Consider the following 56,181-nt stretch of genomic DNA (forward strand, 5'->3'; position numbering starts at 1 on the left):
CAAGCTCTGTGTGAGGAGCTGGAAGAAATAAAGATGTAAACCACACCACACCCCATGCTTCCCTCACACTGGTTCATCATTTCCTGAGCTGTGCCTTTGAATGTCCTGGTCCCTCTGCCTGAACATTGCACTCCACTCCCACTGCCATTCTTGTCTGGGTAGACAACATTCATCCTTCAGGTCCAGCTCGAAGGTAACCTCCTCAGTGAAGCCTTCTTTCCCCATGCTCCCACAGGGGTTTGCTCAGCCCTATCACACCACTGATCACACGGAGTAGTTCCTGGAAGATCCTGGCGGGCTGAGAGCTTCTTGGGGCCAGTATCAGAATCATCAGTGTCTTGCATTGGGTCTGGTATGTTTTAGGCATTCATTAACTGTAGTTGTTACCAGGTTGAGTTATATAACATGCAGTTCCCACTTCAGGACATTTGCATTTCTTGCTTCCTGTGTCTGGAAAATTCTTCCCCTGCAAGGCTCTGTCTCTCACCCCCTTCCGGTCTTTGCTAAAAACGCCACCTACTTGATGAGGCTTTTCCTGATCCTCCTATTTTAAATTGCAAACACTTGGCCGGGCGCGGTGGCTCACACCTATAATCCCAACAGTTTGGGAGGCCGAGGTGGGTGGATCACCACCTGAGGTCAGGAGTTCAAGACTAGCCTAGCCAACATGGTGAAACCCCGTCTCTACTAAAAATACAAAAAGTAGTCGGACATGGTGGGCGCCTGTAATCCCAGCTACTCGGGAGGTTGAGGCAGGAGAATTGCTTAAACCCGGGAGAAGGAGGTTGCAGTGAGCCGAGATCGCGCCATTGTACTCCAGCCTGGGCGATAAGAGCAAAACTCCGTCTCAAAAATACAACGAGAAAAATTGCAAACACTTAACTCCCCCACTCCATTCTCCTTCCCTAATTTTTTCTTTATAGCCCTTAGCACCATCTGACGGACAGATTCTTTTAAATTTTGATATCTTGTTTGCCATGGATTTTTTGCATTAATTTTGTTTTTTTAAAAAAACAATTGTATTAAAATACTGTTTATCTTGGTTACTGAGTTCTTTGCTCCCATTCCCTGCCCTGCTTAAATTTCGCTGTATTGTTTTATTGACTGTGTCCTCTCTAGAACACAAGCTACACTGAACGCAGTTAATTTTGTCTGTTTGGTTCACTTCACTGTCCCCAGTGTCTACAGCAGTGGCTTCTACGTGGTAGCAGCTCAAAAAATATTTTGTGAATGGAAGTTTGAATTTGTGTCTTAAAGACCGTCTTGGGCACTGTAATAAAGGTGTCTTTCTCCAACTGTTTCACAATTTTATACTATTTAAATGGAAAGCCCGTAAAAATCATACGATAGTTCAGAAACTACACTGCCCAGGGTGTCGTCATGGTTACACTGTCGCCAGTGGCTCTCCTATTGGGGGAGTGGGCGGGGCTTGGCAGGGGCCAGAACAGCACCCTCAAATCATCATAGAGTTATACCTCCCAAATTCCTAGAAAGCACTTCCGGAACGGTGATTTACTCAAGGCTGCCCTGGCCAATCAACGATCTTGGGGAAAGCCGGGTTCTCGTTCTTTGGCTACACTTCCGGAATACCTCTCACGCGCGACTAACGTGGGGCGGGGCCGGGCCAGAGCGCCCCTGCACTCAGCCCCGCCTCCGTGAGCGCGGCTTTGCAATTGGCGAGAAGGGCAGGAGGCGGGGCTTAGAAGCGGGCTTGCTCCAGGCGCAAACGCGCTGGCCGGGCACGGTGGTGGTCTTTCGGTCGGCGTGGGCTGGGATTGCGGTAGGTGAACGTGGGTGACTCCCAGACCTGAGGGACGGGCGCGGGCAGCGAAGTGAAGCGAGCACGCGGTGTGGGCGCGGAGACCTAGGACCCTGGTGTCCGTTTTCCCACTTGCATCCCGTCCTTGAGTTGGGGCGTGCTGAGAATCCCATAAACTTGGATACTCCTCGTCTCCTGGTCTCCGTGTCCTCCGTTGTAAAATGAGGGCAGCACTTCCTGGTCTCTCCCTCGGTCGTCGTGAGAGTCACACGGTGTTCTCGAAGTGCCAGCTCTGGAAAGGCCCTGGGACTACCTACTGCCTGAGCCAGCCTTCCCGTTTTATGTTGGAGAAAACGGGGGTCCGGGGCGAAGTGAGTTGTCCAGGGTCACCGAGCGAGTGAAGGCCGAGCTGGTTCTTAGAACTAGGCCTAGGGTTCCATTGCTGTTTAATGTAGCACAGTTCGTGATGGAAACTGTAGGATTTGGAGGCGGGGACCTTGCCTTCCAGGTCTGACCGTGCGCTTATTTGCTGTGTGGCTTGACACAAGTGACTATATATCTCAGAGCCTCCCTTTTCTGAGTTGGGCATAATAATAATAATAGCACTTTGTGGCATTTAATATTATGTATCAGGTACCGTTATAAACGCTTTATGTACAACTTTTCTGATTAGACTGGGGGGCAATGGTGAGTCAAAGAATCTTTAAAAAGGCCTGGGCTGGAAGGGCTGACAGTGTCCCGCACAGAGTAGGTACTCAAAAAAATCGACCGAATGACCCAGAGGCTGTTTGCCAGAGCCTGAAGTGTTGCATACGTTAGTCACTATATTGCTCCTGAAAAATTGAGATAATTCTACTTATTCTCCTGTTTGTATAAGCTGAGGGGTCTGAGGACAGACATGCTGAACGTGGAGGAGGAGGGTTTAAAGCTCCCGTTTAAATTATCCAGATAATTATATCATTGCACCTGTTTGCTTTGCTCTTTATTAACATATTTGATCAACAGATAATAATAGCCTAAATAGTAGGCATTATGCTAGACTCTGAAATTTAAAGATGTATAAAACTTCATGAACTTGTAATTTCATCAAGGAATAGAATGTTAGACATGGACACTGACCTCCCCTCCTGGCCCCCGTACACACCCCCAGGAAGAAAAAAAAAATGTATGTGAAACACAATTCGCTTCCAATGCCTGCTACACAATAGTTCCTCAAAAATATTTTTGGAGATGATTCTAGTACAGTATACTAAAAAGAGGTGTGTGCAGTGGAGCACAGAGGAGGTGACTTTCTCTGTTTAGAGGGGTTGGAGAAAGTTTCTTGGAGTAAGTGAACCTTGAATTCGAGTTGGAATTGCTGGGTGTTGGGGGGAGGTCAGTCTGTTTCAAGAATAATGAGCAACTTGGGGAATGCTAGGATAAGAAGCTGGAAGAGGTGTGTTGGGATCAAAATATGAAGAGCTTTGATGCCATTCTGAGAAAATTATGAGAGCCAGCCGTTAATGGATTGTAAACGGGAGTGATTGGGTTGGCTATCTTTTTAGCTGGAGACTAATACGGAAACTGGACTGACAGGGTTCAAGAATTACTCAGTTCATTCATTGATAGAACATGTATTGAGCCTGGGCACAGTGGCTGACGCCTGTAATCCCAGCAATTTGGGAAGCTGAGGCAGATGGATCGCATGAGGCCAGGAGTTCAAGACCAGCCTGGGCAACATAGCAAGACTCCATCTCTATTTTTTAAGAAAGAAAGAAAAAAAGGAACATGTGTTGAGTGTCCACTGTGTCCAGGCACTGTGCTGAATGCTGCAGATAAAACTTGGAATAAAATAGACATAGCTGTCGTCTTCATGGAGTTTAAGACATTAGTCATTGGTGGTACACAGCTAGACCCCTGCAGTGGTTCTCCCAGTGGGGTCCCTGGACCAGCAGCATCAGTGTCACCTGGGAACTTGTTAGAAATACAGGTTCTCTGCCCACACCCCAAACTTACTAAATCAGAAGCTCTGGAGATGGGCCTCTGCAATCACTGTTTTAACAAACCCAACCGGGCATGGTGGCTCACGCCTGTAATCCCAGCACTTTGGGAGGCCGTGGCGGGCCGATCTCTTGAGGTCAAGGAGTTTGAGACCAGCCTGGCCAACATGGTGAAACTCTGTCTCTACTAAAAATACGAAAAATAGTTGGGCATGGTGGCGCATGCCTGTAATCCCAGCTACTCAGGAGGCTGAGGCAAGAGAATCTCTTGAGCCTGGGGGTACGGAGGTTGCAGTGATCTGAGATTGCACCACTGCACTCCAGCCTGGGTGATAGAGTGAGCTCTGTCTCAAAAAAAAAAAAAAAAAAAACAAGCCCTCCGGTGATTCTGATGCTCAATTAGATTTCAGAACCACTGGGCAACTGTAATGTAGCAAGTGATATTGAGGGGCTAACCTAATGTTGAGGCAGTAAGGGCCAGAAAGGAGGGGGTGGACTTAAGAGAAACCTTGGAGACAGACTCATTTGCTTTAGGAGGAATCAAGGATGAGTTTCTGGCTGGAGCCACTGCCCTAAGTAAGGTTGAATCACAAAGAAGTTACGGAGCCAGGGGTGAATCCACATGTGCCTTGCCTCCATGGCCTGTACGTTCCTGCAACAGCACACTAGGGCTCTGGGGCAGTGCCTCACCACCTTCAAACATTTGTACAGTGCACAGGGGAAATGGATGAGGCTGCTTGAGGTTGGAGGGGACCAGCTGGAGGACCTGAGGCTGCTAGAGGTAACCAGCTGGGAGATCCCAGGTCCCTAGAGCTGAGGGGAATCAGTAACCCATTCCCAGCATACTGCCGGGAGTTTTGTTGCATGGACTGTGCTGAAAAGTAGAGGTACTCACTAAATTTGGCAATACAAATAAAAAATCTCAAAAGAATTTATAGCCTTATATTCAGTAATTCCATTCTTCAACGCCTCTCCCAAATATATAATAAAAAAAGCCTTCTCTTCATTGTAGGTTATGTATAACAGAGAAAACCAACTACTGATTTTTGATGTAATCAATGGAATGTCGTACTGCCATTAGAAATGTGTGATTATTTTGTAAAATCAGAGAAACATACTTGCCTATTGGACAATGTCTAGTAAGCCCTTGTCATGTGCTGAAGATACAGTGGTGAGCAAGCTAGACAGGTCCTTGTTTGCACTGAGCCAAGTGCCTGGGAGAAGACAGGCAGCCAAATGGGCAGGAACCCTAGGAGACAAGTGGGCTATGCGGGAAAAGCCAGCCCTTTGGGGGTATGGGGAGTGGGACAAGAAAGGCTTCCTGGGGAGAGGATGGTAATCCTGAGGCCTGGAGGATGGCTAGATGTTGGCAGGAAAAGGGGAGAGGGGTATTCTCTGCAAAAGGGACAGTATGTTTAAGAATGGGCATGGGGCCGGGCGCAGTGGCTCACACCTGTAATCCCAGCACTTTGGGAGGCCGAGGCAGGTGGATCACGAGGTCAGGAGGTCGAGACCATCCTGGCTAACACGGTGAAACCCTGTCTCTACTAAAGATACAAAAAAATTAGCCGGGCGTGGTGGCGGGTGCCTGTAGTCCCAGCTACTCAGGAGGCTGAGGCGGGAGAATGGCGTGAACCCAGGAGGCAGAGCTGGCAGTGAGCCGAGATCGCGCCACTGCACTCCAGCCTGGGTGACAGAGTGAGACTCCGTCTCAAAAAAAAATAGTGGGCATGGCAAAGCCTGATCAGAGAGGGGGCAGTGGTGAGATGAGGCCCAAGGGGGTCAGCTTATGTGGGGCTGTGCACACGCTGAAAGTCAGAAGCTTAGACCTTATTCTAAGGGTAGCAGGAGGCCGTTTTAACCAAGAAAAGCTGTTAGCATCTGTGCTTGGGAAGTCTCCCCTGTGGCTGCAGTATAGAGAATGGATTGAAGGAGGGCAGGAATGGAAGTCAGGAGACCAGTGGGGAGGCTGTTGCAACCGTCCAGGTGAAAGATGAGGGTGGCCTGGACCTGGGCGGAGGCTGTGGAGAGAAGAGGGACAGATGGAACAGCAAGTGAAGAGGTAGGAATGACAGGGCCAAGAGGGCTGTGAATGTGGGACACAGAGAGGGGCAGAGCAGGCAAACCCCACATTCTGGTTTGGGCAAAGTGCAACTTTTGGTGCTATTCACAATGACAGGCAGTGCTGGAGGGGGAGTGGGTTTGCGGGGAGAATGCTGAGTTCATTCTGGGACACAGTTTGAAGTACCTGCCTGATGTATTCTCCAGGAGGCAGGTAGAGATTTTGAGTCAGCCCTCAGCATGCAGGCTGTCCGGGGAGTGTGTGCTATGAAGAGGGAAGAGGCCCATGACATTTAAATGTTGGGGGCAGGTAGAGGGACAAGAGAGGGATGTGCAAAGGACAGGGTTTGGGAGAGACAGATTGCAACAAAATGTCAGCTGCAGTTGACTCCAGGCTGAGGGATTACAGTTGATTTTCTTTTCTTTTTTTTTTTTCTTTGAGACAGAGTCTCACTGTGTTGCCCAGGCTGGAATGCAGTGGCGTAGTCTCAGCTCACTGCAACCTCCACCTCCCAGGTTCAAGTGATTCTCCTGCCTCAGCCTCCCAAGTAGCTGGGATTACAGGCGTGTGCCACCATGCCCAGCTAACTTTTGTGTTTTTAGTAGAGACAGGGTTTCGCCATGTTGGTCAGGCTGGTCTCAAACTCCTGATCTCAGGTGATCCGCCCGTCTTGGCCTCCCAAAATACTGGAATTAACAGGTATAAGCCACCGTGCCCAGCCTTCTTTTCTTTTTTGTTTTCAGATTTCCTGCCTAGTTTTCTATAATAATAATAGCAGACATTAGTTGAGCTCATAGTACATGCCAGATACTGTTCCAAGAACTTTTATAACTCTTCTAAGTGTCCACAATAAGCCTAGAAGGTAGGTTCTGTTGTTATTACCATTTTACAGATGAAGAAACAGCACAGAGGGGTTAAGACACATGTCCCCAGCTACACAGGGTGTAGCCAGTGGGAGGCCTCACTGGAATCCAGGCTGCCTGATTCCAGAGCATGTGCAGTCACTACATGATGCTGTCTCTCCACAGGATGTTAATGTTTCTATAATCAGGAAAATATTGATTTTTCAAAAACGGAAGTAAGAGGTTACAGAAATAGTGCTTTGATCTGCTAGGATATTAGAAATGGAAGGATTTGTATCTGCAAAATCAGTGGCTGCCTTCGAAGTTTGTTGAGAGCAGGCTGGGTTGGCTGCTTCATGGTGTTGGAACACGGATGAGGCTCATTCTCACACAACTCATTTTTCCTCAGGTGCCTGTGCTTCGTGGTACCAGGGCGTCATGGAAAGGCTGCTGACAAGATGCAGAGCATTGCCCGCCCTGGCCACCTGCAGCCGCCAGCTCTCTGGGTATGTTCCTTGCAGGTTTCACCACTGTGCCCCAAGAAGAGGGCAGCGCCTGCTGCTGTCTCGTGTGTTCCAGCCACAGAACCTTCGGGAAGACCGGGTGCTCTCCCTGCAGGACAAATCTGATGACCTGACCTGTAAGAGCCAGCGGCTGATGCTGCAGGTGGGCCTGATCTACCCAGCAAGCCCCGGCTGTTACCACCTCCTGCCGTACACCGTCCGTGCCATGGAGAAGCTCGTGCGAGTGATAGACCAGGAGATGCAGGCCATCGGGGGCCAGAAAGTCAACATGCCCAGCCTCAACCCGGCAGAGCTCTGGCAAGCCACCAACCGGTGGGACTTGATGGGCAAGGAGCTGCTAAGACTTAGAGACAGGCATGGCAAGGAATACTGCTTAGGACCAACTCACGAGGAAGCCATTACAGCCTTAATTGCCTCCCAGAAGAAACTGTCCTACAAGCAGCTTCCCTTCCTGCTGTACCAAGTGACAAGGAAGTTTCGGGATGAGCCCAGGCCCCGCTTTGGTCTTCTGCGTGGCCGAGAGTTTTACATGAAGGATATGTACACCTTTGACTCCTCCCCAGAGGCTGCCCAGCAGACCTACAGCCTGGTGTGTGATGCCTATTGCAGCCTGTTCAACAGGTTAGGGCTGCCATTTGTCAAGGTCCAGGCCGATGTGGGCACCATCGGGGGCACAGTGTCTCATGAGTTCCAGCTCCCAGTGGATATTGGAGAGGACGGGCTTGCCATCTGTCCCCACTGCAGCTTCTCAGCCAACATGGAGACACTAGACTTGTCACAAATGAACTGCCCTGCTTGCCAGGGCCCACTGACCAAAACCAAAGGCATTGAGGTGGGGCACACATTTTACCTGGGTACCAAGTACTCATCTATTTTCAATGCTCAGTTTACCAATGTCTATGGCAAACCAACCCTGGCTGAAATGGGGTGCTACGGCTTGGGTGTGACACGGATCTTGGCTGCTGCCATTGAAGTCCTCTCTACAGAAGACTGTGTCCGCTGGCCCAGCCTACTGGCCCCTTACCAAGCCTGCCTCATCCCCCCTAAGAAGGGCAGTAAGGAGGAGGCGGCCTCCGAGCTCATAGGACAGCTATACGACCACATCACAGAGGCAGTGCCTCAGCTTCATGGGGAGGTGCTCCTGGATGACAGGACCCATCTGACCATCGGAAACAGACTGAAAGATGCCAACAAGTTTGGCTACCCCTTTGTGATAATCACTGGCAAGAGGGCCCTGGAGGACCCTGCACATTTTGAGGTTTGGTGTCAGAACACTGGTGAGGTGGTCTTCCTCACCAAAGATGGAGTCATGGATTTACTGACCCAAGTGCAGACTGTCTAAATGCCCCCAGCCCACCCCTGCCCCCATCTTGCAGCCTTGGTGTTCATTCTAACACTGCATTTCCCTACACCGCTTTCCTGGACTGCTCTCTCCAGAAACAGCGCAGCTCATGGAGGGTGAGATCATGTTAGGAAACCAATTTTTATCTAATCATTTGTTCAGATTATTTGTATTTAAAGTCATTAACTTGATCCCTTTCTCCAGACTGGCCATGCCGCCATATACCTTGCCTTTTGTATTCGATTGTGGAAGCTTCTGCTAGGAGGCTGAGAGGCAAGAGATCCAAGCTCCAGTCTTGGGTCTCACCCTGAGGGGGTAAGTCGCTTTCCTTCTCTCAGCTGAGTTTTTCACGTGTAGGATGAGAATGGCTGATGGGTGAGGGCCCCCCAACCTTCCCTACCCCATATCAGTTTGACCACAGGCCTTTTGCTACATTCTGTCCAGAGAGCAAGCCTGCCAGCCCCCCTCCACTGAGAAGCTGGGCTGAGAGTATGGGGAAAAGAATCAAGAGACCTGACTGCCACCAACTCACTAGTGACTTAGATACATCCCCCCCCCCCGCTGGGGCCTCAGTTTCCCCATCTGTAACTTGAGAAAATGGAACTAGATCTGTAAAGTCTGGAACTAGATCTGTAACATCCTTATAGGTGTCACTAGGGGGTTCCATGAGAGGGTTGTGCCAGGCAGCCTGATTCCTCTCATTCTCCGTCGTCTGTTTCCTGGAAAGTCGATGTAATTAACTGATGGCCCAAAAACTATCTCAAGAGACCTGGCCCTATTAAGACAGCTTAACCACTGAGATCACGTTCTATTGATTTAATAAAGTCAAACTATTGGAATGGGTCTTGCACATTAATTTGAAACAATGATAACATCTGCCATTTTAACAGTGCAACAGCTTCCTACTCCTTTTCTTTCCTTTTTGACTGTTCCCACACACCCCACCCCCAACATAAAAAATCGGGTGGTTAGGAAAATGTGGTTTAAACCATTTCTTCCCTCAAGTATCGGGGCAGCAGGCTTCAGCTGCCACAGTGACCTTATCCTAGGTGCAGAGTTGGATCCTAGAGCAAAGACGGGGTGAATATTAAGAGCTAGTCTCTTGTGTCCTTAATGTAGAAGCTGGTTTAAAAAAAAAAAAAAAAAAAAAAAGCTACTGTCTGCCTGAATTCTATGGAAAGATGGAGCAAGCTTGAACTACTCTAGCCATGCCAACTACTTTCATTGCTCCTGCATCCTAGACAAGGAACATAACCAAGTTTTCCATCCTTGGTCCCCTAGGGTCTCTACATGTCCATATCTGACAAGAATCTATCAAGACCAAGCTCAAAGCCAGCACCTCCTAAAAAGCTGCCTGGCAGCTCTGAATAGTGGTTCCTTCTGCCTCCCACAGCACAGATCACATCCCTTCTTGTTTTGTGCATACACAGCTCATTGTACAGTGGTCCTGCCTCTTGTTGATGGTGAGCTCCCTGAGGCCAGGCCCCTGAGCTAATTCCCAGTGCGCTGCAGTTCTTATTTTGGCCAGTGGTTCCACCTGCTGAACAGCCTCCAGGCAGCTTGTTACTGGTAGAGCAACCCTGCCTGCCTCCACATAGCATCAGGTTTCCTGTTTTTGTTTTTTGAGACACAGTTTCTCTCTTGTTGCCCAGGCTGGAGTGCAATGGTGCAATCTCGGCTCACCACAACCTCCGCCTCCCAGGTTCAAGCGATACTCCTGCCTCAGCCTCCCAAGTAGCTGGGATTACAGGCATGCGCCACCACACCTAGCTAATTTTATGTTTTTAGTAGAGACAGGGTTTCTCCGTGTTGGTCAGGCTAGTCTCGAACTCCCAACCTCAGGTGATCTGCCTGCCTCGGCCAAAGTGGTGGAATTACAGGTGCGAGCCACCATGCCCGGACAGCATCAGGTTTTCTAATGAATGTGTAGCCAAGCCCTACCAGCTCCCAGCCCTGCCATTGGAGCTCCGGGCCCAGGATTCCTTTGGAATACTTCAGATTTTCAGGCTAGGAGATGTGCATTCTGAGAGCAAACCTAGTAAGGCTAGATTACAAGGCAGAGGAGCTTACCCTTGCACATTGGAATCACCTGGGTCCCATCCAGAGGGTCTGGTTACATGTACGGTGTGGCCTGGGCATTGGGAAGTTTAAAGCTTCCCAGCTGATTGTAATGTGCAGTCAAAGTCAATTGAGAGCTCCTGGTGCAAGAGCTGCCTCTTCTGGGTCCACTTTGTAGCTGGCCATTTCTTTTAGTAATTTCAGTTGTTCATTATCAGACTGACGTTCGCACTCTGCTTTTAATGGGCTGGCCATTTATTCGTTGAGGATCTGCCATATGCCACTGTGGTGTGAGGCACTTTAAAAAAAATTTTTTTTTTCTTTTTAAATAGTGGCACGGCACTTTTTATTTTCTTTAATCAGAAAAATAAGCCTTGCGCTTCTGGGATGGAGGCCCCAGGTGAGCACCGGAGGAAGGGGCCGGGGTGGGTGGGGAGCGAGGGGGTCTAGAGGCCAAAGCAGATGCTGCACCAGAGGCTGGTCAGGACCCGGGAGGGCCTGCGGGGGTGGGGTCCTCATGAGCAAGTGTGGGGGGCTGGAGGTCAGCAGCTGCCTGGCCTGGGAGCCAGGGACACCCATCCCCTTCCTGACACCTGAGGCGGCCCAGCTGGGCAAGACCAGACCTACAGGATCAGGGCCTCCTGTCACTCGGTGTAGGGGTCTGAGTGGTCAACACTGCTCTCTGGAGGACCACTGGCTAGAGCCTGCCCAGCTCCCCTGAGGTCTGGAGACAGTCAAGGCCCCCCCAAACACCCCCTCCCTTTTGGGCGAGTGGCGTGCCTCAGGCTCCAGAAAACTCGAGTGGGGCTGCCTTGAGACCAGGTCCTGAGGGGGTGGCAACCCCTGACCACAGGTGGGGGCCGTGGAAGGGACAGGGATGGGCCCAGGGGTAGCCTTGTAGTGTGAGGTGTGCCCGACTGCGTGTAGGTCAACAGCCAGACGAGATGCTGCAGGGGACTGTGGGGAAGCCGGGAGAAGGTGTTGCCCACCCTGTGGGGTCCCCCTCGCCTGGAGACCCTGCGGGCAACCCTTCAGTGCATGCCCACGGGGGTGGTGGAGGCAGAGTCCTGAGAGGTGGGGGTGGGACCCTCCGGGTCCCCTGCAGGTCCTGACCCACCAGATGGGCCTGTGTGCTCCCTGTAGCTTGGGGGCCCTGGAGGTGGACACCAGCACCTCCTGAGTACCAGGGGGAGGGCCTGGACTGAAACCCACACCTTCACCATTCGCCACTGGGCCATTCTGCAGGAACTGCAGCACCCCACAGATCCTTCATGCCCAGCACGCCACTCACTCTCACACCCTCTCTCGCACGCACGCACACACCAGGTTCATGCGCTCTGCACAGGTGGCACGCCGGGGGCAAGCGTGCACGTAGACTCAGAGATACAAGGACAGTATTGGCAATTCAGAGGCACAGAAAGACGCTGAGGGGCCCCCAGCAAGGTCCCCGCCCTCAGGGGCTGTGTCCCCCTCCCAGGGCACGCACACCACAGGCAGCAACGCGGGTGGGGGCACTGTGACACCACTGTGGGGGATAGGGAGCATGGCGGGGCGGCAGGCAGACGCGGGTTCATCTCTCCTCCTGTTGTGGTGAGCCTCAGCCTGATCACGGCACTGTAGGGGCTCCTGCCTCTGGCCGAGCCTCAATTTCCAACGACAAACAGCCCAGCCCTGTCTAGACAAGGCCTCAGGCTAGTCCAGCAAAGTATCTCCAGCCCGAAGGGCAAGGCGGCCTTGGCCGTCGGGGCCCTGCCAGGGTGCAGATCACACTGGAGTGGGCTGGAAAACCCATATGGGGAGGTGCCTGCAGGCATCAGAAAAATTTTTTCTTTACTTTTATTTTTTAGAGATGGGGCCTCGCTATGTTGCTCAGGCAACAGGTTTCGAACTCCTGGGCTCAAGCGATCCTGCCTCAGCCTCCTGAGTAGCTTGGGACTACAGGTGTGCACCACCCATGGTGGCTAATTTTTTTTTAATTTTTTTAAGAGACAGGCTCTCGCTCACTTTGTTGCCCAGGCTGGTCTTCAACTCCTGGCTTCAAGCGATCCTCCTGCCTCGGCCTCCCAAAATGCTGGGATTACAGGTGTGAGCCACCACACCTGGCCACTGTTAGGCACTTCTATATACCATTTTCAGATTTCACAATTGTGCAGGGCAGATGCTGTTATCTCATTTTACAGATGAGGAAGCATGAGGATCTATTTCAGCACCTTACCCAAGGATGCACAGCTATTATGATCACAGCTAGATTGCAGGCACTGGCCAAAAACTGTCCTTCTCACTACACTGCTTAGCCTCTGCAAAAGTGATTTCAATAAATAAAACTAAATTATGTATATCTCTGTAACCAAGTTAGCCTAAAGTATGTGAGAAATTAGATTTCATGCAAATGGGTGCTTTAAATATATATATATTTTTTAAGAGACAGGGTTTTTAACCTGGGAGCAGTGGCTCAAGCCTGATATCCCAGCGCTTTGGGAGGCTGAGGCTGGCAGATCACTTGAGCCCAAGAGTTCAAGACCAGCCTGGACAACATAACCCGGGCATGGTGGCACACACCTGTAGTCCCAGCTACTTGGGCGGCTGAGGTGGGAGGATCGCTTGAGCCCAGGAGGTGGAGGTTGCAGTGAGCTTAGATGGCACCACTACACTCCAGCCTGGGCAACAGAGCCAGACCCTGTCTCAAAAAATAAAAAAAGAGAGGCGGAGTTCTTGCTATGTTGTTCAGGCTGGACTTAACTCCTGGGCTTAAGCAATCCTCCAAATTCAGCCTCCCAAGTAGTGTGCCACTTTGGCTGAAAAATTTTTATTTTTATTTTTTGGCCAAATAATTTTTTAGCTTTAAATTTATGCCCCATAAGCTTGCTTGTTTATGGGAGGTTAGCCTAATGTAAGCACTTTTAAAAACCAGATTCCAGGAATAGAGAGCCAGTTAATTTTACTTTTGATTAATGTGCAAGGCCCAGACTGACTTGAGGATGATATAGAATCCTGGAGCTTTAGAGTTTAGGTAAACTTGAAGCCGGCCTTGGCTCTCAGCTGGGAAGTGGGCCTGGAGCAGGAATGAACCTGCCACATGTCATCTGACTCGCAAGACACCCGAGGACAGGACAAGCGCCACTCCTCTCTGGTTGGTCCTGCTGAGTGAAGAGAAGACTGGCTGGATCAACCTTTGGGCTGCCAAAGCTGTGTAAGTTCGTGAAACAGGTGCCCATTCTCTTTATTTTACAATAGGGAGAGAAATACAGGGAGGACACCAATTTGCCCAAGGTCAGGCTGAATGAAACCTAAGTGTCCTGATCAGGAAGCCAGTGTTTCTTCTAGTAGCCAGGGGCAGTGTGATTTGGCAAAAAGATCAGAGCCTTGAAGAGACATAATCCTAGATTCACTTACTGGGGATGTGACCTCAGACAAATTACTTGCCCTATGTGCATCTCAGATTCTCCATTGGTGAGACACTCGTGCTAATGGTACCCACCTTGTAGGTGGTTTGGGGGTTGACCAAGCTCACTTATATGAAATGCTTAATTACCCCTTAATCTACACTCAGAGACACTTCCCTTACACCAGACGACTTAGGAAATCCCCCCACTGGGAGCTCAGGTTCTGCCGTTAACTTTGTTATCTCAAGACCTGGATCTTGTTTTCTTGATAAGATGCTTGACAACTTTCCTGGGAAATGCCACGGGCAAGCATTAGGAGGCACCTGCAGAATAGCTGTATCTCCTTAGAGAAAAGACAGAAATACTCAAACTGTGTACCTTACTGTCTCATTTCTGAACTTGCCAATTTTACCTCTTGCCATAAATTGATGAAATGAGATGCTGGCAAAATAGCAGATACAGGCTGTATTATCATTGCTCATTCCTTGGGGAGATCTAGCAGCGACTGCCTGGGAAATATTTAGCAGAATTAATACTTGGGGACAAAGTCTGGTACATAAAAAAACCATTGTGTAAATCAGGCTTAGAATGTAAATCAAAGCCTCCATTAATATTCTGTGTTTTAATGGAAGAAACACCTGCTGGGCTATCCATAAAGGAGCTTTGCAGAAATCTGTTGAAATTATCATTTCCTTAACTACTTGAGTGCCAGGTCTCCAGAGTTCCCATGATCCGTTTCCACACCAAGATGCATGAGTGCTTTTTAGAATGGGTTGTTACACATCCAAGGCAAGGGCATGTGAGGCTTGTTTTAGAGTTAGGAAAAGGATTTTTAAGTTTCCTTATAACGTGGAAAATGGGAAAATATTTTTATGATGTTATTGCAAACTTAAGTAACATCTGAAAAAATCAAGGTATTTTGCTTAATTTAAAGTAATGAGGCTGGGTGCACGCCTGTAATCCTAGAGTTTGAGACCAGCCTGGGCCACATGGCAAAACCCCGTGTCTATGAAAAATACAAAAATTAGCTGGGCGTGGTGGCGGGCACCTGTAGTGCCAGCTATTTGGGAGGCTGAGGTGGGAGGATGGCTTGAGCCCAGGAGACAGAGGTTGCAGTGAGCCAAGATCCTGCCATTGTATTCCAACCTGGGCAACAGAGAGAGACCCTGTCTCAAAAATAAAATTAGAATAAAAGGCTTATAGTGACCCCAGCTACAGACTCTGGAGTCAGACTGTCTGGGCCACTCACTATCTCCGTGACATTTGTGCAAGGCACTTCCTCATAGTCCCTCCACTTTAGCTTTCTTATCTGCAAAATGGGGATAACAGTGCCTGGCCCACAGCAGAGGCTTGGCAAGTGGAGCTGCCTGTATATTAAGTGATACTTTGCACAGAAGGTAGGTGGGTGGTGCGCTATGGCCAGCAGAACGGGGTGGCAACTTTAAGCACCATCCTGATGCAGGGATTCCCGTCAAGCCAGCAGTGCCCAAGGCTGCTAATGAGCCCCTATGGTTAAAGCTTTAGTGCCCTTAGCTAATCAAAACTGTGTAGGGCCAGGAGAGTGAAAAGGTGGCACCAGTTCATGGTAACTCAGGATGCCCGTTTTCCAGGGCAGCACTTGCTGCCAAGGCTTGCCAAGAAAAGCTCATAGGGTGACGGGAGCCCCATTGGTATTGGGTGCTATGGGGATTCGACGGTGGGCTCTGGCAGGGGTTTCCACAGACTGAATTCTTCTACCCAGGCAGACAGGATGGGGACACTGCATGACACAGTGAGTGCTAAGACTTTACCATAAGCTTGGACTGAGCAAGGCAAGGGCAGCTGGGTCTATTGCAAACTCCTTAAAGACAGAGGGCTGGTCTCGTTAATATCAATATCTCCTGAGGGGCTTAGCAGAGTCCTGAATTCAAGTTCTGGCTCTACTTTTCATTAGCTAGCTGACTTTGGGCAAGTTACTTAACCTGTTCGCACCACTTTTCCTGTCAGTAAAATGGGGCTATAAAGCTACCTGCCTTCTAGAGGTGTTGAGAGGATAAAGTGAACCAATCCAGATAAAGCACCAGGAATGTTGCCTGGCATATCCTATGTGCTCAAGAGGTGGCAGCTGCCATTACTGAGCTAGGCCAGCACAGGCACTACCCCTGGAATATGCCAGAAGGCCCTCCCACCCCCCAATTCCTTCTTCAACTTCATGACCCAAGTCCATCATATGTGGTGGCTTCCATCCCTGATCTGTTCAGAATTAATCACTCCTTGCTCTATATCATCAGCTAGTAATAATTTGTTGTGCATCTACTATGTGCTGAGCAAGTGCAGTAGTAGGCCTTGGCATTAGAAATTGCAGCTCAGGGTCCCTAACTCAGTTTACGGAGTGGGAAACATCAAGTAAACAATTAACAATGCACTGTGGTGCAGATGCCATGGGGATATGTGGGATAAGCAGACAGGGAGGTCTTCCTGAAGGAGGCAGTTGGGGCTGATTGAAGGCTACATGTTAAATAGTGAAGGGAGGAACAGTTGGGAGTGGAAGGAGGGGAACAAGTGGAAGGAAGAATGGTCCCAGTAGAAAGAATAGGATGAACAAAGGCCCAAAGCCCAGAGAGCATGACAAGGTTAGGGAATAGAAAATAACAATGTCATAGATTGAACACGTACTTTGAGGCAAGCTGTGTTCCACATGCTTCATGCAGGTTAATGCATTTAATCCACATAGCATCTGCATGAGGTAGGTGCTGTTATCCTGCTCATGTTGCAGATGAGGAAACTGAGGCACAGAGAGCCTAAGCGAAGTGCCCAAGGCCTCCTCCAGCTAGTAAGCTGTGAGGCTGGAATTGGGATGCAGGCGCCTGGCTCCACAGCCAATCAATACTCAGCCACTGCACCCTCCTGCCCCACAGCTGAACCATTCAGGATGGCTGGGCTAAGGAGGTCAGAGAGTGGGAGCTGTAGAGGTTGTGAGGGCCCAGATCCTGAACGGCCTTGAATGCCACACCAAGAGCGCTGATGAGGAAAGGGAGAGTCACTGAGGGCTCAGAGCAGGGCTGATGACAGACTTGCTTGTTGTGGCTGTATTTCTCTTCATTGGAGCAGTTCCCAGACCATTAGATTTATTGCATCCATTTAACAGCAAAACCTTGAAGGCAGAGGCTGCCTGATGCACTTCAGCCTCGATGCTCTGCTCGTGGCAGGTGCCACATAAATGTTCGTAAAGCAAATGGAATAGGGAACACAAAAGAGGAGGAAGGCGGGCTCTGGAGTGAGGTAAGATGAGATGAGAACCAGTGAGTGAGGCGTTTGGGTTCAGTTCCTGGCTTGGCACTCATTAGTGGGATGACTGTGTGCCTCCATGTCCTTATTTATAAAATTGGATAACAGACCTGAGAAGGTGGCCTTTGGGATTAAATAAGAGAATCCAGGTACAGTGGTTAGCGCGAATCCAGAATTCAATGTCGACAGCACCTTTCCTTGCCTGCCTGCAGTGTATTTCAGGGGGCTTTGTCCCCACACCCACTTCTTCAGCTGCCACCCCAAATCCATAGAGGTAACCAGACAGGAGTCAGGTGGTCCCACCTCCATCACCGACCCCTGGCGCTGAGAAGGAAGGGCGGCACTCTGCTCCAGGGATGGCGGGTGCAAGAGGCTCTGCCCTGTGGTCAGGTGTGCGGATGTGAGTGCAGGTGCCTTGGCCTGGTCCTCATCGATGAGGCAGGGGAGGTTGGCTCTGCCAGAGTCCCAGGCACGGGCACGGTGGCGGGGGAGGCCCACATCTCCTGCAGGGAGCACTGGCCTTGCTCCTTGTTCTGCCAGCCCCTGGAGAAAGGGAAGCCCCCAGGGCCCTTCACCTGACTCACCCTGGCTCCTGGAAACATGCTGCTGCAGCAGGGCCCAGGCTCTGCGGCTGCCGTAAGCAACGGCACCCTCCTGCACTGCACTCAAGCCAGCCACAGCTGGGGCTCCCGCCCGGCCCAGTTCTAGTCCTTCCCTCTGCAGGCTCAGGGTGGAGGGAAGCCCTGCACTTTGTGTGGGCAGGAACCAGAATGCCAGGTGCAGCTGCACCACCTCAACTCCCCGCCCGGGGCTCCCCAGTCTGTGCTGGGTCCAAAGTCCTGGCAACCAGAATAGATGGATAGCAGAGGCCAAAGAAGGCAGAGCCCATGGGCTAGGAGGCCAAGAGTCTCCCTGGAGGAGATGTAAGGTGGTCACATTGGGCTTGAGCCTGGGAATGCTGTTGCTGATGCTCGTGTGTGCAAGTGGGGGCCTGGGAACAGGGCACTGGCTTATTTTACTCTTTCATTCATTAGTTCCTTCGTTGGTTCATCCATCCATCCACTCAGCACACTCACACGCACGGAGCTTCCACCATGTGTCAGACGCTGGGCACTCAGATGAATCCCTATCTGGCCCCTGCCCACTAAGCGCTCACCTGCTGTAAGGGGAGGCAGACACCTGGACATCTGGGTGCCATGCAGTATTACAGGGGCAGGACAGATGGAGGGTGATGATGGGAGTGTGTGCATGTCCATCAGGGAGGGCCAGCTCTACCAGCAGGCAGGGGAAACGTCCTAGTGAAGGTACCCTTTGGACTCTGAAAATAGGTAGGTTTTTGGCAGGTAGACCAGGCAGGGGAAGGACATTCCAAGTAGAGGGAGCTGGAGCAAAGGCATGGACATATGAAGCATCTGGTGTGTTAGAGGAACTGTAATCAGGTTGATGTGGAAGGTTGGGGAGAAAGCCTGGAGAGGCCAAGGTTTGGGCAGAGCCAGGGTATGTGGGTGGACTGCTGTTAGGTGGCAGAGGCAACCCCTCACCCCATTGGCTGAGGATTCAGCTCTAGGGCTCATTCTGGGCCTTTAAAGCAGCAGGAGTACCTATGGAGAGATTGCTGGTGGCAGGTGCCATGTCCTTGGACAGGGAGCCTACAGACCTCATCAAGACCCTGCATCTGGTTTGCCTTGCCACCTTCTGTGGCATGCAGATCTGGGTGATATTTCTTTCAGGCGTGTCTCAGGGAAGGGACTTGTCCAGCCCATGACTTTGGCTGGGTTCCTAGGGTTGTTGAGCACTACTTATCGCATGCCAGGCATTAAGCAAAGGTACTGAATATATTGCACCGCCTGGAGGCATTGCAGCACTCCCTAACCCCCCATATTCGGCAGTATTTTTGCCCAGATTTACAGATGATCAAATTGAGGCTCAGGGTGATTAAGTGACATGCACACAGCCTTTATGTAGCAGAGCCAGAGTTCAAACCGGTATCTGTTAGATATCAAGAACCATGCTGTCTCTCATGCAAAGGAATAGAAAGGAAAAAAAACCACAACCCATGCTGTCTGTGGGCTAGAACACTGCTTTTCTGGTGAGGACTTATGCTACATGCTGTTTAAAAGGAATAATAAGCCTTACAGGATCTAGTATATTGTTCCCATTTTTTAGATAGAAAAACCAAGGCCCAGGGAGAGCAGGGACTTGCTAGGATTAGGCAGTCCCTGGGCGCTGGCCCTGTCAGCAGGTCCTAGGGCTCCTGCCTTCTATCCAGGACACTCTAAAACAGGGAAGGACAGGTCAGTGGCTCACACCTGTAACCCCAGTGCCTTGGGAGGCTGAGGTGGGAGGATCACTTGACGCTAGGAGTTTGAGACCAGCCTGGGCAACAGAGCAAGACCCCATCACTACAAAAAAAAATTTTTTTTAAATTTTTTTTAATAAAAATAAAGAGGCAGGACCCTTTTCAGTCTGGCTATGCCTCTGGAATCCAGGATTTCTGGAGATGACTCCTGAGGGCTGTGTCCACTTGTGGAGAGGCCAACCCTTCATGGGGCCGTAGAGCCATGGCAGTTCCTCATCTGGGGTCAAGTCAGGAGAGAAGCATCCTAGGCAAAGAGTTGTCCTATAGAGCAGCAGTCCCCAACCTTTTTGGCATCAGGGATCAATTTGGTGGAAGACCATTTTTCCACAGGATGGGGGGAGGAAGATGGTTTTGGGATGAAACTGTTTCACCTCAGATCATCAGGCATTAGATTCTCATAAGGAGCGTGCAACCTAGATCCCTTTTGTGTGCAGTTCACAACAGGGTTCGCGCTCCTATGAGAATTTAATGACGCCACTGACCTGATAGGAGGTGGAGCTCAGGCGGTAATGCTTTTCTGCCCACCACTCAACTGCTGTGCAGCCTGGTTCCTAATAGGACATGAACTGGTACCAGTCCACGGCCCAGGGGTTGGGGATCCCTGCAATAGAGTGCCTGATACCCATAACAACCAATGCTTACTAAGCACCTACTGTGTGCCAGGTGCCAGCCATTTAATCCTCAAAACAATCCTCTGAGAATATATTATTAAATTTCCTTATATATAAGGAAACTGAGGCACAAGGTGGTTATGAAACTTGCCCAGAGTCACACAGCTATTAAGTGGCAGAACTGGGCTTTGAACCCTGGCCCTTGGGTTTGAGAGTTCATGCTCTTAACTATTATGTTCCAACTGCCTTGGAGTATCAGCATCCACAGACCCTGGATGTAGATGGGCCCTGCGGGGAGGGTAAAGAGGGGCCCTGGGCCCACCAGTCACTTCTAGCCACTGATACTGCACGCACCATGTCCCACGGCCTTTGTGGGAAAGCAGCTTAACTTGGCGAATTCTGGGCTCCATCCAGAGCAGGATCTTCCCCTTCTGCTGCTTCTACATCAGCTCTGCCTGCGCCTTCTACAACCTGGTGTTTTGTCATGTGCCAGCCAAGGGAGCTCGACGAGGAGGCCACCCAGGTATGCAGGCCCTTTGCCCTCCTGGCCCTGCCTGTACTCTGGCTGCCAGACAGAGCTTTGGAAAACCCCTCTGGGCATACCACTCCCTGAGCCAAACGCATCCATGGCTGCCCAGGGTGTATGGAACAAACACCTGGGCCCACGATCAAGGAAGGCTACACCTCCTGCCACTGGCCCATCTCTTCTTTGCTCCAGCATTATCACACTCACTAGTCCTCAGACATGCCAGTGAGGCACCACCACATTCTTGGAGCACCTCTGTGCTCGGCTCCGAGGGGTATTGGGAGTACAGGCACCAGATGCAGGCCTGGTCCTCAAGGAGCTCACAGTCTGGTGGGGCAAAGGGGTAGGAAGTCCTGCGAGTGGACAAAGATGTCGGGAGCCACACCTGGGGAGGGCAGAGGGTCAAGGAAAGGCTTCCATGTCCTTGCCTATGCTGAGCCCTCTGCCAGGAATGCTCAGCTTGGGCCTCTTTATCCCTGAACTCCAGTTTAGGTCACCTCTGGGAAGCCTTTTCTAAGCTCCCCCACACCCCATCAGGATCAGTCACTCCTACCTCTGCTCAGCTAAAGGGGGCTTGGGCCCCCTTTGTGCACCCTCATTTCATATTGGTTGGTTTCCACATCACTCTCCCTGATGGCCTGGGAGCTCCTCAAGGGCAGGGCCCAGGGTGGGAGCTGAGCCAGAGCCAGCCTCAGTGAGGCTTGTGACTAAATGACAGAAGCAAGTAGGTCTCCCCAGCCTGGTGTGGCCGGAAATATCCAACAACTCCACAGCAGTGTGTGGGGAGGCGGTTCTGCCCAAGAGTTAGAGTACCCTTGGTACCCGATGGACTGGAGGTGTCCTTGATTCCAGGGGTTGTAAACAGGACCCTCTGCCCTCCCCAGGTGTGGCTCCCGACATCTTTGTCCACTCGCAGGACTTCCTACCCCTTTGCCCCATCAGACTGTGAGCTCCTTGAGGACCAGGCCTGCATCTGGTGCCTGTACTCCCAATACCCGTAATTCTTACGGAATTTTATGCCCTGCAGCCTGCGACAAAGCCTTTTCACATGCAGTGTCTTGAGTTGCTGCTCCCACTGCCTCCTGATGGAGGACAGACAGGAGCATTTCACTGTCAGTAATACTGAGTGCAGCTACTATTATTAACGTCATTTGGCAAAAGATTCTGGGGCTCAGAGAGGTTACAAAACTCACCCAAGGTGCCTGTCATGGTGGGAGACCACAGCAGGAGGGTCGTGCCCTAACCTTTTCTCTCCTGTCATGCTTTCGCCGGTCATCTTGTGTGTGTGTGGGGCCGTGGCCATGTTGAATGCCCAGTGGTTTGGGCAGATAACATTGGACATCATGGGTTACATGCATCTCAATGAATAGAGCTATGGCCTAGGCCACAACATTGGCCCCTTCTCCAGGAAGTCCTACACTCGTTACCAAGTGTTGCTACCAGGACCTCTGCAGCTAGCTCCCACTACCATTGCCTCTCACCTCTGCAACCTGGGCTGCACCTGCAATGGCCTGAGCCTGTACTACCTGGCCATGCACCTCTCCACACACTGGTCCCACGTGGCTTTCTCCCAAGTGAGCCTCTGGCCCTGCTGGGGGAGGGGGCTCCCTTGGCAAGCCTCCTGTGCTGAAAAGGCCCCAAATCCACATTTAAGGTTCCTAAACCCAGAATGTAGAACTGCAGGGGGTCTTAGGGATCTCTCCAACCCTCTCTATAACACACGGGGGGTAGATGCGCATGTGACAGAGCTTGCTCCAGGCCACACAGCTGGGCCATGTAAACTGCTTCTGTCTACTTGAGGTCAGTGAGGAGGCTGACATCCTCTTTCCCAATTGACCTAGGGTTCACGGTAGGCCCATTTCTAGCCACAAAGGCTTCTCCCCAGCTGCAGACACACCATGGACCTTACATGTCCACAACACAGTGGTGTCCCAGGCCCCATTCCCTCTGGCTTTTCTGCAAGGACCACCCACTAGGTCTTGGCCATAAGGGGCCAAGCTCTGTTTCCCATGTCAGGGATGGGGATGAAAAAGGGTTGCAGAAAGAGCACAGCAAACATTCAGCCTTCATTTCCCCTCTCCATTTGACAGATGTTCAGAGAGAAGGAATGTCATGTGACCCACATGATGGGTCAGGGCAGGGTCAGGATTCCAGGTTCCCATGTGGCTAATAGTACTTGAATAGAGGATCAGGTCTCAGCAGGGGCAGAGCTCTCTCCTTTTCCCATCCCTATGTGCTAACAATCCCTAAAATTACTTTCTCAGTCTCTCCTAGGTCTAACAGCAGAGAGTGCACAAAGGACCTCATGTCCATCAGCCTCCTGGTCCTCAGGCTCTTAAGTTACCAAAACCAGGCCCCCAAGTGGTCCTCAGGTCCTTAAGTGGCCAAAACCAGGCGTAGGAAGGAGGCTGAACTTCAGCTTCCTGGCCACAAGCCACAGACAGGGACCGGCACCTGGAAGCTGCATGGTTCTTTGTAAATATTCCACAGCCAATTTCCTTTCAAAGACAGTGAGGCACACTACACAAAACTCTAAATTAGTCTACTTTTTTTGTGTGTGTTTGAGACAGAGTTTTGCTCTTGTTGCCCAGGCTGGAGTGCAATGGCATGATCTTGGCTCACTGCAACCTCCGCCTCCCGGGTTCAAGTGATTCTCCTGCCTCAGCCTCCCAAGTAGCTGGAATTACAGATGCCTGCCACCACGCCTGGCTAATTTTTGTATTTTTAGTAGACACGGGTTTGCTATGTTGGCCAGGCTGGTCTCGAACTCCTGACCTCAGGTGATCCACCCACCTCCGCCTCCCAAAGTGTTGGGATTACAGGCGTGAGCCACCGCACCCAGCTTCAAATTAGTCCACTTTTAAGGACAGCAGCTGGTTTCAGTTTACTGATGTATTCGCTCTGCTATAGTAACAACCAACCCCTAAATCTCACTGCTTACTACAGCAAACATTGCTCTCTCATTCCTGTGACACTCAGTGGCTGCGGGCCAGCTGCTGTAGCTCAGCTCCATGGAACGGCTTCTGTGGGAAATGTGTTCTCACGGCAGAGGGAAGAGCACAGGCCAACCACACATGACTCTTCAGGCTTCTGTCTGTCAGACACAGGACAGGTCATGCCTGCACATATCCCTCTGCATCGGGAGCAGGGAAGTACACTCTCCCGGGGGGATGGGGTGGGGGCACTGCAAGAAGTTACACAGCTACAGGTCAGGATGGATAAACTCCTCTTAGGAATGGGGCAACAAACAGCTGCAGACAAAAATATACTCTATAACAACCCAACATGCTAGAAGATTTTCCAGTTTAAAAGACACAAAATCCTAAATGTCAAACTGCAGAGGAACTCAGAGGCCACTGTCCAAGTCTGTCACAGTCCTCCATATGGCAAAGATGAAGAAAATTGGCAATCTTTTTAGGGATACCAAGGATCTCAGTTTGTACGGTCTTTATAAATGCAGAGCAAGATGTGGCTTTCCTGCCCCCATTTCACCTCAAGGCATCTGCAGCAACCCCACATGGCTTCCTTCTGTGCACATGAAATAACTTGAGGCCAGGGTCTCTCAGCTTTAAAGCCTTGGAATCCTATGCATTGTTTGTTTGTGTGTAGATGGGCAGTTTGAGGGGTAGCTTCTCTAAGGTGTCAAACGCCACAAAAGTTCAGAATCCTGTCACTGGATCCTGAGTCCATCTCCACAGACCAGGGTGCCACTCAGGTCAGTTGCTGTGGTAACTGCAGCAGATGTTCCCTTTAGCGATGGAGTCCAAGGACATCATGGCCAAGGCCCAGAGTTTTATATCAACTGAGGAAAGTGAAGACCAGCCAGAGAGGCTGCCGTTTAGGGAAGCCAGAGGCTCCTCCCCCACCACGATGCTAGGAAGGACTATCCCCAGGGTGACGGAAAGAAAGCACTGGACTCCAGCAGTATGTCCAGCTGATTCAGGTGTGCTAGGTTCCCAGCAGAGGAAGGTGAGGGAGGAGATCCAGGGGCCCTGGCTTAGTCATCGTATCTGGTACACCTTTCTCCCCCGGAGATAATTCTTGCAAAAAGGAGAGGATCCTACACAGACCAAAAATGCTGGTGTCAGGGCTTTTACAAAGTACCTGCCGTGAACACAACAAAAGAGAGGGTGTTAATTTAATTACAATCTTAACCATCCATGCACCTTCCTAACAACATTCAAGGTGAGCCTTTGGATGGGAGTCAACATGGAAATGCAAGTTTAGCACAGTTATTTGGTGGTTCATAAATCTGGCAAATTAGCATGACATTCTTATCCTTACAACCTAGCCAGAACCTTTAGGCCAGTCCTCTGGCATCATGCATGTCTGTGGCTAAATGTGAAATAAAAATATAAAGCATGGTTTTACTCATTCATTCAACATTCAGTGGTAAGCCAGGCCCTGTGCTGAAAACACAGAGATTAAAAAACAAACACCCACACACCATCATCTTTGTTCTCAAATTCAGTCCTGGAGGGGAGGGAGATGAGGAACCAATTAATGACAGCAAGGCACAACTGCAAAAGCATTTGTGAGGCACAGCGTTATCCCAAGGAGGCACAATTCCCTCTATGAGGAAGGGAATCAAAAAAGGCTTCCTGGAAGATGCCATGTCTGAACTTGGCTTTAAGCTGGGGAAGGGGTGGTGATGGGGGTTGGGGAGCAAAAGCCAGGAGGTGCAAGTAACCAGAACATTTGCTGTGGCTAGGGCACAAAGCAAAAGGAGTCAGGCAGGCTGGAGAGGCAGGGAGGGCTTTGGCCTCCCAGGGATAGGGGTGTTGTATTACTCAGTGGACCTGCTTTGGGACAGAGGGCCTATTTCGTGGCTCTACCCAGTTTAGGGTCTGAAGTTGCCAGAAACCAGTCCTGGGTAGGCTCTTGCCTATGGTAATAATTTTAAAGGTAGTAACTTCCAACAGCATTTACATTTTCTGAGAAGCATGAAACTGGTTTCCTCCAAGCATCGGTCTGCTTTCTATTTAGATTTCTCCTCTGGGGTAGGGCAGAACTCAGGCCTTTAAAGAATTCTGGGTAATTTGCTAACAACTGAGAAAATGAGCAGCTAAAAATGTGTCCACAAACTAGAAGAAGAGAGATTTGGGACCAGAGCAAAACACCACCAAAGGTATCAATCAGATCTGGAAAAACCCTTCCTTCCTGCCTACCAAGCCAAAGCATTAAGACTAGCTGGACACCCCTATCACATCACTCAACACTACACCAGCTCCCATCCAATCTACCTCCTAAACCTCTTTCTAATTCACCTCCTCCTACTTCAGGCCTCACCACTGAACAGTACACTTCAAATCTTTACATTACTCTGTAATTTTTTTGGGTGGTGGGAGGATGGCGTCTCACTCTCACCTAGGCTGGAGTGCAGTGGTGTGATCATAGCTCACTGCAGCCTCGAAATGCTCGGCTCAAGCAATCTTCCTGCCTCAGCCTCCCAAATAGCGAGGACTACAGGTGCACAACACCATAAAAAAAATTTCCGTAGAGACAGGATCTCGCTATGTTTCTCAGGATGATCTCTAACTTCTGAGCTCAGGTGATCCTCATGCCTTAGCCTCCCAAAATGCTGGAATTATAGGTGTGAGCCACTGTACCTGGGCTATTCTGTACATCTTTTAAAATCTTTTTAATTTTTAAAAATCAACCCTGGTGTACACCACAATCAGGATAAAGTTTATGCTCCTTAGCAGGGCATTCAGGCCTTGCTGTATGGCCCTAACTTAGCTTTCTAGCCTCATTTCCTACCACATCCAACCACTCTCTTTATACTAATACATTGGGCTCTTTTAGCTTAAGTGCAAAAGCATCTGCTTTTCTCTTTGCTTTGCTCAAAGCTTAAGGAAAAGTAGTCCAAGAGTCAATTTGCAAATCTGCTGAGGGCTTCCCTTATAGTCCAGGAACACCTCACAGCTGCCAAATCCAACTTGCTGCCACTGCTGATGACAAAGATGCCCTCCTACAGCAGGACTGCCCTGTGCAGTTTACAACAGCACTTCAACTCCTATCCTCTCACTGGCTCTCAAATACCTGAGAAATGTGTAGGCATGTATTACTCCCATTCCAGAGATGAGGCAGCAGTCCCAGAGAGGTAGCGTGTGCTTAGAGTCACACAGCCAGTAAATGATGATGGGTCTGACTTCAAGAGCCAATGCTTTCTTCATATGACAGTATCAGGAGCCGGGTCACTGGCATGCACTCGATATTTCAGCTACCTGGGAGGGTGAGGCAGGAGGACTGCTTGAGCCCAGTTCAAGACCAGCCTGGAGAAGATACCCTGTCTCTATTATAAAAATAATTTTAAAAAAAATTTTAGGGGCTGGGTGTGTTGGCTCACATCTGTAATCTCAGCACTTTGGGAGGCTGAGGTGGGTGGATTGCTTGAGCCCAGGAGTTCAAGACCAGCCTGGCCAACATGGTAAAACCCCGTCTCTATTTAAAAAAAAAAAAAATTAAAAATAAGAAAAAGCAAACGAAAGAAAGAGCATCAGGAGACATAGGTATAGGTACGATTAGGAAAAGGAAGGCTGGCTGGGTGCAGTGGCTCGCCTGTAATCCCAGCACTTTGGAAGACCAAGGTGAGTGGATCACCTGATGTCAGGAGTTTGAGACCAGCCTGGACAACATGGTGAAACCCCGTCTCTATTAAAAATACAAAAATTAGCCAGGAATGGTGGCGGGCGCCTGTAATCCCAGCTACTCAGGAAGCTGAGGCAGGAGAATCGCTTCAACATGGGATGTGAGGTAGAGGTTGCAGTGAGCCAAGATCGCACCACTGCACTCCAGCCTGGGTGACAGAGCGAGATGCCGTCCCAAAAAAAAAAAAAGGCCATCCTAGCAGCCTTCATGTACAAAAGCCAGGCAGCTTTTCCCTTCTCAGACCAGCCCTATTTATCTCCCCTGGTCTGGAGTGTTATGGCTGTGGTGCAGTGGGCTATCATCACACTAGAGCCTGTTTGACCAATGGCTAAGTTTAATGGGCCAGGCCAGTCTCCATGGCTGCTGTCTCACACAGCTCTGTGCTCAGGGCAGAAGGGAGGGGAGTATGAGGCAATCAATCAGCAGCGGAATGAGAACCTGGCTGTACTCCTCGGATGGTGCCTGAGTGATATGGTTTGGCTCTGTATCTCCACCCAAATCTCATCTTGTAGCTCCCATGATTCCCATGTGTTGTGGGAGGGAGCCAGTGGGAGATGACTGAATCATGGGGGTATGTCTTGCCTGTGCTGTTCTCGTGATAGCGACTAAGTCTCATGAGATCTGATGCTTTTAAAAATGGGAGTTTTTGACCGGGAGTGGTGGCTCACGCCTGTAATCCCAGCACTTTGGGAGGCCAAGGCAGGTGGATTACCTGAGGTCAGGAGTTCAAGACCAGCCTGGCCAACATGGTGAAACCCCATCTCTACTAAAAATACAAAAGTTAGCCGGGCCTGGTGGCAGGTGCCTATAATCCCAACTACTCAGGGGGCTAAGGCAGGAGAATTGCTTGAACCCGGGAGGTGGAGGTTGCAGTGAGCCAAGATCACACCATTGCACTCCAGCATGGGCGACAAGAGCGAAACTCCATCTCAAAAAAAAAAGGGAGTTTTCCTGCACAAGCTGTCTCTTTTTGCCGTCTGCCATCCACGTAAGAGGCGACTTGCTCCTCCTTGCCTTCTGCCATGATTGTGAGGCTTCCCCAGCCACGTGGAACTGTGAGTTCTCCACTAAACCTCTTTTCTTTATAAATTGCCCAGTCTCAGGTATGTCTTTATCAGCAGTGTGAAAATGGACTAATACACTGAGCATCTTCCCCAGTCTACTCAGTGCCATGAGATGACTCACCTCTGGTGCTGTAGAACCTGCAGCAAGGTGCTCTTGGCAGGCACCCGGTATAGTTCTGCCCTGTCCTCATCCTCAAAGTAGACCTGCAAGATTAACAGAAGGGCAAGAGTCAGAGACAAAGCGCACTTCGGCAGCCTTAGTTAAGGCTAAGCCCAGGAAAAATTAAAAAGATGGCAACAGTTAGCAGTTGAATGCCTCCTTTATATGGTTGTGTAGCTGGGTGCTTTGCATTTAGTTCCCCCCCCCGCCCCATGCCACTGTAAGAGAGGCTATTATCAGTTCCATCTTCCAAAGACAGAATCAAGGCTCAGAGAAGGAGAACAACTTGCCAACATTACCCGGCCGGTAAACAGAAGAGTCAAGACTGAAGGCCAGGCCTATGTAGCCCTCTTTTCCCTAATAATTCAGACTAAAGCCATCAGGTGTGTGGAGGAGAAAGCTATGGTGGCTCAGAACAGGAAAGAGCCTGAGGAAGGAGAGAAGGATGTCTGTGCAGGGTGTCAAAGCCCAAGCAGGGTGAGGAAGACGCCTGCACAGGAAGCTGCCGGGGGTGTCAGAGCAGGACCAGTGGAGAAGGGCATCCATGCTGGGGGCCAGCAGGCCTGAGCAGGGGAAGAAGTGCTCCCTTGTAAGATGGCTGTCCAAGGTGGGGTGTCAGAGGCCATGTGGGGTGAAAAGGGTATCCATGCATGGGGACAACTAATACGGAGTATACAGGCCCAACTAGGGTGAGGAGGGTGACCACTTATGGCAGGGGGTGGCCTGCTGTAGGGTGTCAGAGCCCAAGCAGGACGAGGAGGATGTCCATGTAGGGTCGTTGAGCAGTGCGGGATGTCAGAGTCTGTGCAGGGTGAGGAAGATGCCCACGCGGGGGCAGCAGCGTAACATGTGGAGTCAAGAGTCCAAGTAGGGTGAGGAAGGCTCCACATAGGAGAGGGGCCAGCGGTGATGACAGGAGGGGAACTGATCAAACAAATAACTATATTAAGAATAATAAAGTCAGGCCAGGCATGGTGGCTCATGCCTGTAATCTGAACACTTGGGAGGCTGAGGCAGGTGGATCACTTGAGTCTAGGAGTTCAAGACCAGCCTGGGCAACATGGTGAAACCCCATCTCTACTAAAAATACAAAAATTAGTTGGGCACAGTGGCAAATGCCTATGGTCCCAGCTACTTGGGAGGCTGAGGTGGGAGGATGGTTTGAGCCCAGGAGGTTGATCTTGGCAGTGAGCCAAGATCTCCCCACCGCACTCCAGCCTGGGCAACACAGCCAGACCCTGTCTCAAAAAAAAAAAAAAAAAAAAAAAGAACAAGAAAGTCATTGTTACAAATATAGAAAGGGAGAAAAAATCCTGTGGATGTTGAATTAGAGTTGGAGATACCAATGAGACTTCATGGTTTTACACACACACACACACACACACTCTCTCTCTCTCTCTCCCCAGCTGTGGCACTGAGAAGACATTGAGGCAGTAAGCTTGCCTCTCTACCCCCATTGTATTAATCAATACATGTATACACTTATTGCACAGAGATCTCGGCTTCTAAATACCATTCTTCACTAGAAAGAACCAGGGCTCCTTGGGAAAAAATAGCTAATTCCAGAGCTGGGGCAAGGAAAGCACAATCTGAACCTAGAACATCCTGTGTAAGAAAGCAACCACTTAAAAAATAGACACAAGTCAAAAGACACAGAAACAAATTTGAAGAGATTCCCACTGGCCAAATCTGGGATATTCTGAGCATAACAGAAACAATCATAGGAACAGATCAAAACTTGTTAAATGAAACAAGAAACTATAAATCCACCAATATAAATAAACATGTTGAATGTCTGACGAGCAATGGGATATTTACACCATTTCAAAGCATCTCCCTATAAAACACTTATTAATCATAAAGAAAAAGTAACTGTACAGTGGAGAAGGCTGGCAGACCCTACCTCAATCAGGTGATCAGAGTGAACATCATGAGTAATGGGACAAATGGAGATCATGTACCATTTGATAGGTGCAATGAGAATACAGCATCACTTCTGTAATATTCCAGCCAAATATCCAGGCTGGGCGTGGTGGCTCATGCCTGTAATCCTAGCACTCTGGGAGGCCAAATCGGGCAGATCATTTGAGGTCAAGAGTTTGAGACCAGCCTGGCCAACATGGCAAAACCCCGTCTCTATTAAAAATACAAAAAATTAGCTGGGCGTGGTGGCGGATGCCTGTAATCCCAGCGACTCAGGAGGCTGAGGCAGGAGAATCGCTTGGACCTTGGAGGCAGAGGCTGCAGTGAGCCGAGATCACACCATTGCACTTCAGCCTGGGCAACAAGAGCAAAACTCCATCTCAAAACAAACAAACAAATATGTATAATCCAAATCTAGTCAGAAGGAAACACGAGACAAACCCATACTGACAGACATTCTACAAAATAAGTGGTCTGTAATCTTCACCGGTGTTAAGATCAAGAAAGTGCACTGCAGTTGAGTCACATGATCACAAAAATATGAATAAAAATTTTTTAAGTAAAAAAAAAAAAGTGGAGGAAAGACTGAGGAGCTCTTCCATACTGAAGGAGACTAAGGGGACATGATCACTAAATACAGTATGTGATTCTGAACAAAACCCTTTTGCTATAAAGAATTTGTGAAACCTGAATGGAGTCTGAGGGTTAGATGTCAACAGTGAATTAATGTAAATTTCCTGCTTTGATAGCTATATGGGTATTATAAAGAAAAATGTCCTTTTGTGTAGGAAATACACAGTAAAGTATTCAGGGGTAATGGGACATCAGTTGGCATCCGACTCTCAAATGTTAGAAAAAGGTAATTCTTTATACTGGATATTGTGATTTTTTATTTAAAAAATCCCAACAATGGAATGTTATTTAGCCTTAAAAAGGAAAGAAATTCTGGCTGGGCATGGTAGCTCACGCCTGTAATCCCAGCACTTTTGGAGGCCAAGGAGGGCGGATCACCTGAGGCCAGGAGTTCAAGACCAGCCTGGCCAACATAGCAAAACCCCATCTCTACTAAAAATACAAATAAAATTAGCCAGGCGTGATGGCGCATACCTGTAATCCCAGCTACCTGGGAACCTGAGGCATGAAAATCACTTGAACCAAGAGGCAAGGTTGCAGTGATCTGAGATTGCACCACAGCACTCCAGCCTAGGTGACAGAGCGAGATTCTGTCTCAAAAAATAAAAATAAATACAAAGGAAGACAATTCTGGCTGGGCATGGTAGCTCACACCTGTAATCCCAGCACTTTGAAAGGCCAAGGTGAGTGGATCACTTGAGGTCAGGAGTTCGAGACCAGCCTGGCCAACATGGTGAAACCCCATCTCTACTGAAAATACAAAACTTAGCTGGGTGTGGTGGCACGCGTCTGTAATCCCAGCTACTCAGGAGGCTGAGGCAGGAGAGTCGATTGAACCTGGGAGGCGGAGGTTGCAGTGAGCCAAGATCGCACCACTGCACTCCAGCCTGGGTGAAACAGCGAGACTCCGTCTCAAAAATTTAAAAAAAAAGGAAATTCTGACACATGCTACAATATGTAATGAACCTTGAAGACATTATGCTAAGTGAAATAAGCCAGACATAAAAGGACAAATACTGTATGATTCTACTTATATAAAGTACTTAGAGTTTCAATTTGGGAAGATGAAAAGGTTTTGGAGATGGCTGGTGGTGATAGTTGCACAACAATGTGAATGTACTTAATGCCACTGACCTATATACCTAAAAATGGTTAAAATGGTAAATATTATGTCATGTATATTTTACTATAATTTTCAAATAAATAAAGCAGACTGCTTCCCCCGCCGCAAAAAAAAAAAAAAAAAAAAAAAAATTAATTCCATAGAGGAATGAAATAAAACTTCTCTTACCTCCAAATTATCAGGGCAATATTTTTGCTCTAGGTCCCAAGAGGGTGTTTCACCAAACATCACCATTAGATGATCAATAAACCTAAGGATAAAACATGTACTTTCTGGGTATCAATAACTCATGATCTATTTTCCCACATCGGTCCCCAGACACTAATTCAAAGTTATCTAGAATGTACAAAACATGAAATGCAGGCTTAACCCATTTGACAGCAGTACCCCAAATGTGTATATGTATCACTTGTCCTATTATGACATAATTTTATTTCTTTTTTTATTTGAGAAAAAAAAAGCTACGCCTCCTGCGTAGCTGAGACTACAGGCACATGCCACCATGCCTGGCTAATTTTTTTCTTTTTTTGTAGAGACGGGGGTCTCCCTATATTGCCCAGGCTGGTCTCAGACTCCTGGGCTCAAATTATCCTCCTGCCTCAGCCTCCCAAAGTATTGGGATTACAGGTGTGAGCCCTGCACCTGACTGACAGGATTTTCTTTTTTTCTTTTCTTTTCTTTGTTTTTTTTGAGACAAAGTCTTGCTCTGTCACCAAGGCTGGAGTGTGGAGTGCAGTGGAACAATCTCTGCTCACTGCAACCTCCACCTCCTGGGTTCAAGTGATTCTCGTGTCCCAGCCTCCCAGACAGCTGGGACTACAGGCATGCGCCACCACGCCCGGCTAATTTTTTATATTTTTATTAGGCACGGGATTTTGCCATGTTTGCCAGGCTGGTCTTGAACTCCTGGCCTCTAGTGATCCTCCTGTCTTAGCCTCCCAAAGTGTTGGGATTACGGGCATGAGCCACCGTGTCCAGCTGACATAATTTTCTTTAAACAGCTTCAGGGTTCAAAACATTTCTGGTAGGGTGCAGTGGCTCACGCCTGTAATCCCAGCATTTTGGGAGGCCGAGGTGGGAGGAACATTTGAGCCCAGGAGTTCAAGACAAGCCTGGGCAACATAGAGAGACTCTGTGTCTACCAAAGAATTAAAAAATTACCCAGATGTGATGATGTTCACCTGTAGTCCCAGCTACTTGAGAGGCTGAGGCAGGAGGATCACCTGAGCCTGGGGGCTGGAGGCTGTGATGAACCATAATCACGCCACTGCACCCCAGGCTGGGCGACAGAGTGAGATCTGGTCTCCAAAAAAAAAAAAAAAAAAAATTACAAAAAAAATTTTCTTACACTCTTACACTTAGACTCATTCTACACATTAACCCTATGAAATCACAAGTTAAGTTTGATATATATACATATATATCAAAGACATATATACATATATATCAAAGACATATATATATCTTTTTTTTTTTTTTTTTTTTTTTTGAGACAGAGTCTTGCTTTGTCACCCAGGCTGGAGTGTAGTGGCATGATCTCGGCTCACTGCACCCTCCACCTCCCAGGTTCAAGTGATTCTCATGCCTCAGCCTCCTGAGTAGCTGATATTACAGATGCCCAGCTAATTTTTTGTATTTTTAGTAGAGACTGGGTTTCACCATGTTGGCCAGGCTGGTCTCGAACTCCTGGCCTCAAGTAATCTGCCTGACTCGGCCTCCCAAAGTGCTGGGATTACAGGCATGAGCCACAGCGCCCGGCCTGTATATATTTTTTCTAATTAATATTCACTTAAATTGCTATGCATGTATTACCTAAAATGACTTCATATTTCACCAGTGATGTGTACCACTCTTTGGCAAACACAATACTGTGGTGTTGCACGTACTAGCCCAGTTAGTATGACGATGAGACTTTAGTCTGTCGTTGCAAACCTAGTTAGTCAAGGTTCAGTCAGCTACAGGATAGACAGGTTATTATCAAACCAGATGGTGTGAAACCCTCTAAACCATTATCTTCTCTTCTCAACCAAAAATCCACTTGTCCCTCCTGCCACAAAAACAGAGACAGCATGCAAGCAAAAGCAGAGGGCTCCTGGGCAAGTCAGTACCTGGAGTCCTCATGAAAAGCAGAGATGAAGTCCGACTGGGCATACTCTGGGTACAGAAAGAGCACAGGCCAGCTCAGCCTGCCCTGGTCATCTAGACTCAGCCTGGCTCCATGGGGGTTCTCAGTGCTGAGTCCATCCAGGAAAAGCTCACCTAGACCTTCTGAGGCTGAATCTTCATCCTCACAGGCAGCTTCTGAGAGCCTGATATTCCTAGCCTGGGTTAAAGACAGAAACACACACACATAATGCACATCTTATTGTGTGGGAGGATGCAAACCCATTTTACTGAAATAAAGAAACCATAATGCCTGGCTAATTTTTTTATTTTTTATTTATTTTTATTTTTTGAAGAGACGGAGTTTCACTATATTGTCCAGGCTGCACGACTAACTTTAATTTTGATTTAATTTTGTTCATCTGTACCCTGAATGAACATGGACAACTAACTTTAATGCACCAAAAAACAAACAAACAAAAAAACAAAACACCATAACAATGGGAGCTCCCTGAGGGACAGCTCTACACACATCCATCTTCATTATCTCTGAGGCTTGGCACATAGTAGGTACCACTTAACTCACCTTCATTGGGCATCTATCTTGTGCTGGACCCTGTGTCACAGAGAACTAGACATGGTTACCTGCCCTCAAGCCTCTGCTCAATATCAAGTGGTGAGACAGCTATGGAAATAATGATGATATAAGGTAAGAAGTGGAGTTGTGGTACCATAGACAATGGAATAATTAATTCAGCCTTGGGGGCTGGAGGTGACTGAGATATGCTAGGCCTTGAACAATGACTCTGAAAAGCAGAGAAGTTGGAAGGGAGGGGCACTTAGAAGGGAGGAAGAGCCTTCCACTCCAATGAGCAGCAAGTGCAAAAGGACAGAAAAGATTAAAAAAAAAAAAAAAAAAAAAGAAACGTCAAATATTTCAGTTTAGTTGGGACATGGAATACTAGAAAGAGTGTGCATTGACTTAATCTTGACTGTCTCCTAGACATGGGCATAAATCAAGGGTCTGAAATAGTAGGGTCACCTCTTATGTAGGTGTGCAGGGGTTCCTAAGGTTAGCAGATGAGGGGAAATGACATGCAATCAAAATTAGATTTGATGATATCCCCTAAATTGGAGGTTAGCAAACTTTTTCTTAAAGCATTAGATATGAAATATTTTAAGAGTTCTGGACAATGGTCTCTGTCAAAATTAACTACTCAACTCTACCACTGTAGTGTGAAAACAGCCATAAGTAGTACATAAACAAATAGGCAGGGCTGTGTTCCAATGGCTGCAGTTTGCTGACTCCTCCCTTAAACCATTAGTAAAATACAGCATGCATAGCTTTGTGTACTGTTGAGAGTAATTCTTATGTATGCTAAGTTTGAGATGAAGGGTTACACTAAAGAAGAGAACCAAAAAAAAAAGGATGTATGCAAATGTCTGGGTGTCTGGACATCCCATATTCTACATTTAAGAAAACAAACAAATCCCTCACTGTGAATGAGAATTAGATGGAAAATCTGGAGTATTCTAATCTGTTTAACGTGTTAATACATGTAAACGGATTGTTGTGGGGAGGGAATAGTGGAGTATGTTTTAGCAGTGTTAAGTTTTTTACAGTCAACAAGTAACATAAATGGTGCATAATTTAATTGAACAAATAATAAAACAAAAAACCTATCCCGGCTAGGCACCGTGGCTCACGCCTATAATCCCAGCACTATGGGAGGCCAAGGCAGGTGGATCGCCTGAGGTCAAGAGTTCGAGACCAGCCTGACCAATATGGTGAACCTCCGTCTCTACTAAAAATACAAAAATTAGCTGGGCATGGTGGTGTGCACCTGTAGTCCCAGCTACTCGGGAAGCTGAAGCAGAATTGCTTGAACCCAGGAAGCGGAGGCTGCAGTGAGCCGAGATTGCGCCATTGCACTCCAGCCTGGGCAACAGAGCGACATTCCATCTCAAAAAAAAAAAAAAAAAACCTATCCCATAATCTCCCAGCAGATATTCTCTCCGTTGTTAAGACCAAACAAGCTCCCTTCCTTCCCATAATCTCCCAGCAGATATTCTCTCCTTTGTTAAGACCAAACAAGCGAGCTAGCTTGCTTCCTTCCTTCCTTCCCTTCCTTCCTCTCTCTCCCTCTCTCCCTCTCTCTCCTTCTCTCTCTCTCTCTCTCTCCCTCCCTTCCTCTCTCTCTTTCGACGGTCTCCCTCTGTTGCCGAGGCTGGACTGTACAGCTGTGATCTCGGCTCACTGCAACCTCCCTGCCTCGGGCTCCCGTGATTCTCCTGCATCGGCCTGCCAAGTGCCCAGTGCCTGGGATTGCAGGCACGTGCCGCCACGCCTGACTGGTTTTTGTCTTTTTGGTGGAGACGGGGTTTCGCCGTGTTGGCCGGGCTGGTCTCCAGCTCCTGACCTCGAGTGATCTGCCCGCCTCGGACTCCTGGGGTGCTGGGATTGCAGACGGAGTCTCGCTCACTCAATGCTCAATGTTGCCCAGGCTGGAGTGCAGTGGCGTGGTCTCGGCTCGCTGCAACCTCCACCTCCCAGCCGCCTGCCTTGGCCTCCCAAAGTGCTAAGATTGCAGCCTCTGCCCTGCCACCACCCCGTCTGAGAAGTGAGGAGCATCTCTGCCTGGCCGCCCATCGTCTGGGATGTGAGGAGCCCCTCTGCCCGGCCGCCCCGTCTGGAATGTGGGGAGCGCCTCTGCCCGGCCGCCACCCCGTCTGGGAAGTGAGGAGTGCCTCTGCCCGGTCGCCCCGTCTGGGAGGTGAGGAGCACCTATGCCCAGCCGCCCCGTCTGGGAGGTGTAACCCAACAGCTCCAAAGAGTCAGCGACCATCGAGAACGGGCCATGATGACGATGGCAGTTTTGTGGAAAAGAAAAGGGGGAAATGTGGGGAAAAGAAAGAGAGATCAGATTGTTACTGCCTTGGGATGCTGTTAATCTATAACCTTACCCCCAACCCCATGCTCTCTGAAACATGTGCTGTGTCAACTCAGGGTTAAATGGATTAAGGGCGTTGCAAGATGTGCTTTGTTAAACAGATACTTGAAGGCAGCATGTTCGTTAAGAGTCATCACCACTCCCTAATCTCAAGTACCCAGGGACACAAACACTGTGGAAGGTCGCAAGGACCTCTGCCTAGGAAAACCAGAGACCCTTGTTCACGTGTTTATCTGCTGACCTTCTCTCCACTATTATCCTATGACCCTGCCACAACCCCCTCTCCGAGAAACACCCAAGAATGATCAATAAATACAAAAAAAAAAAAAAAAAAAAGACCAAACAAGCTCAAACAGGTGACTCCCTAGGTATCAAGGTTAAAGCAAGATTTGGGTCAGACTACATATATTTCAAAATACAGAAAAGAGAAAGACAGGATGGGATTTTGTTGTTGTTGTTGTTATAGGAGCAACATCCTAAAATGTCAGACTTTCTCAAGATGCTGTATAACCCAGTGGTTAAGAGCAAGGACCTGGCTCTAACACGTTAGCTGTGTAAGGTTTCTTCACCTCTCTGAAACTATTATCCAAAAAAACAGAAGCAAGACAACCTATTTCAGAAGGCCACTGTGAAGATTAAATAACACTTAACCCAAAGCAGGTATTCAGTACAGTAGTGTCCCCTTATCCACGGTTTTGCTTTCCACAGTTTCAGTTACCAGTGGTCAACCATGGTCTGAAAATATTAAATGAAAAATTCCAGAAATAACCTGTAAGTTTTAAATTATGCACTGAGTAGCAGATGATGAAATCACAGGCTCTGGTTCTTTGTCCAGCATATCCACGCTGTAGATGATACCCACCTGTGAGTTAGTACCCATCTCAATGATCAGATTGACTGTCATGGTATCACAGTCCCTGTATTAAGTAACACTCATTTTACTTAATAAGTACCCCAAAGCACAAGAGTACTGATGCTGGTAATTCGGATATGCCAAATAGAAGCTATAGACTACCTCCTTTAAGTAAAAAGGTGAAACTTCTCAACTTAATTAGAAGAAAAATTGTATGCTGAGGTTGCTAAGATCTATGGTAAGAGCAACCTTCTATCTGTGAAATTACAAAGAAGGAAAAAGAAATTCATGCTAGTTTTGCTGTTGCTGATGTACCTCAAACTGCAAAAATTATGGACACAGTGTGTGATAAGTGCTTTAGCTAAGATAGAAAAGGCATTGTATTTGTGGGTGGAAGACACAAACAGAAATGTGTTCTGACTGATGGCAATTGGGTTTGGAACTATTTGAGATTTCAGGCATCCACCGTGGATCCTGGAATACATCTGCTTCAGGTAAGTGGAGACAACTGTATATGTTACTGAGACCAACACATGCACATGAGAGAGCTGACTGAACTGGGGTGGCCTGACTCCAGAGCCTGGTCTCCTCCGTCACACTGCTTTACCAAAGTAAAAAGAAAATGAACAAATTCCTTCAGGTAAAGCATCCCAAGAAAGGTTCCCAACAAGTTTCACAGGATTAGTGGATTTAGCAGGACCATAAAAACCTAAGGTTTGAGAACTCACCTTGATGGCCTGGAGTAAAGCCTCATTCTGATTCCTCTCCTTCTTTTCTTTCAGGTTGGCTTTCCTCACATCCCTCTGTTCAATTCGCTAGAAATGAAATTTAGATGGATCAGCTCTAGAGACCTGGCTTCCTCTTCTGTTGCACTAGCCTGTTGCTAAATTATTATCTCTGGTCTCTATCCAACCCAAGTTCCTGTGTTAAGAAATAGCAGTGGCCAGATTCAGTTCAATAAACATTTACAAAGTACATGCCTAGATGTCAGAGCCAGTGGCAGCAGCAGTTTAAATTTACTTCCTGTATGTACCCAAGGAACTCACAGTCTACTAAAGGGTTGAGGGGTACAGACAAGTAAAGAGCCAGTGTAACAGGTGGATTATGTACTACTCTGGTGGTGTGATCTGAGTGCTATGAAACACAGCCTGGGTGACAGAAACCCTGTCTCTATAGATTTTTTTTTAAAAAGTATAACCACCCTAGTGGGTATGCAATGGTATCTTACTATGGTTTTGATTTGCATTTCCTAATTATTAATGATGTTGAACATCTTTTCATGTGCTTTTTGGCCATTTGTGTGTCTTTGGAGAAGTGTCTATTCACATCCTTTGCTCATTTAAAAAACTGAGTTACCTGTCTTATTGAGATGATAAGAGTAGTTTATATATTGTAGATAAAAGTCCCTTATGACTTACAAATATTGTCTTCCATTCTGTGGGCTTTTTCACTTTTTTTTTTTTTTTGTAGAGACGAGGTCTCACTTTGTTGCCCAGGTTGGTCTCCAATTCCTGGCCTCAAGTGGTCCTCCTGCCCTGGCCTCCCAAAATGCTAGGATTACAGGTGTGAGCCACTGCATCTGGCCCCTTTTCACTTTTTTCTTCACATTTATCTTAACCTTTTCATTTTTTTGATGGTATCCTTTGAAGCAAAGTTTTTACTTTTGATGAAGTGCAATCGATCTACTTTTCCTTTTGTTGTTTGTGCTTTGTGTCATATCCAAGTTCATGAAGATTCATATCTATGTTTTATTTTAAGAGTTGTATAGTCTTAGCTCTTACATTTGGGTATTTGATCTACTTTGGGTAACTTTTTTGTATAGTATGAGATAAAGTTCTAGCTTCAGTCTCCCACATGTGAATATCCAGTTGTCCCACTATCATTTGTTGAAAAGATTACCTCCCTATTGAATGGTCTTGGCACACTTGTTGAAAATAAATTCCCCATAAATGTGAGGGCTTATTTCTGAGCTCTAAATTTTATTACATTGACCTATATGTCTATTCTTATGCCAGTACCACAATGCCTTGATTACTGTAGCTCTGTCATATGTTTTGAAATTGGGAAGTGTGAGTCTTCCAATTCTGTTTTTTTTTTTTTTTTTTTTGTCTTTCATGATTGTTGGTCATTCAGAGTCCCTTGAATTTCTATGTGAATATTATGATCAGCCTGTCCATTTCTGCAGAGAAGCCAATTGGACTTTTGATACAGATTGCACTGAAATTAGCCAGATGTGGCATCACATGCCTATAGTCCCCGTTGCTTGGGAGACTGAGGCAGGAGGGCTGCTTGAGCCCAGGAGTTTGAGGCTGCAGTGAGCCATGATCATGCCACTGCACTCCAGTTCGTGTCTCAAAAAAGAAAATTACACTAAATTGATACACTAATTTTGGGAGTATTGCCATCTAACAATATTAAGATATAATCTATGAACATGGGATGTCTTCCTATTTACTTAGGTCTTCTTTAATTTCTTTCAACAATGTGTTTTGTATTTTTAGAGTATAAGTTTTAGCTACTTTTGTTAAATGTACTCCTAAGTATTTTTTTGATGCTACTTAAAATGGAATTGTTTTCTTAAGTTCATTTTCAGAGTGTTCATTAAAAATCTATAGAATACAAATGATTTTTGTGTACTGGTGATGTTGTTTCCAACAAGCTTGCTGAACTTATTAGTTTCAAGAGTTTTTTAGTGGATCCCTTAGGATTTTCTATATACACGGTCAAGTTGTCTGCATATAGATGGCTTTACTACTACTTCTCTTCCACTCTTTCATTTTTGAAGACTAGATTTGCTAGATATAGAATTCTTACAGTCTTTTTCTTTTAGCTCTTTGAATATGTCATTTACCTGCCTTTTGGCCTTCATGACTTCTGATGAGAAAGCTGTTAATTTTCCTTAGGTTTTTTTGTATATGAAGAGTCATTTTTCTCTTGCCGCTTTTAAGGTTCTCTTCTTTGTTTTTCAACAGTTTGATTATAAAGTGTTTAGGTAGAGATCACTTTAAGTTTATCCCACTTATAGTTTAAACTTTTTGGATGTATACATTAGTGTTTTTCACCAAATTTGGGAAGTTTTTGGCCAATATTTCCCCAAGTATTCTTTTGCCCATTTCTCTCTCTTCTCTCCTTCTAGGACCCCCACTATGCCTTTGTTGGTATGCTTGATGGCATCGTACAAGTCTCTCTTCATCCTTATTCTTTTCTCATTCTGTTCTTCAGACTGGATAATCTCAACTGATACATCTTAAGTGTGACGATTCTTACTACTGCCTGCTCAAATGTGCTGTTGAGCCCCTCTAGTGAATTTTTCATTTCAGTTATTGTACTTCTCAACTACAGAACTTCTGTTAAGTTCTTTCTAGTAACTTCTCTTTGTTGATATTCTCTATTTGGAAAGACATCATTCTCATACTTTTTTTTAGTTCTTTAGACACTATTTCCTTTCATTCTGAGAAGATATTTAAATTAGCTGGTTTAAAGTCTTTGTCTAGTAAGTCCCACATCTAGGCTTCCTCTAGCTAATGACCAGACAGTAAGTCTTCCGATCTTTGTCAAGAGGCTTTGTGTACATGTTGAAGCACACTTTTAGCATTCACCCAAGCAGTTTAAAATTCTACCTTAGCCTTCACTTCCTTCTTGCAGAGACTCTGAGAGCTTAGGGTCTTCTCAGGTCTTTCCTGAGCACATGTATAGCCCTGGGCACATGTGTGACCATCTAGATCTCCAGGAATACTGGAGGTTTTCGGAGCCCCCACAGAATTTCATTCCCCAGTTTTTCCTTTTAAGCTTTATGATGCACCTATTGTTTGCTCCAGTGTTATCCACTGCTTCAGCTTCTACAATCTTTAACAATTGCCTCTAATTGTTTTTTGACAAATTCTCTCCCACCTTTTCATTCCCCCTATTTTCTGGCCCTATGTAAAAAAGCTTTTTATACTGGGTAAGCTCCAAGTCAGGTCATATAAAAATAGCCCTGTGAGCGGGGCCTTCCAGGGACCTACCAGATGGTCAAATCATGACAGTTCGCTGGGGAAAAGGCTTTGAAAGAGCTCCAACCCTGTTCTGCCTCCTCTGGTGGCTGCAGGCTGCTCATTTTCACCATGACTGTGGGCTACTGGCTTTCAAGGCTAGTGTGGAACTGGGGAGGAGGGATATAGAGCAAGTTAAAATGTCACAAAGCTTGCTGTTCTTACTGAGGTTCCATCATTTTTCTTGAATAAACATGCTGCAAACCTCTGCTTCATTTCCAGATTGCTGCAAACCTCTGGTTCATTTCCAGAGTCCTAGAAAAGTTAATTCTGATCATTTTTGCCAGTTTCTTCATTGATTTTATGAAGGAGAAAAATTTTAAAGGTCTTTAGTCCACCACTGTGATTGATACTACCCCTCTCTATTTTTTAAATACTGGTTTTATTAATTACTGAGATAGTTGATATTTCCACCTATTTGTGAATTTGTCTCTTCCTTCTTTAAGTTGTCAAGTTTTGCATCATGCATTTTGAAGCTGTTAGTAGGTGCCTACACATTTAGAATTGTTAAATATTCTTATAAGCTGGTCCTTTTATCATTTAAAAAAATGCTTCAATGGCTGGGCATAGTGGCTCATGCCTATAATTCTAGCACTTTGGAAGGCTAAGGCAGGAGGATTAAAGCCCAGGAGTTTGAGACCAGCCTGGGCAACATAGTGAAACCCCAACTCTACAAATTTACAAATTTAAAAAAAAAAATTAGCCTGGCATGGTGTTGCATGCCTGTAGTTCCAGCTATTCAGGAGATTGAGGCAGGAGGATCAGTTGATCCCAGGAGGTCAAGGCTGCAGTAAGCTATGATCATGCCACTGCACTCTAGCCTGGGCAACAGAGCAAGACTCTGTCTCCAGAAAAAAAAAAGAGAAAAAGCTTCACTTCATCTCTGATAACACTTGTTGCCTTGAAGTCTACTCTGTCTGATATTAACATAGCCACGAGTCTGTTGGCTAGATGCCAAGCACATACGAACCCAGAATCAGCTTGTACTCAGACACACGGGAATAATTCAGCTATTCAGCAAGCAATGTCACCTAGACCTAATATCAGGCTTCTGGGCCTTAAAATCTCCCTTTAATTGTGACTGTCCCCAGTAGCCCTCTAGACACTCATTCCTGTATATACCACTTTCAGAAATTCTGGCCACACCCAATTACCTAGGCTCAGAATTCTGTTATTGAGCCATGTGGGTCCATAGAGATCTACCTTTTCTACCATATCATATGACCAGAATGACCTCTGGTCATTGCTGACATGTGACATTTCTGGCACATAATAGCTAAAATGATGATTAAAAACAGTAATAATAACTGAATACCATCACTACCCAAAATAATATCCAACATTTAAATAGCACTACTGTGTGTATGCTCTAGGTGTTATTTAAAAACATTACTTATGTTAAACCATCTAAACTATAATAATAGCCCTATAAGGTAGGAAATATTTTAATTCTCCTTCTACTAGTGAGGTAGCTAAAGCACAAAGAGATCAGCAAGTTGTCCAAATCACATAACTGTCATGAAGAGAGTCTTCAAATTCAGGCAGTGGCTCCAGAGTCTAAGCTCTTAGCCACTGTGTAATACTGTCTTACATGCCTGTTAATAGAAAGCCAGAACTAGTCTTAAGGTCTCTTAATTCCTGGTTTAGGTCTCTCTTCATGGCTTATACAATGGAATGGGAGTATATAATATACACTGGGAGTCTTTAGCTGGCCCTGAACACATGACATTGTTACGTGACTGTATATAGTAATGGTATCTAATTTTGCCCTGGACAAGGCGTATCTCCATTCAGATTGATGGGAATACATTCTGAAAAATGCACAATCATTGTTGTACAAACATCACGGAATGTACTTATACAAACTGAGATGGTATAGCCTGCTACATACCTAGATTATATGGTACAGCCTATTGCACCCAGGCTACAAACCTGTAAAGCACATAACTACACTGAATACTGTAGGCAACTGTAACACAATGGTAAGTATCTGTGTAGCTAAACACATCTAAACACAGAAAAGTACAGTTAAAATATGGCATCATAATCTTATGGGACCATTGTAATATATACAGGGTTCCATCATTGAATGAAACACTGTTATGTGGCACATGACTGTACTACCACTATACACACCATCTATCCTTGCTTACCTCTATATTACACTATAACTGTTTACAGTTTACACTATAACTGTTTACAGTGTCCTCCACAGAGTTCCAGGAGTAGGGACTAGTTTTGGGTTTTGTTTTTAAAAAGTTTACAATGACTTGAGAGACACAATCTTGGGAATGCTAATTAATGCTAATTAGCAAATGCTAATTGGTTGCTGACAGTCACCAACCTTCAGCTTGTCTGCTTTAGCCCTCATTTCCAGAAGCTTCTTCTCTTTGGCATCTATTTGCAGTCCCTCATCACACCAGTTCACGGCCTCGGCAAAGTGTTTCAGTTCCAGATGGCATAAGGCACCTGCAGGACCCAGAACCCTTAGGATTCAAGAAAAACATGCATGGAAAGAGCCTGCTTTGGGCAAGATCTCCCACCCCCACCAACTACCAGCCAGTACCCTGAAGGCAAAATGGAGGATAATGCCCCTTATACTGTAGTCCCCAGGCAAGGAAGAATATTTTTTGTGTCCTAAATCAGAAAAATCCCTAAGGTCCATTTAGTTCAAAACTCCTGTAAGTCTCCCTGGTATTAAGGGCTCTTAAAGTAGGAAAAGCTATAACTTAGTGGCAAACCAGATAGATCAAGGCTAGAAATCTGGCTGTGTCATTTACCAGCTAGACCTTAGACAAAGGATCAAGCATATCCAAGCTTTAGGTTCCTCATCTGCAAACAGGAAGTATAAAGTCCATCCCAGATGATTTTTTAAACGGAGGGAAAAAACAGAATTTGCTTCAGCTATTCATCAAGGCAGTGGCAAGGCCAAAGACATTAGGTGTCTCCTAATTTTGTTCTTTATGGCTACCAGTTTAAGCTGCCTCTCCCCCATCAAAAAAAAACAAAAAAAAAAAACAAAAAAACTTAATGTTATCATGTACATTTTTCTCCAGTTAGCCTCTTTAGGTTTTCCACAGAATTTCAAAATATAAGCATTGTAAGGGCTTAGATGCCAACAGATTCTAACCCCATCTTCTAGAGATGAGCAAACTGATATGCAAAGTGGGTGTCTTGCCAAGGTCACATTGTAAGTTAAACCAACAACTGAATCAAGGATTACACACTTCTAGCCTGAGGCAAATTCCACAGGATTACCGAGATTCAATTTATCAGCCAATCTTTGTTCAGTACCTTCTTTTCCTACAGCTGAGGGACATGGATCTGCCTACTGCCCTTAACCATGAACATTTAAAGAGGCATAATTTTGAAAAAGCATTTTAAGCTGGTCCATGAGGATACAGGGAAGATTAATATGTGATGAATAAATTAAAGTTTGCAAAGCACCTATAAGCTTCTCAAAGAAAAGGTGAAGTATAAAAGTAATAAAAGCACTGTTATTACATAGAAAGGTCAGACTACAAGAGAAAACATAATCTGAGAACATCTCAGCACCACAGTCATCAGCAAAGGTCCCATAACTTATCTTTTAATTAACATTAACATGGCATTTGAAGACCTTGCCTTTCAATCAGCTAATTTGGAAAAAAAATCAGAATATGGCTTTGCAACTGCTTTGTTTTAATTAATTTTTTTTATTAATTTAAAATGAGGGGCTTCTATTTCTCTACAAATTCTTATTACATAAAGGGTTAAGTCATTCTCTGAGGAATTCTTTTAAAAGTGGCATGTTGCTGTTGATAAGTAACAGGAACTTAATACCCAGACTGCAAAAATAAGATGACTTTATTAGTATCCTAGCACCTTCATATCAAAGCTTTAAATGTCATACTGTAGTTCTACAAGACTTACCTCTTATTATTGCTTTGAGGTGGAAGGGTTTTAGCTTTCTGGCAGCTGTCACATCATTGAGAGCAGAACGAAAATTGCCTAACAAAACACCGTTTAGTAAAAGACAGAAGTTTTGAGATCAAAATGTTTCCAAAATTTTATATGTAGTGACAAAGACACTCTTGTACAATCTTGGGGAAATACAAATGAGAGCAACTGTTTTTTTGAAAAAATATGGTTGTACTTGTCAAGAGCCTTAGAAATGTCTATAACAGGCAATCTACAGAACTGTAAATGGCTAGTAAGCACATGAAAAGATGTTCAACGTCGCTAATGATTAGGAAATTAAAATTAAGAAATTGCTAAAGGTTAGACAAATAATATCTAGTATTAGAAAAGATATGGAAAAGGGGTACTCTCAGGGTAAATTAGAAAGCAAATTAGCATGTATTTTGTACATATACTTTGACACGACAATTTTCTTCTGGAAAATTATCAAAAATACTTGAACAAATGTGCAGGGATAAATGTAAAAGCATGTTAACTACAGCATTACTTTAATTGTGAAAAGCTGGAGATAACTCAAATATCCTCAATTTGGTAATGATTACATGAATTACGGTAAATCCATACTATTGAATACTATGCAGCCATTAAAAAGAATGAGATAGATCCTCATGTAAGAAACATGGTAGGATGTCTGTTCTATATTGTTTTAGAACAGGCTCACTCCTGCAATCCCAGCACTATGGGAGACCGAGGTGAGAGGATTGCTTAAGACCAGGAGTTCAAGACCAGCCTGGGCAATACAGCAAGACTCTCTCTCTACAAAAAAATTTTTAAAAATTAGCTGGGCATGGTGGTACATGCCTATAGTTCTACCTACTCGGGAGGTAGAAGTGGGAGAATTGCTTGAGCCCAGGAGTCTAAGATTGCACTAAGCTATGATCACGGCTAGTACCCTCCAGCCTGAACAGACTAAGACCCTGTCACTTTAAAAAAAAAAAAAAAAAAAAAGTATGGAACATTTTTAGTTCATGGCAAGCCAAGGGGCCAGGGGTGGACTCTGAGTCCTAGTTTGCCAAATTCTGCTTTAGCCTAATGAATAATCAGAATTATTAGAAAAATATTATGACTTTATTTATTTTTGCATTATTTATAAAAACCAAAAAACAGTCTATATACTCAACAATAGTAGACTAATAAACCAAACAGTATAAATAGTGGCATGTCCATATGATGCAACTTTAGCTATTGAAATAACATTCAGAAATGATTTTTAATGACAGTGAAATTGTTTGTTATAAAATTAAGTGAAAAAACTGAATATCAAACTGGAAGAACAGCAGGATCTTAACCACGGAAAAAAATGCACATGAAAGTGATCCAAGGACTTTTAGTTAAAGGAGGCAGATTGAACACATACATTTAACTCAATCCCCACTCTCTCTCCCATAAAGACAAAGAAAATGAGAACACAGAACACATTCTGAAAGGTGGAAAACAAAGGGACAAGTAACTGATGTATCAGGCTTAAGGAAACTGAATTCTAAACCAGCAGAGGGAAAGCACAAAAGCTACCAAGCTGCACTGCAGAAACTACAAAGTACTCAGGACTCAGGAACTGATGGCACCAGGTACCTCTGGAAGTGGGGGTGAAGGCGGGTTGAAAATCTACTTAAGAAGCAGTCAGAGTCCCATATTCCTTACCCCTCTGCTGCACCAGCAACCTACTTCTCCTGTGTTCCTCCAGGTGGAGGACTGGAGGTTTACCCTAGCAGACAATAAAACAGTGGGTCTTTGGACTGGAACCCCCAGGCACAAAGGTGATTCAATAAAGGAAATATTAAAGATTGAGCCCTTGGTCCTCTTCTCCTGCTTGGTTCCCAAAGTACCAGCAGCCAGGATTTCCAAAAAGAGAAAAAGAGTAAAAAAGAAAAAGAAAAATATCAAAGAATTCAGGAAAATTTCCTAGAAACATGAGTTTCCAGACTGAAAAGGTCCACTGAGTACCTGACACAAGGCACAATGTTATGAAATTTCAGCACACCAGCCCCAGAGTCCTAGGTCCTCTCTAAATTCTGTGATAACAAACAGAGGTCTAGGCTGGGTGCAGTGGCTCACGCCGGTAATACCAGCACATTGGGAGACCAAGGCAGGTGGATCGCTTGAGCTCAGGAGTTCAAGGCCAGCCTGGGCAACATAGCGAGACCCCTGTCTCAATTTAAAAAATAAATTATTAAAAAAAAAAAAACCCACAGGTCTAACATAACCAAGACTAGTCACCAGCAATACTACTTAAATAATCATTTCCCAAATTTACGACTACAGAACCTGCATGATGTTAGTGTTACTTGAAGAGGAAGCTTACAAAATTTGAGAAACCCAGGGTAAATTTATTTTCTTGCAGGCTATCTCAGTGTCTTTAACATGTTAACGTGTACTGTAAATCTCTAAGAAGCAGCATTTTCCAAACTTCCTCAATCTCCTGGGTGCGGTGGCTCACACCTGTAATTCCAATACTTTGGGAGGCTAAGGCGGATGGATCACTTGAGCCCAAGTTCGAGACCAGCCCGGGCAACATGGCAAAACCCTGTCTCTACAAAAAATATAATAAAGTAAAAAAATGAATAAATAAATAAAAGAGTTAAAATTCCTCATCCAAGCAACTTTTTAGAAACAGGGTCTCACTTTGTCACCCAGGCTGGAGTGCAGTGGTGTGATTATGGCTCCCTGTAGCCTTGAGCGATCCTCCTGCCTCAGCCTCCCAAGTAGCCAGGACTACAGGCAGGCACAACCATGCCCAGCTAACTTTTTTGTAGAGACAGGGTCTCACTATGTTGCCTAGGTTGGTCTTGAACTCCGGGCCTCAGACGATCCTCCTGTCTCAGCCTCCCAAAGTGCTTGGATTACAGGTGTGAGCCACTGCACCCAACCAAAAAATATTTTTACCTCAAAGGTCCCACAGAACGCTCTGAGATATTCTCCCTTAGATTAAAATAGCTTATCTCACCTAAAGATCTCTACTGCCTTAATCCTGCTATCCTTGAAAAGAGGATAAAAGGCCAGTAAAACACATTTTTTGAGAGAGTAGAAGCCCTTGGGCTCAAAAATCTCAGAACATACTGCCTCATACATCAAACACCTTACTTGAGTGACCAAGTCACTTTCTGGGTTCAGATAGTAAGAATTACACAATCCATCCTGTTTCTCATCATGTCAACTTGGAAGACCAGAGTTCAATCAGAGTAAACTATCCTTAGTCTGGGTTTCTGTGATAACAGCCCCTCATCCTCTGATGTTCTCTAACCTCCACTACCATCATAATGGCTTGTATCATAAGTTTATTCTTCAGAAAGCACTTATAAATTACCCAGATAGTACTGTGCTGCTGCCCGGTTGGTATAAAGGACAGCATTCAAATCAGGATCTGCACATTTCTTCTTTAAGCCTTCAGTGTATGAAATTACAGCTTTCTTGTAGTCTTTTTCTTTAAAGTAATCATTGCCCTCATCTTTATAGGTCTTGGCCTGTTCTGCAAAGAAGAGGAAAAATAATCACTATTGCCTACTTTTTAAAAGGCTCATTAAAAATAGATTCTAAATCATGTAATAATGTACTATATGACACACCAAAGCGAAGAAACCAATAGGGAAAGGAAACTCGATGTTATGATAAAAGTGGGTATCAACATGGACAAAGTCGCACAAATGTAATGCTAATTCCAAATATCTTACAAGGTAGATTACTAAGTGCTTTCCAAAAAAAGAAGCATAAAGGAAAAAAGTATGCTCATCCTAGCTATTGAAGAAAAGAAATTTTTTTAGTCACTGAACAAATCAGTGAGGGGTGGGGGATTGATTATACTTCTGCTTTTGCTTATGTTGTTTATCCTGTGGAGTGCAAATTCCTCTCCTCACCCTAGTAAAAGCCTACAAAATTACAAAGATTCAGCTCAAATTTCCTATCTATTGTGAATCCACTCCTGCTCCTTAAAGTGTTCCAACAGGACCCACTACAGCTGTAGTATACACCTACATGCTGACACTTATAGCACAAGTTTGTCTTGATTCTTTAAGACAATAGGCTTCTCACTGAGCCTGACCTTGGAGGGTGGAATTGTGTCTTATTCACCCCTGTATCCCCAATCCCTACCACTTGGTAGGTACATAAAGAAGTATGTTGGAATGAGTAATGACAAGTTAGCTCAGGCTAACTACTTCTTGTTATCAATCAGAACCCTTCTAACCCACACTTAATTTCAATTCAATGGAAACACAAAAAAAAATTAGTCATGTTAAGATACCTTCTGGAGAACGCTCCTCATCAAAAATAATTGACTGGAGACAAGCCAAGTCAGGATTCTCCCTGGGATCAATTTCTGATGGCGCTCTCGTCATAAATAGGGGGACCTTTTCAAATTCCTGTAAATGGTTAAGAATGAACTACATGAATAAGCTTTTCTACTGAACAGATCCAATTCCATGACTCATTATCAAAGTTTTTTTACTCATCATGATTTGCAAATCATCACTGCTAGCTGTATCCATGCAGGCCTCCGCTTCCCTTCTGTAAAATGGGAGTGTGGTGTAACGGTCTCTAATGATTGTTTTAGTTCTCACATTCTACAAGAGCGGCAAGAATTACCATTAATTGAGCGCCCTAATGTTCTTGGCACTTTACCAACTGTCTCATTTCATCTTTGCTATTGGTGATATAGTTCGGGCAGTTTTACAGACGAGGAAACGGACTCTGAGAAGTTAAGTAACTGACTCATATCAGAGCCAGTAAGTGGTGGAGTCACAGGCCTGACTCCAAAACCTAGGTTCTCAAATGTACTGACAGCTTAAGAAGCAACTCAAAACCTCGAGGCCGATTTTCAATACTCAACTAGAAACCAGCTATTAGCTGGCAGCGCCAGGGATCTGGGATTGAGGGAGGCGCCCCAGAGCCCGGGTGCCTCACGAGTCCGGACGACGCCCCTACACACGTGGGGAGACCCCAGGACCGCCCACCTCCTCCCACTGGTCCTCATGAAAGCCGCCACGGTAAGGCTGGCTCTGGAACTTTTCCAGGAACGAGTCCATGACGTCGTCTGAGGTGGGATCCTGCCCAGGTTGTTCCATAGCTGATGCCCTGCCTTCCAGCCCGGGTCCCGGCGCCGTGAAGCGAGCGGCTGCTTCCGGCGGCGCGGGTGCCCTTCCCTCAATCCTCCCGGCAGCGTAGGCCTGCTCGCCTTGGGTTCCGCCGGCCTGGGGGCGTGGCCGGGCGTGGCCAATACGGTCCTCCCCCGGCCCGCCCTCCTCGGCAGTGCCTGGCCTCCCCCGGCCTTCGAATGCTTTTGGGGTGGTGCGTAAACCCGAATCCCCAAAGCCGCCATCTCACTTCATTCATTTGTTCGTCAGTCAGTCAACACATACTTACTTAGCTCTTTCTGCGCTTCCGGCCTGTTCTAGTGGCTGGCTATATAGTGGTGGGCAGAGCAGATGAAATCCCTGCCCTCTAGCAGTTGCTAAGGCAGTGGGGAAGAAAGGACAATAGTTGAGATGTAAGAGCTTGTCAGGGGTAGCAAGAGCTATTGGGGAAAAGTTTTAAACAGGATGGGTAGACATTCTGCCAGAGGCCTGGGAGTGACTAGGAGGGGTCTGGGAAAGGCATTCCCATGGAAGCAACAGGGAACAGTCCGGAAGCCTGATGCGGGAGAGTCTTCTGTGCTTGGGGAACAGCAAGGAGGCCAGTGGGGCTGAAGCAGAGTGAGGAAGGGGGCAAGGAGATGATGAGGTGGGAGGACAAAAGGGCTGTAACTATGAGGATTTGGCTATTTCCTCAGTGGTATGGGACCTTTTGGAGAGTTTCGAGGAAAGGAGAGACTGATCAGACCTTTGTCTCTGAGCTTAGCCACCCCTAACTCCCACAGTTCAGATGGAAAAGGGTCTTCGGTCCAGGTGCTGCAGGCCTGGTTAGGCAGCCGCTGTGGCCTCCTGCAGCCGCTCTACCGGCCAGCAAATGGCTGCAGGTCCCTACACCGGGGCTACAGCCTTGGGGAGATCCTAGCCTGGTCTGGAATGAAAAGCAGACAGGAAGCACACCAATCTAAACTGGCATTGGGTCACAGGTCTGCTCAGTGAAGGCTCAGAGGGGTGGGATTCAAGGTGACGCAGAGCTGAGATCAGAGCTGAGGAAGGTCTCTGCAGATGGATAGAGGACTCCGCGTTTTAGGCAGTGGGAGCTCATATGTGGAGAGAGGCATGGAGGTGTGCACTGGCCCGCCATGCTGGGTACTGCAAGTGTTAAGAGGTGTGGCCAGGGCCGGGCGCGGTGGCTCACGCCTGTAATCCCAGCACTTTGGGGGGCTGAGGCGGGCGGTTCATGAGGTCAGGAGTTCGAGACCATCCTGGCTAACACAGTGAAACCCCGTCTCTACCAAAAATACAAAAAATTAGCCAGGCGTGGTGGCACACACCTGTAGTCCCAGCTACTGGGGAGGCTGGGGCAGGAGAATCGCTTGAATCCGGGAGGTGGAGGTTGCAGTGAGCCGAGATTGTGCCACTGCACTCCAGCCTGGGTGACAGAGCAAGACTCCACCTCAACAAAAAAAAAAAAAAAAAAAAAGAGGTATGGCCAGCAAGTGGGTAGGGGCCAGAAGGCCTGTTGCCTCACTAACCTTGGTCCTGCAGAGGATAATGAGCCACTGAAAAGACCTAAGAGGAGCAATGGCCATGAGCGCATTTGTCTTAGGAAGGCCTGGGCTGCCAGGTGAAGCATTGATGGGGGGAGGTTGGTTAAGAGATTGACAAGGAGGATGCTGATAAGAGACCAAGGTAAGACAGAGATCTGAAGCCCAGCAGTGGAGCTGTCAGGGTGGTCATTCTGATACGGGGATGAAGACAGCATGGCTAAGGATGGCGCATGGGGACCATGAGCCTTCCAGTGCCGGGACTTTATCTTTTCCCTTCTGATTCTCCCACACCCAGCAGAACACCTGGTCCTAGCGCTCCCTTCCCTCCAAATCCAAACCTCCTTTTCCACACTTCCTCCTCCAGCCCTGCTCCCTAATCCTGGTTCCCTCCCTTATTCTCCTCTTCATCATCTTTTCCTTTACTGAGTCCAGAGCCTACAGAGTCTTTTTGCTTTCATTTTTTTTTCATTTGATTCCCGTAAGAACACTGTGAGGTATGAACCCATTTTATAGGTAACAATAGGGGAAGTTAAGAGAAGCAAAGTGACTTGCCCAGCACACTCTGAACCTTCCAACTCAAAACTACTTAGTGGTCTTGGCCAATAACTGAGTCGATCAGCCTTTGCTGTGCTTAGGGGCCACCCAGACCCAAAATATAGCAGCTGTCATCTGTCAAGGCCACCCTAGACCTGGGTCCTAGCCCATGAAAGCAGAAGTGGTTCTGGGTGAAAAGGGTTCAGGTATAGGAGTCTGGAGATCTTCGGGACCTACACACTTCCATTAGTTCCCTTGCATGACCTTGGGCAAGGCCCATCCCTCATTAAGCTGTGTCCTCATCTGTGGAATGTGGGCAATAAAGCCAGTCTGCCTTCCCCATAATCCAGTCTGCCTTCCCCATAATCCAGTCTGCCTTCCCCGTAATCTGGTCTGCCTTCCCCGTAATCCGGTCTGCCTTCCCCATAATCCACAGGGCTACTGTAAGACTCCAAGGAGGCAATGTTTGTGAACATTCTCAGTGATGGAAAGAATTGTGCAAATGAATCTCCCCATTTCCTACTCTCTCTCTCAGGCCCAGAATACCAATGGCCTGGGCTACCATTTATTAGAAGATGATTGTGTGGTCAACATCATGGGCTCCTCACCCCCAACAGGAGCTTAAGTTAGGTGCTCCGCAGGCTGATGTCTCTGCCCACTCTACATTCTCCCAGGGAAATCGTACCCCAGCCTCTACACACAGATGAATCCCAAATCTGCTTCCTTCTCAGGTCCCTCGGCTGAGCTCCACCCATGTCCCTTTGTGGCCGCCATAGTCTATTCAGGCTGCTATAATGGAATACCATCAACTCTGTGGTGCATAAACAGCAAACATTTATTTCTCACAGTTGTAGAGGCTGGGAAGTCCAAGATCAAGGCCTGGCAGATTTGGTGTCCGGTGAGGGCCTGCTTTCTGGTTCACAGATGCCATCTTCTCAGTGTCCTCCCATGGTGTGAGTGGTGAGGGAGCTCTCTGAAGGCTCTTATAAGGGCACTAATCCCATTCACTAATCCCTAATCACCTCTCAAAGGCCCCCACCTCCTAATATAATGACCTTGGGGGTTCGGATTTCATATGAATTTGGGGGGACACAGCATTCAGACCACAGCGGCAGCCAACTGCCCTGTGAATATCTCCACTAGCTTGCTGCACAGTCCCTCAAGCTTACCATGCCTATATTGAACTCATCCCCCGCCCCACAGCCTGCTCCTGGTCCTGGGTTCACCACTCAGTGTGGGCTCCATTGGCTCAGTCATCCACCCAGAAATCTGGGTGCCAAACTCAGCACCTCCCTCTCCCTCCTCCCTCCTCCATTCTGTCAACCACTAGTCTCTGAAAGTCCCCTTCCTCAGTCTCCTGCAGGCCTGGCTATCCTCTCCATTTTGTGCTGCAAGGTCTGGTCACTGTTCTCTCAGCAGTTTCTGGCTAAGTCTCCCTGATGGTGCTCTTGTCCACCCTGCCATCCAGCCCTTTCACTCCACGACATAGTGAGCTTCTTCTGCTTCCTTTTTTATTTACTCCTTTTTATACCCCAAAGCCCTCCTCCTTACCCTAATCAATCATTCTAGCATGTTTTATTAGCATTTTTTTGTTTTGTTTTATACAGATGGAGGTCTCACTATGTTGCCCAGGCTGGTCTTGAACTCCTGGCCTCAAGTGATCCTCCCACCTTGGCCTCCCAAAGTGTTGGGATTACAGGCATGAGCCACCACACCTGGCCTCTAGTGTGTTTACTGTGTCTTCTCAGTTTCTAAGTGTTCTTCCAAAATGTGAATTCTTTTGTGCGTACATTCTTTTATTTATTTATTTTTTTTTTTGAGATGGAATTTCACTCTTATTGCCTAGGCAGGAGTGCAATGGCGCGATCTTGGCTCACTGCAACTTCCACCTCCCAGGTTCAAGCGATTCTCCTGCCTCAGCCTCCTGAGTAGCTGGGATTACAGGTATGCGCCACCACGCCTGGCTAATTTTGTATTTCTAATAGAGACGGGGTTTAACCATGTTTGTCAGGCTGGTCTCGAACTCCTGACTCAGGTGATCCACCTGCTTCAGGCTCCCAAAGTGCTGGCATTACAGGAGTAAGCCACCGCGCCTGGCCAACTTTTGTGTATACATTCTTGATACACTTTTTCCGCTCAGCACTGGGTTTTAGGTCCCATCTAGCAGCCCCGAACTGCTGTGCAGGGCTCCACAGCACACATCCTCCCAAGGGATGGATACCCAGGCTGCCTCCTCTCCCCACCACCACAAAGAACACTGATCAACTTCCTCATGCATCTTTCTTTATGGACCTGTGGAAGAGTCCCCCGAGCTATGTATTCATGAGTGGAACTGCTCAGTCGTGGGTATGTATGAACTTAGTAAGACTGAAGTGACCGAACAATGACAGATTTCTAGATTCCAGAAGAGCTGCACCAATTTACCATCTCACCAGCAGTGCCTGAGGGTTCCTGTATCCCCAGGAGGAGGCGCCTTCTAAAGCAGGCATCTGTCTACATCCCTCCCCTGCTTAGCATCCCACAGTGCCTTACCACTCCTATCTGGATGAAGTCTCCCTCCTTAACACAGCCTCCAAGGTTTCCATGGCTCTAGCCTGGAACGCCTCTCCCCTCTCTCTCTGGGCTGTGTGCACTAAAGGACCGCAGTTGTTCCTTGGTCCCATGTGTCCTGCTCCCTTCCATACATGTTCTTTCCAAACCCCCTGCAGGGGAGTTTCTTCCCTCAGAAGCCTTATCTGACACCTCACCACCTGCTGGTCTATGTACCTCCTCTGGACGCCGCAGCCCGCGTGCTGACCTGCTGTGCTGTTGGTGTCTGTATATGTTTCTGACACTTTCATTAGACCAAAGTTTCTCAACCGTGGCACTTTCGA

At 46.9% G+C, this 56,181-nt stretch overlaps 2 protein-coding genes across 4 annotated transcripts; one reads left to right on the top strand and one right to left on the bottom strand.

Annotated features, from left to right (window-relative positions):
* Nucleotides 1–1,669: 1,669 nt before the first annotated feature.
* On the top strand, nt 1,670–9,347 carry PARS2 (prolyl-tRNA synthetase 2, mitochondrial). The gene is made up of 2 exons (XM_054454238.2): nt 1,670–1,780; nt 7,052–9,347. The coding sequence occupies exon 2, from the start codon at nt 7,081–7,083 to the stop codon at nt 8,506–8,508; it is 1,428 nt and encodes a 475-aa protein (XP_054310213.1). The 5' UTR covers nt 1,670–1,780; nt 7,052–7,080; the 3' UTR covers nt 8,509–9,347.
* A 14,574-nt stretch (nt 9,348–23,921) lies between these two features.
* Nucleotides 23,922–51,304, bottom strand: TTC4 (tetratricopeptide repeat domain 4). 3 transcript variants are annotated; one of them, XM_054486212.2, is made up of 10 exons: nt 51,111–51,304; nt 50,402–50,519; nt 49,469–49,630; nt 46,117–46,194; nt 44,549–44,673; nt 38,902–38,988; nt 34,375–34,589; nt 32,435–32,516; nt 28,549–28,631; nt 23,922–24,816 (listed from the first exon to the last, which is right to left on the bottom strand). In XM_054486212.2, exons 1-10 carry the CDS (start codon nt 51,219–51,221, stop codon nt 24,714–24,716), a joined length of 1,164 nt encoding a protein of 387 aa, XP_054342187.1. In that variant the 5' UTR covers nt 51,222–51,304; the 3' UTR covers nt 23,922–24,713. The 3 variants fall into 3 exon arrangements, with proteins under 3 accessions (XP_054342187.1, XP_054342176.1, XP_054342195.1); XM_054486201.1 differs by having other exon boundaries at nt 50,987–51,285; XM_054486220.2 differs by lacking the exon at nt 46,117–46,194 and having other exon boundaries at nt 51,111–51,290.
* Nucleotides 51,305–56,181: the final 4,877 nt, after the last annotated feature.

This window comes from Pongo pygmaeus, chromosome 1, assembly GCF_028885625.2.
Source record: "Pongo pygmaeus isolate AG05252 chromosome 1, NHGRI_mPonPyg2-v2.0_pri, whole genome shotgun sequence".
Lineage (NCBI taxonomy): Eukaryota > Metazoa > Chordata > Mammalia > Primates > Hominidae > Pongo > Pongo pygmaeus.

What these genes read in the sequence shown, in the direction of transcription:
- PARS2 (XM_054454238.2), top strand. Translation starts at nt 7,081, where the DNA reads ATGGAAAGGCTGCTGACAAGATGCAGAGCATTGCCCGCCCTGGCCACC.
- TTC4 (XM_054486201.1), bottom strand. Translation starts at nt 51,130, where the DNA reads ATGAGGACCAGTGGGAGGAGGTGGGCGGTCCTGGGGTCTCCCCACGTG. An exon ending in AGCAGCACAGTACTATCTGG is followed by an intron (nt 46,195 to 49,468) that starts GTAATTTATAAG and finishes GTGTTTTGTTAG; the next exon opens with GCAATTTTCGTTCTGCTCTC. An exon ending in CTAAAGCAGACAAGCTGAAG is followed by an intron (nt 38,989 to 44,548) that starts GTTGGTGACTGT and finishes TTTCATTTCTAG; the next exon opens with CGAATTGAACAGAGGGATGT.